We start from the raw sequence: 72,089 nt of genomic DNA, 5'->3' as shown, positions 1-72,089 counted from the left end.
TTATCTGAGAGTGACTCTAAGCAGACTTTACTATACACACTGGGATTGAACTGAATCTGATAAGTTTCAGGGACTTCCTGAAGCTATCTTGAATTCTTAGCCTTCTGTATTATTAAAGAGCTCTCCTGCAGAACAGGCTGTTTCAGTCACTGAGAAAACTGCTACACAACAACAATCAACACCAAAAATCAACACAATGTCACAATTAGCACACACATTTTGGTAATAACTTTAAATATCAGTGGCCTAAATTCTCTGATCAACAGACACAGGCTGAATGAATTCATATGTTTTTAAAGGCCAGAGACAATCCTCTCAATGTTAGAGAGAAAAAAAAAATACCATATGGAGGAGTGATCCAAGTCCTTCTGTACCATAGGCCGGCATTTCCCTGCAGGCATGTGAGTAAAACAGCTTCTGCATTTGTTGTCTATCCAAGAAAATACACACTACTTAATGCCTTCTCAACTAAACACTTTTGTTTAGTATCTGACTTTTACTTTCTTATTATTCAGATTCCACTGCTCCAATCCTTAAGTCTTCATGGGAAATATCACTCAGTTCTCTTCTTTCTGCTACAAAATGCCTAAAAGAATAAGAATTTATATTGTCTCCTATTTCAAGGATATCATGGTGAGAAGAAATGGTGAGAGCTCAAGGCAGCTGCACTCATGACTTCCAAAATAAGGAAGCAAGAAGCAAAGGAAAGCTTGCTCCTCAGCTCCCCTTCCCCCTTTTTCTTCATTGAAGCCCTCAACCCATAGGCTGGAGGAATGATCTCACCAACACTTAGTGTAGTGTGGTCTTCCCAACTGAATGAATCTAATCCAATAGCTTTTCACAAATATATCAGGTCATTACTATAGCAATCTTGCTTCTCTCAAGTTGAACACAAGGGGAATTATTTTTTTAAAAGATTTTTTTATATTTTATGTATGTTGGTCCAGTGTCACTACCTTAGATGCACCAGAAGAGGGCTTCGGATCCCCACTACAGATGGTTGTGGTTGCTGACAATTGAACTCAGGACTCTGGAAGAGCAGTCAGTGCTCCTAATTGCTGAGCTATCTCTCCATCCCAGGGCCAATTCTTTGTAGACACTTGTTTATTTCCCCAAAACAAAACTCCTGCCTTGAGTTTGTGGGAAGAAATCTTGAGGCATAAGTGAAGCTCTCATGTCTTTGTGAGACTTGACTATCTAACCATAGGGTACACATTTCCAGTTTCTTTTAATTTTCATATGTAGAAATACTCTCAGACCCAGCAGTGTTGGTGCTCACCTTTAATCCCATCATTTGAGAGGCAGAGGCAGGCAATTTGAGTTCAAGGCTAGCCTGGTCCAAGGATTGCGTTCCAGGACAGCCAGGGCTACCTACACAGAGAAACCCTGTCTTGAAAAACCAAAACAAAAATAAAGAAAAGTAAAGAAAAAATGTAACATAAATAAAGAAAAGAGAAAAAAGAACAGAAAAGAAAGCCGGGCAGTGGTGGTTCACGCCTTTAATCCTAGTGCATGGGAGGCATAGGCAGGCAGATTTCTGAGTTTGAGGCTAGCCTGGTCTAAGGAGTGAGTTCCAGGACAGCCAGGGCTACCTGTCTGTCCTTGTCTGGAAAAAACAAAACAAAACAAAACAAAACAACAACAACAACAACAACAACAACAACAACAACAAAAGCAAAAAGGAAAAGAAAAGAACAGAAAAGAAAGAAAGAAAGAAAGAAAGAAAGAAAGAAAGAAAGAAAGAAAGAAAGAAAGAAAGAAAGAAAGAAAGAAAGAAAGAAAGAAGGAAAAAAAGAAAGAAAGAATCTCAGTTTGATTGAGGTAAATTTTGTCAAAATCATTAAGCTTTTGCAGGTAGACACAGATGGAATCAAATCGTTTTAGCTGGTGGTTTTGTGTATTTTAAAATCCATTACTAATATTATCAACAATTAGATTAGCAAAAACATTGGGATTTTAATGCTGCCTTCCTTAATTTAGCTAAAGGTCATGTTTTCCTTTGGCATGCATTTTTTTTGCACATTAGACATTTCAGGACAAAACAAGAACACAGAGATAACCCAGATCAAACACAGAAATGAAAAAAAATTGCAACAGATTTTAAATAGAATGCACTCTTATGAATAAGAGAGTAGTTAGTTTTCTCTACTTAATTACATGTAACCTTCCCATCTAACATACCCAACTCTAGCAAGAATAGCCATGGTACACTTACGTATCCATTTATACTTTGAGATCTTCCCTCCTATAATTTATAACAGAAGAAAAATGAAAATTCTATTGCTGAAAATTGAGTTTTTACTTCTATACTTTCCTAGATATCTTTGAATTCTAATGTCTTTAAACCATTCAGGGCATTTGTTTAGCATAAAATGCACTTTGAAATATTTTAGAATTTAGACAATGCACAAAATTGAAAAGTATCATAAAACTATCTCTCAATACAATACATCAGACCAACTAAAATGTGCGTAATGATAAATTTAAAATTATTTATAACCTTAACCCACATTATACCCCAAGAAAGAAATCCAAATGCAAACTGAGTCAGGTTTTGCTGAATAGCAAAATATAACTTCTAAGGAAACACCTGTTTGTATTTAGTTAATAATAGGGACTATGAAGGAATCTTCTCTTGTAAATTGTGCACTTACCCAAGCAATTATCCCTGTGCTCAGCAATCCTTGGTAGCAATACAATACTAGCTCAGTTCTGAGATCAGATTCTCAGAGCCCAGGGGTGATAGGTCTAGCAGTGTCTGGACCAGAAGGTTGAAAACACACTGTGGTCTTAACTGGAGAAAAATGAACCTGCTAGGCCCTAGGAATGTGCTTAGAGTCTCTAAGGACCACACCTACTTCCTCCCATGGTGGCTTTTACTAATGCTTCCAGTGGTTGAGCTTCTCTAAGTGGGATTATCTAAATGGATGAAAGCTTGAACTAACAACTTGGCCAATCTCCACAGGCAAATCTCCCCAAACGGATTTCCTGAATCACTGTTTAGCTGGGTGTGGTAGCTCACACTTTTACCCAGAGTTCAAGGAATTAGAATGCTGAAGAAGGAGAAATTTCAGTTCAAGGCCTGACTAGAATATGCAGTGAGAAGTTTTCTAAGGAAAAAAAATTAGTAATTTTACAACACTGTTTTACTGTAACTACATATTGTGCAGTGTGCTCATACTTAGCTTTTCATAGCTTAATAGATGGTGGCACCATTAATCTCTGATGCTAGCAAATATCAACATGAGTATCATTTTTAGTTATTTGGAGGATATTTTACAATTTCTTTTGCTCATATTGATCTCAACCACTACTTCTTCCAAGTCTACCCCTTTTACTATCTCGACTTTCTATTCTAAAAGATGGTAAAATGCATGAATCTCCCTATATTTACTTTTGACTGTGTATAGTGACAGTAGACTTTAAAGATGCCTAGCGCCCCACCTGTTGAGTTCCCATTAACCAGACAGTTGTGTGTTAATGTTGTAGATGTGAAATAACTAGGAACCATCCACATCTCAGACATGTTTTTGCTTGCTTTGCATCTGGATGGCTTATTTTTAATATGTTCTTAGTTAAAATAGAATTCCATAGTTTTCCCTCTCCCATCCATTCTTATAGGTCCTTCATAGAGGTGGCTACCAGAGCTTTGGCTAGGATTTTAGGTAGATTCTTGAAGCTCAAAATGTCAGGGTTTGGGTAGATAGGTTTTCCCTCTTCAAATGACTCAGTCAAGAGGGGAAAAAATCCTCACAAGAAAAGTTCCAGCCCCTTGAGTTATACTTAATTCCAGATGTAGTCAAATTACTACCAAGAACAGCCATCACAAGGGCTGACCACTTTGTACTGGGTGATCAGTTAGGAAGCTTATCCCTGATACAGGCTAATTCTTTGTCTAGGTTTCAGAGCTAAGGTATTCACCTCAGCAGCCAAAGAGCAAAGAAGCAGAATACCTGCCCTCACTCACTCCTTTCTTTTATTCCTGTGTGCCTAATCTATTGGATGGATGCTCACAAGATGGCTCTTCCCTCTTGTTCTCTGAAAGGCCCTCATAGACATACTCAAGGGAATAGCCTGTCGATTGCCTAGGCACTTCTTTTTTTATCATTGAAAATAAAGTTTTCTCATGAAGTGGGGCTTCCCATTCACATCTGTCAACTATTGGGTTAGAAGCACTGTAGACAACAAATTCCTTTAATATATAGAGACATTCCATAATTGCTCTAACTCTAGAGAACCGTGACTGATACAGAAGTTGGTACTGGGGACTAGGATATTACTGTGATAAGCTTTTTTCATGTTTTTGTTTGGAGGAATGTTGATTTGGTGACTTTGGATATAGAAAACTGTGGAGTTCTTTAAGTTGGTCTTAGTAGGAATATGGAAGACATTGGTGCTGAGGGTGATTTGAACTATGGGAGAAGGATCTCATTATGAGGTCTAGAGGCTGCTCTTTTGATATTTAGTGAAAAAATGTGCCTGCCTTTTGCCCTAGGATTTTCTCTGCCATAGTTTTAAGAGTCTGCCTGAGGGTAGGTTGAAGAGACTCCAATTAATTGCATTGACAATGGAAGTCTCAAAATGTCCAGCATGGACTTTGTTCTGTGTTTAAGTCTCATGAAGAGTGTTTTGAACAAGTATAGCAAGCTTTGGAAGAAAAAATATAAAATGTATTATTCAAGTATTAAAGGGGCACCAGCTGGCCAGTGGTGGTGCATGCCTTTAATCCCAGCACTTGGGAGGCAGAGGCAGGTGAATTTCTAAGTTTGGGGCCAGCCTGGTCTACAGACTGAGTTCAAGGACAGCCATGACTATACTAAGAAACTCAGTCTAGAAAAGCATAAAAACAAGAAAAAGACAAAAATAAAAACAAAACAACAACAACAACAACAAAAAAGGGGGGTGCACTAGGAATTGAAATGAAGCTTGATCCTGATTTCAAGGATATTACTTTGAATTAAGGGAGTGGTGATCTTGAAGAAAGATCTGTCCCAGCTAAATTTAGATCCAGACATGGTGATACACACCTTTTTGTTTTGTTTTGTGCTTTTGTTTTTGTTTTTTGAGACAGGGTTTCTCTGTATAGTCACAGCTGTCCAGAGCTCACTCTGTAGACCAGGCTGGCCTTGAACTCAGAAATCTGCTTCCCTCTGCCTCCCGAGTACTAGGATTAAAGGTGTGTACCTCCATTGCCTGGAGTGATACATGTCTTTAATCCTCAAGTTAAGGAGACAGAGCTACACAGTTCTCAGAGATCAATCTACTGAGCAAGTTCCAGAACAGGAAGGTTTAGGCAGTGAAGGAGGTAGAAAACAGAAAGCTAGCAATAATGAAATAGAACAAGAGGGCCATGTTCCATCTCCTTCAAGCAGCAGAACTCGGCAGCTTCTGCCACTTAGACCTGGCTTTGGAGTCAGAAATAGAAGGGACTACTGGGTAACTGATGCTAGTTAGCTGGAGCTTTGAAATTAGTAGTGATTAAGAAAAGACCCCCATCCCTGAGGTGAAATCTTCTGGGAAGTGTTTTCTGAGAGCAGAAAGAAGTTGTGTTCCAGAGATAGCCAAGGCTGTACCTGGTACTGCAGCTGGAATTGATAGTGTGCAATCACCCAGGTGTTACAGAATTTGAAGGTCTGCAGGAGTTGTGGAGTAAGCTGAGGCTTGGCACTGTGAGAGGTTAGAAAGACCATTGGTGAAGGTGCAGGCTAAGTTTCAATTGATGGCCCAGGAATGAAGGGATTATGCAATGAAGTTGAGGCTGGACATTATGAAGGGAGCCTATGAAAGGCTATTGGTGAAGCCTAATTGCAGTGGAAGACTCATCCTATTGGAGATGCCAGCAGTACCATGGGATGACCCAACCAAGAACAGCAGCAGCAATGGACTGGAGTATAGTCAATCAGAGCCTAGAGTGCTACAGAGGGCAGAGCTGGAGATGGGACCCAAGCCCTTTAGAGGAGCCCAGAAGATAATGTGTAGATCTCAGACGTTGGACCTAGAAGCTGTGAAGGTTGCCTTGCATACACCAAGATGTATCTGAGATATCAGAACCTTGAGGTACCTGCCAAGGAAAGCTGTGAACACAGAGTAGAACCAGCTCAAGAGAATGAAGTTTGTTGCTGCTGAATACCAGATCTGCCAAGAGCAGTCAACAAGGATAAAAGGAATGCACATGAGACATGGAGATTTGAAGTTTGGAGGGTGCCTAGCTGGTTTTCTGGCTGGCTTTGACCCAGTATTTGTAACTTTATTTGTGATTACCATTAAGAGACTGCAAAAATCTCAGAAGAGACTTTGAACTTTTTAACATTGTCATGTCTGTTATAGACTGGAGACTTTTGAAGTTGGATTAAATGTACTTTGCATTATACTATGGCTTGGTATGGGCCCCATAGACTCATGTGTCACAGAGAAAAAGGAGAGAGGTGATGGGAGAATGGATGGAGAGAAGAAGGTTTATGGGACATATGGGGAGGGGGATCTGGGAAAGGGGAAATCATTTGGAATGTAAACAAATAATATAGAAAAAAAAATATATATATATATATATATATTAAAAATAATCTGCTCCCTGGGGCTCTGCCCTCTTGTGGCCTTCACTGACATCCACATTCATATTCACAAGTTTCTACTAATAACTAAATAACTAAAAAATAACTAATAACTAAAATAGTCTTAAAAAGGACATCAGTGGATCTTACAAGTAGTACTTATCTGAAGTGTATATTTTTTAATAATTCATAATAAACGATATTTTGCATGGTACTAAAAGTACCACATTTAATTTATCCATTTTTCATTTGAGGGAAATTTAATGTTTCCAGTTTGGGGCTATTATGAATAAAGCCACTTTGAAAATACTTGAGCAAGTGTTTCTGTGATAGTATAGTGTGCTCTTTGGGCCCGTGCCCATTAGTGCTATAGCTGGATCTTGAGAGATCATTTCCCAGTTTCCTGAGGAACTATATTGATTTCCATAATGCTTGTACAAAGTTTTACAGCTGCCAGAGATAGAGGGTTGTTCTCCTACTCAGCAGCATGAGCTGTCACTGACGTTATTGATTTTAACCATTGACAGGTATAAGATGGAATCTCAGAGGAGTTTTGATTTGCATTTCCCTGGTGACTGAGGATTTTGAACATTTAAGTGTTTCTCAGCCATTTGGAATTCCTCCATTGAGAATTCTCTTGTTATATATTTATTCCATTTATAATTGGACTATTTAGTTTGTTGATGACTAATATCTTGAGTTTTTCATGTATTTTATATATTATCCCTCTACTGTATGTTGATTTCTTGAAAATCTTTTCCTATTCTAAAGGCTGCCATTTTATCCTATTGATGGTGTACTGTTCTATACACAAGCTATTCAATTTCATGGGGGCCCACTTATTAATCATTGTTTTTAGTACCTGCTCTACTGGTGTTATGTTCAAGAAGTTGTCTTCTATGCCAATGAGTTCAAGCATTTCCCCCATTTTCTCTTCTATAAGTTATACTGTATCTTGTTTTATGATGAGTTCTTCAATCCACTTGGACTTGAGTTTTACATAGGGTAATAGATATGGATCAATTTGCATTCCTCTACAGCTTGAGATCCAAATAGATCAGCATAATTTGTTGAAGGTGTTTTCTTTTCATCATTATGAATTTCTGTCTTCTGTATCAAAAATCAGGTTTCCATGGGTATGTGGATTTATTACTGAGTCTGATTTGATTCCACTGATCAATCTGTTTTTATGTCAAACCTATGAGTGTTTTCCATTAGTTAATTAACTTTACATCCCACTTGCAGCTTCCCCTCCCTTATCCTCCCGGTCTCTCCTCACTTCCCCTCCTACTATCCTTCAATCCCTTCTCAGAAAAAAAGTCTCCCATGTATATTAACCCTCATTGGCATATCAAGTTGCAGTAATAACAGGCATATCTTCTATTGAGGCTGGACAATGCAACCCAATTAGGAGACAGGTAGCTCAGGACAGGCAACAAGTTCACTGACGTGCCATGTTCCTGCATGGTCCCATATGAACACCAAGCTCCATATCTGTTACATATGTGCAGAGGACCTAAGTCCAGCACATCCATGTTCTCAATTTGATGGTTCTGTTCAGTGATTCTGTAGGTTTTCCTGTGGTGTCCTTGACTTCTTGGTTCCTTCAATCCTTCCTCCCTGTCTTCCACAGGATTCCTCAAGGTCTGCCTAATGTTTGACTGTAGGTCTCTGCATCTGTTTCCAGAAGACAGTTGTGCTAGGTTCTTATCTGCAAATAAGGCAGAATAATATTACTAGTGTCAGGGTGGGCTTTCTCTCATGTCATGAGTCTCAAGTTGGGTCAGTCTTTGGTTGGCCCCTCTCTCAATTTCTGCTTCATCTTTCTCTTGAACATCCTGTAGGAAGGACAAATTGTGGTTTGAAGGTTGTGTGGCTGTTTTGGTATTCTCATCCTCCACTGTAAGTCTTTTCTGATGAAAGGAGGTGGCCTTTCCAGGCTCAATATCCTCCATTGCTAGGAGTCTTAGGTAGGGTTACCTTCAGAGATTCCTGGAATTTCCACTGTCCTAGGTTTGTACCTCTTCCCAGAGATGCCCCTGCCTCCCCACAACTGTTTCCAGTCCCCTCTCCCAGTTCTGTTTTCCTCTGTCATCCTCATAATTGATCTCTCCTGTTCCCTTCCCCAAACCCTCCCCAACCCAATCCTTCCCTCTGACCACTTCTATGTCTATTTCAATTCCCTTTCTCAGTGAAATTCAAGCATCACTCCTCAGGCCCTGACAGGAGCCAGCAGGTCAGTCAGTGTGGGAGCCACCACTGGAGGAGCGAGGATGATTTTAGGAAAGGCAGAAAGAAGATGCCAGAAACAGGTATGGGAGGGCTGTTGGTGAATACCATGCCAGCAGCAAGTGTGTTTTCTCAATGTCTTTTAAAGGCAAGCAACACAAAGCATAACCAATTCCAGGAATATAAACAGTGACCATAAATCCTTATGTGGCAAATTTAAGGTACACCATGTCTATGTTTGACTAAGACTGTTTCATTCAGACTATGATAGTTTTTCAAGGACATATTCATAAGCAGAGGAACATGTAGACCATAACACATCTTGATTAAAAACAAAGACAGATGTTGGCAGACTCATTCATGATTAATCTCAAGCAATGTTAACTCCAGAAGTGTTTCTCACAGGCCTCCTTGATACTTAGCTTCATTACGTCTGTGGATTGTAGAGTAGTTATCCTGTATGTAGCGGCTTATGTTCAGTCATGAGTACATACCATGTTTGTCTTTCTGTGTGTGGGTTACCTCACTCAGGATGGTATTTTCTAGATTTATTTATTTGCCTACAAATTTAATTGTGTCATTTTTTAAAATAGTTGAGTGATATTCCATTATGTAAATGTACCACATTTTCTTTATCCATTTTTTGGTTGTTTCCAGTTTCTGGTTATTAAGAATAAAGTTACTAAGAACTTAGTTGAACACGTATCCTTATAGTATGATGGAGCATCCTATGGGTGTATATGCAGGAGTGATATACCTGGTCCTTGAGATAGGTCTATTTCCAGTTTTCTGAGATACTACCAAATTGATTTCCAAAAATGCTGTACAAGTTTGCACTCTCATCAGCAATGGATGAGTGTTCCATTTGCTCCACATCTTTGCCAGGATGAACTGTAACTTGAGATTTTTTATCTCAGCCGTTTTGATGAGTGTGAAGATGAAATCTTAATCATTTTGATTTGTCCCTATCTGATAACTAAGGATGTACATTTCTTTAAGTGCTTCTCAGCCATTTAAGATTCATCTGTTGAGAATTCTGTTTGGGTCTGTACCCCATATCTTATTTTTTTTATTCAATATATTTTTTATTTACATTTCAAATGATTTCTCCTTTTCTAGCCCCCCACTCCCTGAAAGTCCCATAAGCCCCCTTCTCTCCCCCTGTCCTCCCACCCACCCCTTCCCACTTCCCCGTTCTGGTTTTGCCAAATACTGCTTCACTGAATCTTTCCAGAACAAGGGGCCACTCCTCCTTTCTTCTTGCACCTCATTTGATGTGTGGATTAAGTTTTGGGTATTCCAGTTTTCTAGATTAATATCCACTTATTAGTGAGTGCATACCATGATTCACCTTTTGAGTCTGGGTTACCTCATTTAGTATGATGTTTTCTAGCTCCATCCATTTGCCTAAGAATTTCATGAATTCATTGTTTCTAATGGCTGAATAGTACTCCATTGTGTAGATATACCACATTTTTTGCATCTACTCTTCTGTTATTTCATTTTTTTAAATTTATTCACTTTACATCCCACTCTCTACTCCCCTCCTGGTCACCCCATCCCAAATCCTTCATCCCCTGCCACTTCTACTCTGAGCAGGTGGGGTTTTCTCAGGGTATCCACTTATTGTGGCCCAAATCTGAGAGGCTAGGGACTTCCCTTCCCACTGAGTCTCTCTTCTATCTGTCCATCTCTTTAAATAAACCCTCTTTTTCCCTATCACTATTTTTACTTGTTTTGTGTGTCTATCAAGCTGTACCATGTAATGCACATGAAGGCAAGAGGACAGGTTGGTTTCTCCTTTACAGTGTGGTTCGTGGGACTCCACTCAGTCAGGCTTGACAGGAAGGCCCTTTACCAGTTGATGTTTCTTTATTGGAGCAGGTGCAGTTATCCATTCTGGGCTTCAGTTTGTTTTTAAGATTTTGTTTTCAGGCATGTCTGTGCACCTGTGCAATGTGTGAGTGCAGGTGCCCATAGAAATCAGAGGTGTTGGTCCCCCCATCGAGTTGGAGCCAGAGTGCAGATAGGTCCTCTGTATCTTATGGTTTTTAGCTTGTGGCTTTGTAGGACTCCTAAAAGTAGATAGAGGTCTGACTCTTTTGTCTGCTCTTGAGACCCATTTGCTCCTACAGAGCTGCTTTACCAAGTCTTGGACTGGGAAAAATGGAAGGAGAGGCTATGATCAGGCTGTATTGTATTTAAGAATACAATACATTTAAAATGTATATACATGAGTTTTGTGTTTTACCTTATTACATATGAATTCAAAAGAAGACAACAATAATTAAATAAGAAAGGACCTATACTCTATAATGTCCTAAATGTGGCCAAGATGAAGGACTTTTGCCCACCCCAAAAGTGCATTTGAGGAAATTGGAACAGGAGATAAGCCACTGAGTTGCCATGACTTCTGTTATTTGTATTTTAGCTGTTATTAATTTAAGGCAATTTCATATATTGTATATTTACCCATGAACCCTCCTTCATCTCCCTCTTCCTTGGTGTGCCTATTTTTAAGCAGATGTTCTGGTGCTCTGGCTCTTATGATGTACCTGCCTCTTCTGCAAGGATTCCTGAGTGTTACATATAAGATGTTGTATTGTAGATATATCAAGAGATGTTTTATGACTGGAATGTAAACTTTCAGGATATTGGGGAATTCAGAGAGTCTTCAGAATTCTGTACATGACTTAAATGTTACCCCAACATTTGTTTCTCTTTTTCTGATAGAAATGAGTGCATTAGAAACACAAAACACCTCATCCCGTTTGACCTTATTGTTTCTGTGTTGAGATCTCATTGAACTGCATGATTGTTGATTACTCTTCTCAAATACCTGGTGCTGGCCAAGTAGTCATCACATGTCATTTCTTATGTATAATGTCTTCTTAATCAGTCTAGTCTTTTCCAAAGAAATATTTTAAATATGATTCCTAAAGGGACACCTTAAGTTCTCAGGTCTCTGTATAGTCCTTGGTGTAATATGCTGATTAGAGCCTAGGCATCATACAAGTCAAAATTTATGTGAACAAAGAAATCGTCAATGTGCCAGGGGTGGGGGGGCTGGGGGGGAGGCTATTTCTGAGTTTGAGGCCAGCATGGAAACCCTGTCTTGAAAAACCAAAAAAGAGGCAGAGAGAGAGAGAGAGAGAGAGAGAGAGAGAGAGAGAGAGAGAGAGAGAGAGAGAGAGAGAGAAGAAAAGGTCAACGCAGTAAAATCTTATCTATATGCTGGGAAATTAAGAAGTGTAACTTAAGCCGGGAGGTGGTGACTCAGGCCTGTAATCCCAGCACTCTGGAAGGCAGAGGCAGGTGGATTTATGAATTCGAAGCCAGCCTGGTCTACAGAGTGAGTTCCAGGACAGCCAGGGCTATGCAAAGAAACCAAATACAAAAGACCAAAATCTAGAAAAAAAAACAAATCCAAAAGACCAAAAAAAAAAAAAAAAAGAAAGAAAGAAAGAAAGAAAGAAAGAAAGAAAGAAAGAAAGAAAGAAAGAAAGAAAGAAAGAAAGAAAGAAAGAAAGAAAGAAAGGAGGAAAGAAAAGTAAAGAAAGAAATGTAACTTAGATTATGCCTTTAGGAACAACATGAGACAGAGGGAACTATACTGGCTAACCCAAGGGAAGGAAAAAAATTGAGAATTCATTTCTGAAAGTCTAAGATGATTAAATAAAGTAGTCTTGGATGGACATTCCAATCTAGTGCACAGGACACTCTAGCAAACCACCAATGAAAAGTTTCCAGAAGAGGATTGAAGCTGTGAATGTCAGAAAACATTTGTGTGCTCTCAGACTGGAAAAATATTCAATATTTAAAACTGTTTTATGTTGGGGACAATTAGTTAAGATTTTTCAAGTGTGTCCCCAACAAAAAAAAGAGCTATAAAATAATGAAAGTGAAAGATGGGGGGAAATTCACTTTTGTTTTTTTCTAGAAAAAAAAATCTCTTCTCTCTGAATGATGAGAGCATGGTTCTTTCACAGATGGTAAATAATTATATTTGTTTATATAAAATTGGGATTCAAGCTTTTATTGATCAACAAATCTGCCTACAGTACATCTCTGTGCCTCTACTTGACACCACTAAGTTAGAATCACACAGATACATAACAATATAATAGTCCTGGAATCCTACTTTGTATCCTAAGCACACTTAAAAGTTCTAATTCTACAGTAGATTCTTGATTCTAATGAGCAATTCTAACAAATATGTAAAAACAAATGAAAAGCAGTAACCACTGTGAAAGTAAGTGTTCTGGGAGGAACATGTGGACTACAGATATGAAGCAAGCAGTCACCCATCTTTTACATTTAATATCATTATAATATTTGTCTTAGGGTTTTACTGTTGTCAACAGACCTCATGTCCAAGTCAAGTCTTAAAAAGGACAATATTTAATTGGGGCTGGCTTCCAGGTTCAGAGATTCAATCCATTATCATCAAAGTGGGAGCATGGCAACATCTAGGCGGGCAGGGTGTAGGCAGAACTGAGGATTCTTTGTTTGTTGTTGTTGGTTTATCGAGACAGGGTTTTTTCTGTGTAGCCCTGGCTGTCCTGGGAGAGCTGAGGATTCTACATCTTCATCTGAAGGCTGCTAGTGGAAGACTGGCTTCCAGTCAGCTAGGATGAGGGTCTTAAAGCCCATAACCACAGTGACACACATATTCCAACATGGCCACACCTTCTAATAGTGCCACTCTCTAGGCCAAGCATATACAAACCATCACAATATTTAATCACAATAAATAGTGGACACATTACCATATAAAAGCACTAGCATACTAGATACAGCTTCCTATGATCATGTGTAGGCAGTACAGTAGTAAGGCCTGACAGTGCAATGGAAAGTTTCAGGGCAGTAGCTGTATATGAGGGAACTCTTGGTTACATCCAGGAAACTCAAACATCCACCCTCAGAATCAAGGAACACGCCAACCCAGCCAGCTGGTTTCTCTAAATAGTGGTGATGAAATGTTGGGCAGGTAGTGAGGAGACTGTAATGATCACCATCCTTCAAACACACTAGAAGAAATGCTCCTTCAGATCCAATCTCAAAGTTTTTCTTCTTTAACCAGACATTGTCACAAACCCCTACAGCCCATTGCTCATGGTCCTTCAAATCCAGCTCCCAGTAATGTTTTCCAGTGGTGAAGCTCTCTGTTCCCCAGGAAGCACGATAGGATCCAGGCATAGCCAGAACTGGATTTTCATTGCCAGATTTAGAGGCGAATCATCTGACATCAAAAACTACACTTGGGAGGCAGTTGTATAAGACTAAATTTTGAAAGAAAATTTTCACTGTAGGAAGAGACAAAATTTTAGTTAAGCCAGGCGGTGGTGGCACACTCCTTTATTCCCAGCACTTGGGAGGCAGAGGCAGCGGATTTCTGAGTTCGAGGCCAGCCTGGTCTACAGAGTGAGTTCCAGGACAGCCAGGACCACACAGAGAGAAACCATGTCTCAAAAAAAAAACCCCAGAAAAACAAACAAACAAACAAACAAAAAACAAAACCAACATCAAAAAAGAAAGAAATTTTAGTTAAAACAAATATGTTTACATTTGTCTCTTGAGAGAGAGAGAGAGAGAGAGAGAGAGAGAGAGAGAGAGAGAGAGAGAGAGAGAGATAGGTCCCTAGAGATTTCCTGGGTTTTAAAAATAGAAAGTCTAAGACTGAAGGGTAGCTATAGCCCAGATAAATCAAAGTCAAGAGGTTTCCCAAAGAAACAGAATGAGAACAAAATGAAAACCTTTTTTGAAAATCTGGAGAAGCTGCAGAGGTGGAAGCCACAGCACAGTTCTATCAGGGGCTTTAGTTACACCAGGCAAACAAGCTGTGTGCAATGCAATGAGGACCCCCCCTGAGGGCTGTACCCCTGAGTCTCCTTGAAAAGTTATTCCTAAGTCCCAGGTCATGATTGTTTTCATCTTACGGTTTTGCATTTCATCCCACTATGCAGATTCATAACAAAGTATGCATTAGAAGTTGTTCCCTAGTAGCAAGCGTCTACATTTAACTAAACCCTGGTTCCTCTGATATTCTTTCCCTGTGATGTTACAATCCATATTTTGATCTCCCAGTATGATTCAGACTGCCCCATGTCTTATCAACTTGTTTTATTTTTATTGCCTGTGATATATGACTTTGTCTGTTTGTTTTATTTTCTTCTTTTTTGTGATAATTTCTGCAGTTTCTTTGACATAGGATTTCTTGCTATATACCCTTAACTGGCATGGAACTCACTATGTCAATCTCTTTGGCCTCAAACTCTTGGGCAATCCTCCTTATGCCATATTTTTAATATTGCGGTTACAAGTGGATGCCACTATATCTTGTGAATTTTTAAACTATGGAGTATAATACACTTTAAAAATTCAACTGATAGGTGAGCATGATTTCACATGTCTTTAACTAAAGCATTTTGGAGCCAGAGGCAGGTGGATCTCTGTGAGTCTGAGCCCAGCCTGGTTTACAGAGGTAGTCGCAGGATAGCCAGGGTTACAAAAAGAAATAAGGTCTCCAAAATAAAATAATCAATTGCTAAAATATTTAATGGAAAACATACAAATATTTTAATCGCTTAATATATGTTAAACTGTCCCGAATTAATTGTTCTGTGTGTCTAAAGGGACAAATGAAACTACATTTTTCAGCCTGAACAATGTACATTATTAATCTTTATTTCATTAATCTTTGTTTGTAAAATGACTGTCTGCCTAAATATGATTATACTCATGCCTTAACTAAACATATCTTTTTAGGGAATTAAAATATTCATTGTAAAAAGTTATCTGACTGTTGAAGGGCACCTCTGGTCATTATATCAGTGCTGACACTCACCTTGGAAGTACTTGAACCTTTAAGTCAACCCAGTATTGGGTTGGGCACTGAGTTTTGGTTTCATACCCTGTGTCATCAGGCTCGGCTGCACTAACTCACTCCTGCAAGGAGAAGACATTGATAGGCATGTGCTACAGATATCACCCCAGTGATGAGGATAAATCTTCACTCAGTGCCAAGTATTAAAACCCTTGTCACATAACCTGACAACTGAAGTTCAATTTCAGGAACCCATGGTGAAAGAAGAGGACAGGCTCCTGAGAGTGCTTCTGTGTCCCGCACACATGTGCACTCACATAGGTATTCCTAACAAACCAAATTAATAAAAGGAATCAACTGAACATTTTTCACACAATATTTTTTGGTATTAAAGAAACCCCATGGTCAGGAGACAGGGTGGCTTCCTCTTAGATGCTCTTTCTCAAGCCCTTCCTGTTACCAACCTTTTTCCTATGCTTCCAGCCCCTTTCTTCTACTACCAGGAAAGTACAGCCCATGGGCCTCAATGATTAGGATTTGAAAATGACAAATTTTAGTTCAAGACCATTACATACACTGCTTCATTCATAGAGAAAAAGAAAAGACACTGTCTAGTAACGCCAAACAGGCATCATATCCATGAACACAATCCCAAACCCATCATCCATAAACAACTAAGTATTTTCTATATAAAGTATATTTGTACATTGCTAAGAGGGCTTATTCAGCTTTGTAACATAACTCAGGGTATCCTGGCTTACACTGAGGATTAAACTTACCTTCTGAAGAAGTCATCCAAATCCTGCAAACAAAACAAGAGTTTAGATATCTGAAGGAACAGCCCACAATGTCATTATATATATGTATATATATATATATATATATATATATACATAGCTTTTTTTGAGATTTATTTATTCATTTTATGTATATGAGTACATTCTTGCTCCCTTCAGACACACCAGAAGAGGGCATCAGATCCCATTACAGATGGTTGTGAGCCACCATGTGGCTGCTGGGAGTTGAACTCAGGACTGCTGGAAGAGCAGTCAGTGCTCTTAACCACTGAGCCATCTCTCCAGTCCATAAAGTTTTATATATAAAGATAATTGCTAGTTGTCACTACACCGATTCATCTTGCAAATGTATTTTCATGCCCCAGGGTAAGGCCAATGACATGAATTAGCACATGGAATGAATACTTAATGAAATCAGGCTGTGAGAATATTTGAGAACCATATGGGTAGGAGTTATACACTGCTTTGTAACCCGCAGCTGTCTGCAAAGAGGACTTTCTTTGATCTTGTACATAAAGCATGGGATACTCTCATTAAAGATACTTTAAAACTGAGGCCTAAGCCCTACATGGTGCTTCATATCTGTAACTCTAGAATTTTGGGTTTAGGTCTCAGAAATCCTGTGAATCTGAGGCCATTGTGCACCAATAAAGAAGAACATATATCTGCCAGGAGGTGGTGGCACACGCCTTTAATCCCAGCACTTGGGAGACAGAGGCATGTAGATTTCTGAGTTCGAGGCCAACCTAGTCTACAGAGTGAGTTCCAGGACAGACAGAGCTACACGAGAGACCCTGTCTCAAAAACACAAACAAAAACAAAAGAAAAGAAAGAAAGACAGAAGAACATAGATCAAATCCCCCACCTCCCAAAGAAATCTCAAAATTACAGCTTTCAAAAAGAACAAACTTTTAGTAGACTACTTTAAAAGTGTACTAATATCCAAGTAGAGGCAAAATGGAGTGTTTTGTAACAAGAATCACTTAATTTGGGGTTTCAATGAAGCAAGCTACAAAGACAAAAAAATTAGGTATTCAACGGAGAAACTTCTGACACAATGTCACCAAGCTTGCTCTTTTTAGGTTATTACAGAAATTATCTCTCCAGATTTTTCTTAAAACCTGATAATAAGTAGAGGGGATATAGAAAGGGATCTCACATGTAACAGTCATAGGTGTGACCTCAGATGATAAAGCTGTTTCAAGCCCTCTTCCATGCTTACCTGCAGCAACACCTCATATGGCTTCTGAGACACCGCCTTCAGCTCCTGATATATTTCTATTAGTTGACTCCTCTTGTGGAACATCATGGCTTCACTTTTCTTGAACTCCTCTAAAATAGTGTTGCTTTGATTTTTCATACACACCATATATTGATTCTCTTCTTCTTCGAGGGGTGGATGTAGTTTGCTATACTCTGACCTGATCATTTCCCCCCGTAGGGTCACATAGTGCTGAAGGAAAATGGACATCCTAGATCACATCTGGAGAGTATTTTCTCCTCTCCACTGAATTCTTCTGTTTAAATTCACCTACAGGATCCCGTCAGGGTGCTGCACACACTGATTTTCTCTCCCCACGTTTCAGAAAATGTAAATCATTTGATTTTATACATTTCTTCATTATTATTAGAGGAAGCAAACAAATCCATCCTTTTTTCCCTTACCATTTTCATCTATTAATTGAGATTCTGAGATATCTGGAAAAAAAGGTTTTGATTGATACAATGTTCACTCAAAAAAGCAACAGAAGCAAAATTAGGCAGATTTGTGAGTTTAAGGGCAGCCTAATTTACAGAGTAAGTTCCAGGACTGTCAGGGCTAAACAGAAAAACCATGTATCAAAAACCAAAAAAGAAAAAAAATGCAACTTTGTACATACATTGTAACTGAAATTCCAAGTGGAGTCATAGAGTCTGATGTACTCTGCTAAACACTCAGAAAATCGCCCATTAATATCAATGTTTTCCCTTTTTAAAAAGGATTTACTATCAAACTTCTCTGCCACACAGCCAGGCCTTTCTGTGTTCAAAACTGGATTTTGCCTTTAAGAATTTAAGGTTAACATAAAAGAATTTCCTAGCATCACTTTGCATGTATGACCCTCAGATTGTGAATGACCAACTTTGCAAGATATCTGCATCTGGTTGACTTTACACATCATTCTCATACCCACCAACCACTGAAAGATTGTTCTCCTCTCTGCATTTAGAGTCTCCTGTTGTTCTTGGATCTTCTTCAATGAAGATGCCATTTTATTTTTAAGTTTCACCTGTAATAAATAAATAAAAGTAAATAATTATATAAGTAAATAAATGAATATCATCCTTACATAAATAATGAGTTACCTGATGACAAACTCTAGCACTGAACACAATTACTTTAGAGAGGGTAGAAGAAGAATCACAGTGCTGTTTCTGTTTTATTTTAATAACTATGGAACTTTAGATTTCAGACTATAGAATTACAAAACACAACCACCCTGTGCTCAAGTAAAGTGATGGACTGTAATTGATGATTGTCTGGATAATCAGCATCTGACTGGGATCCCCAGATGCTTCTAACCACCTCATTCCAATGTACTTTTGGGATTTTAGTCTCATGTCAGTTTTTAAAGCAGTTTATAAAGATGTAAATTTATGATGATTATACTTTTCAATGACAGGAGCATAATGAATCATGAAACTAAAAATGGTATTTATACTTCTGCACCTGTCATGAAATGTTTATATTTTATCGTCATTCCTCATTCTTTGTTTAAAAACTGGCAAGATTTGTAGCACAGTGGATTCCTCATAATCAGGACAAGCCTCTCCATATGGTCTGCTAAGCGTCCCTCTCTCAAGCTCTCATTTTTTTCAGAAATATCACTTACCATTTGTGTACAAACATGCACTCCAATGATGCAGTGTCTCTGACCTCTGTGATTCTGGGAGTCAGAACACAATTGACAGAGGAGGACCCTGCTCTCACCAGAGAATGTTGTCTTTCTCTCCTTGTGGATCATGCACTTTTGATCCTGAGAATGCAAATACTTCATGAGCCTGTTTTTTCTCACAGCAGATACCAGGTAACAGATAGTGATGTTATTTCTGAATGTCCCGTAGGATGGTTGCCTACATATAGGGCAGAGGTCAGGGATTCCAACATCTTCTGAAGAAAGGATGAGACAGGCCTTGCAGAAGGTATGGCCACACCTTAAGAAGACTGGATCCATAAAGAAGCCCCGGCAAATGAAGCAGGTGAGTATTTCCTGGGGGGTTTGCAAAATGTCTGACTCCATTTTTCTGAGGGGGGGGGGAAGTAGAATTACTATTATTGGACCAAAGAGGAGCAAGAGACTAGACAAAATGTGATTCAACTTGTGGTTAAATTTTGATTGTGGCAATAAATACAGACTTATTTTGTTTGCCCAACAACTTTTCCCTACATATTGCCTGATGTGACACTATTCTAGATCTACCATCTACATTCCTCCTATAGACTTCAGACCACATTGGTATGTTTTCAAAGGCCAGAGACATTCCTCTCCAATGTTATAGAGAAAAAAATACCACATGGAGGAGTGATCTAAGTCCATCTGCTCCTTTCACTGCAGGCATGTGAGTAAATAGCTCTTTCCTTTGTTGTCTATCCAAGAAAATGCACACTACTTCATGCCTTCTCTACTGAATACTTTTGTTTGTTATCTGACTTTTACTTTCTTATTCAGATTCCACTGCCCCAACCCTTGAATTTTCATGGGAAATATCACTCACTTCTCTTCTTTCTGCTACAAACTGCCTAAAAGAATCAGAATTTATGCTTCCATCTACTTCAAGGATATCATGGTAAGGAAGAAATGGTGGTGGGAGCTCAAGGCAGCTGCTCTCCTGAGTTCCAAAATCCGGAGGCAAAGAGCAAAGGAAAGCTTGCTCTTCAGCTCCCCTTCCCCCTTTTTCTTCATTGGAGCCCTCAATCCATGGCTGGAGGAAAGATCTCATCAGCATTTAGTGTGGTTCTTCCCAAATGAATGAATCTAATCCAATAGATTTTCAAAAATATATCAGGTCATTTCTTTCTATTTTTTTCTGAGACAGGGTTTCTCTGTGTAGCCTTGGCTGTCCTGGAACTCACTCTGTAGAACAGTCTGGCCTGGAAATCAGAAATCTGCCTGCCTCTGCCTCCCAGCTGCTGGGATTACAGACGTGCACCACCAAGCCTGGCTTATCAGGTCATTTCTAAAGCAATCCTGCTACCCTCACGTTGAACACAAGGGGAATTCTTTTTTTAATGATTTATTTATTTATTTTATATATATATTAGTGTACTGTCACTGTCTTCAGACACACCAGGAGAGGGCATTGGATCCCCATTAGAGATGGTTGTAGTTGCTGGGAATTGGACTCAGGACCTCTGCAAGAGCAGTCAGTGCTCTTAACTGCTGAGTCAGGCCATCAGTCCAGGGGCAATTCTTTGTAGATACTTGTTTACGTCCCCAAAACACAACTCCAGCCTAGAGTTTGTGGGAAGAAATCTTGAGGTGTAAATGAAGCACTGGCATCTATGTGAGACTTGGTTATCTGACCAACAGGTATGCATTTCCCATCTCTTTTAACATTTACATGTAGAAATAATCTCATCCCAGCAGTGGTGGTGCATCCCTTAAATCCAAGGCAGCACTTTTGAGGCAGAGGCAGGCACATATCTGAATTCAAGGCCAGCCTGGTCTACAGATTCAGTTCCAGGACAGTCAAGGATATACAGAGAAACCCTGTCTTGAACCCCACCCCACCCCACCCCCCAAAAAAAAGAATAGAAAAGGAAAAAAAGTAAAGAAAGAAAAGGGAGAAGAAAAGAAAAGGAAAGAAAGAAAGAAAGAAAAGAGAGAGAAAGAAAGAAAGAAAGAAAGAAAGAAAGAAAGAAAGAAAGAAAGAAAGAAAGAAAGAAAGAAAGAAAGAAAAACAAAGAGAGAAAGAATCTCAGTTTGATTGAGGCAAGTTTTGTCTAAATAATTAAGCTTCTGCAGTTGGACACCGAGTGAATCAAATGGCTTTAGCTGGTGGTTCTTGGTCTTCAAATTCCAATACTAATATTGTCAACAATTAGATTAGCAAAAACATTGGGACTCTAAAGCTGCCTTGCTTAATTTAGGTAATGGTCATGTTTTCCTTTTCTTTTTCCGATTGTTTGTTTTTGTTTTTTCTGTACATTAGACATTTCACTACAAAACAAGAACACAGAGATAACCCAGAACAAACACAGAAATGAAAAATTGAACCAGATTTTAAACAAAATGTACTCTTATGAATAAGAGAGTGGTTAGATTTCTCTGCTTTAACTACATGTAACCTTCCAATCTAACATTCCCAACTCTAGTAGGAATAGCCAGTTCTACCATCATGGTACACTTAAGTATCAATTTATATTGTGAGATTTCCCTCCTATAATTTTCAACAGAATAAATATTAAAATTCTTTTGCTGAAAATTGAGTTTTTACTTCTATACTTTTCTAGATATATTTAAATTCTGATGTCTTAAACCATTCAGAGCTTTTGTTAAGCATAGAATGCTCTTGAAATATTTTAGAGGCAGTTGTGGTGGAGCACGCCTGTAATCCCAGCACTTGGGAGGCAGTGGCAGGTGGATTCCTGAGTTTAAGGCCTGTCTGGTCTACAGAGTGAGTTCCAGGACAGACAGGATTACACAGAAAAACCCTGTTTCAAAAACAAAACAAAACAAAACAAAAAAGGAAAATAAACATTTTAGAATTTAGGCAACATACAAAATTGAAAAGTATAATGAAACTATCTCTCAATACAAAATTGAAAAGTATCATGAAACTATCTCTCAATACATCAGATCAATTAAAATGTGCATAATGATAAATTTAAAATTATTTATAACCTTAACCCACATTATATCCCAAGAAAGAAATCCAAATGTAAACTGAGTCAGGTTTTGCTGAATGACAAAATACAACTAAGCAAACACCTGTTTGTATTTAGCTAAAAATAGGGACTATGAAGGAATTATCTCTTGTAAATTGTGCACTTACCCAAGCAATTATCCCAGAGCTCATCAATGCTTGGTAGCAATACAATACTAGCTCAGTCCTGAGATCAGATCCTCAGAGCACAGGGGTCTAGCAGTGTCTGGACCTGAAGGTTGCAAACACACTGTATCTGATCTGAAGTAGAATGAAGCTGGTGGGCCCTAGGACTGTGCTTAGAGTCTCAAAGGACCATGCCCACTTCCTCCCATGGTAGCTTTTACTAATGCTTCCAATGGGTGAAATTCTCTAAGTGGGATTTTCTAAATGGATGGAAGGTTGGACTAACACTTTGGCCAATCTCCACAAGCAAGTTTCTCCCAAGGAATTTCCTGAATCACTGTTTAGCTGGGTGTGGTAGCTCACACCTTTACCCAGAGTCCAAGGAATTCGAATGCTGAAGCAGGAAGATTTTTAGTTCAAGGACTGCCTAAAATATGCAGTGAGAAATTTTCTAAGAAAAAAATAGTAATTTTACAACAATGTTTTACTGTAACTATATATTGTGCAGTATGCTCATATTTTGCTTTTCATAGCTTAACAGGTGGTGGCGCCATTAATCTCTGATTCTAGCAAATATCAACATGAATATATTGTCAGTTCTTTGGGGATGTGTTACAACTTCTTTTGCTCATATTAATTTCAACTGCTACTTCTTCTAAGTCTACCCCATTTACTAAAAGGAGGAAAATGCATGAATCTCCCTCTATTTATTTTGACCGTGTATAGTATCATTAGACTTCAAAGATGCCTAGCTCCCCATCTTCAGTTCACATTAACCAGATAGTTATGTGTTAATGTTGTAGATGTGAAATAACTAGGAACCTTCTCAGGTTTTTGCCTGCTTTACACCTGGAAGGTTTATTTTTTAATATGTTCTTAGTTAAAATAAAATGCTATAATTTTCCCTCTCCCTTCCTTTCTTACAGGTCCTTCATAGAGGGCTACCAGAGCTTTGGCTAGGATTTTAGGTAGATTCTCAAAGCTCAAAGTGTCAGGATTTGGGTAGTTTTTTCCTACTCAAATAAGTCAGTCAAGAGGAGAAAAAATCGTAACAAGAAAAATTCCAGGCACTTGAGTTATTCTTAATTCCAGATGTAGTCAATTTACTACCAAGAACAGCCATCACAAGGGCTGACAACTTTGTATTGGGTGATCAGTTAGAAAGCTTATCCCTGATACAAGCTAATTTTTTGTCTAGGTGTCAGAGATAAGGTCTTCACTTCAGCAGCCAAAGAGCAGAGAAGCTGAATACCTGCCCTTACTCCTTTCTTTTATTCCTGTGTGCCTAATCTATTGGATGGATGCTCACAGGATGGCTCTTCCCTCTTGTTCTCTGAAAGGCCCTCATAGATATATCTAAGGGAATAGCGTGTTGATTCCTAGTCACTTCTTTTTTATCATTGAAATTAAATTTTTCAGCTGGGCAGTGGTGGCACATACCTGTAATACCAGCACTATGGGAAGCAGAGGCAAGCAGATTTCGGAGTTCGAGGCCAGCCTGTTCTACAGAGTGAGTTCCAGGACAGCCAGGGCTCTACAGAGAAATCCTGTAAAAATACAAAAACAAACAAACAAACAAACAAACAAAAATTTTCTCATGAACTGGGGCTTCCCAGTCACAGATGCCCATTATTGGGTTAGATGCACTTCATACAACAAATTCCTTTAATATGTAGAGACATTCCATAATTTCTCTAACTCTAGAGAACCCTGACTGATATGGACATTGGTACTGGGGACTAGGGTATTACTGGGATAAGCTTTTTCATGTTTTTGGAGGAATGTTGATTTGGTGACTTTGGATGTGGATAGCAGTGATGTGCTTTAAGTTGGGTTTAGTGAACCATTCTAGTAGGAATATGAAGACATTGGTGCTTAGGGTGATTTGAACTGTGGGAGAAGGATCTCAGTATGAGGCATAGAGGTTGCTCTTGTGATATTTAGTGAAAAAAAAACAAAGTGCCTGCCTTTTGCCCTAGGGCTTTTCTGTTTGTTTTTGTTTTTGTTTTTGTTTTTTTTTTTTGAGGGTTTTTTTCCCCAGTTTTAAGAGTTTGCCTGAGAGTAGGTTGAAGAGACTCAGATTAATCGCATTGACAAAGGAACGCTCACGGGGCAGTGGTGCCACAGGCCTTTAATCCCAGCACTCGGGAGGCAGAGGCAGGAGGATTTGTGAGTTCTAAGCCAGCCTGGTCTATAGAGTAAGTACCAGGACAGCCAGGACTATACAGAGAAACCCTGTCTAGAAAAAACAAACAAACAAACAACCCACCCACCCCCAAATACAAAAGACAAACGAAGTCTCAAAAATACCCAGAATAGACTTTGTTCTCTGTTTAAGTTTCATTAAGAGTGTTTTGAAAAAGTATAGCAAGGTTTGAAAGAAAAAATATAAACTGTATTACTCAAGTATTAAAGAGGCATTGAGAGACCCCAACTCAATGTTTTTAGACCCCTAAACAACTAGTCCAGCATGAAGTAACTTGTTTTTCTGCTTTCAGCTTGAGAAAGATAGCCCACCTTATTCTAGTTCCAATGTTTAACTATACAATGCCCCAAGGGCATTTGCTCCAGATAATCTCTAACCTTCCTTAATGCATAAACTATTGCCTGACTTCCTCATTCTGTAGTTCCCCATTCCATGCATAATTTGTCCTCCACCCTTTGCCTTGCTTGGGATTTTTGTCTTCTACTTTGTCCTCCACCCCTTGCCTTCTGATTTTTCTCCTTTAAATACCCCTGACTACAGTTGCACGGGGTCCCACAGTCCTCTACCCCTGCGCAGTGTACGACTGTGGACCTCAGAGTCTCTGGAATAAAAATTTTCCTGCTATTGCATCAAGACTGTTTCTCGGAAGTGAAAGGGGTGACACCTTTGGAAACGTGGGGTGCTAGGGCACCCTTTGTTTTGGGGGGTCTTACATTTTCTTGGTGCATGGGCCGGTGCTACTATCCTTCACACGTGAGAAGAGACTTGGAGGTTAAGGGGATGCCCACTAGAATGTGTGTGCCAGCCAGTGTCACAGACGCCTTAGGCAATATGTGCATCTGTGTGCCTATGACAATACAGCAGGAGCAGCAGGAGGTCCTGAGTTCAATTTCCAGAAACCACATCCAGAATGAGATCTGATGGCCTCTTTTGGGGTGGCTGAAGACAGCTAGAGTGTATTTACATATAATAAAAAGTAAATCTTTAACAAAGATGTCTGTTTTACAGATAATGCAATATTAAGAACTGTTTCTAAGGGAACAAGCAAACAAATAAATGAATTATATGTTGTTATAACTTTTCAAACTACTAGAGCCAAACACTTGTGTGGAAGGAAACAGCACGCAATTCATGTTACAAGTCGGGGATGTGTAAGCCTGACATTTCTCTTGAGGTTCCCAAATGTTGAAGAAGTTTCAGAATGGCCCATGTATGAGCTGTCCTTGGGCATGTACATAGCTTTCTTTCTGGAAGACCTTTTTCTTTCTTTTCTTTTTTAAATATGGATTCTTCGCTTTACATTCAATTCGCTGCCCACTCCTCTCGGTTCCCCTCACACAGTCTCTCCTTCCATACCCCTTCAGCTTCTACTCTGAGCGGTGGAGAACTTCCCTTGGCTATCCCCTGCCCTGGCACATCAAGTCACTACAGGGCTAGGCACATCCTCTCCCACTGGAGCCACACAAGGCAGCCCAGTTAGGGCAACAGAATCCTCTGTTAGGTAACAGAATCAGGGATAGTTCCTGCTTTAGACGTTTGGAGTCCCACATTAAGACCAAGCTGAACATCTACAATATATGTGGGCAGGGGGTGGGGGGCCTGGTAGAGCTGATGTATGTTATTCTATTGGTGGTTCAGTCCCTGGGAAGACCTAAGGGTCCAGGATAGTTGACACTGTTGGTCTTGTGGAATCTCTATCTCTTCCAGGTCCCTCTTTTCTTCCCCCAACTTTCTTTGCTCATTTCTTAGAATGCACACCCCAAAATCACATCCCCTCCAGCCTCCTTCCCAAATTCTTGACATCCTTCCTAAATTATTTATGTATTCAAATCCAGTGAGTCCAAACAGTGTAGTACCCATATGTGGATGTGGGGTGACCTATGAATCTTTTGTTACCTCACTTCCCTGGTTCTGCAAACCACAGGACTGGACGTTCTTCTAAGCCTGACAATTCCTATGGTTCTCTGGATGTAGCTTTAAGAGTGCTCACTTTTGGGACTCTAGCTCCACTCTCATGACATCACTTGGGGTATGTTTGGTGTTAGTAACATAAACATAACTATGGTTTTATCTTGGGGACATTACTCACATAATTGAGTAAGAAGACAAGAATAGATGTAGGAGAGGTCACACATTGTGTCCTTCAAAAAGATATAATTAAGCAGGGTGATGGCACACAGCTCTAATGCCAGCACCAACCACAAAGGAAGGTGTATTTCTACGAGTTTGAGGCCCCCCAGATTTATATACCAGGTCAGGTCCATTCCAGCCTATGCAACATCTACTCCAACAAGAGAACAGATCCCAATAGTGCTATCCTCTGGGATAGGCATATTCAAACCATCACATAGGCTTGTTCAAACACATGAGTCTCTAAGGACCATACCAAGCCACAGTATAATACAAAATATATTTAATCCAACTTCAAAAGTCTCCAGTCTATAGTAGTTTTGACAATATTAAAAAGTTCTAGATCTCTTCTGAGATTTGTGCAGTCTCTTAACTGTAATTCTGAATAAACTTATAAATACTGGCTCAAAGCAAGACAGAAAACCAGTTGGGCACCCTCCAAACTTCACGTCTCCATGTCTGATGTCAAATCACTCTTCACATCTCCAATTCCCTTCATCCTTATTGACTGCTCTTGGCACCTCTGGTATACAGCAGCAACAAACTTCACTCTTTTGAGCTGCTTCTACTCTGTGTTAACAGCTTTCCTTGGCAGGTACCTCAAGGTTCTGACATCTTGGAACTTCACAGCTTTTTGTTCCAATGTCTGAGATCTACACATGATCTTCGAGGCTGCTCCAAAAGGCTTGGGTTCTATCTCCAGTTCTTCCCTCTTTAGCGCTCTAGGCTCTGGTTGACTCCCCTCCACGCCATTGCTGCTGATATTCATGGTGCAGTCAGCCGATGGTACTGGCATCTCCAATATGATGGGTCTTTGTGATGGTTTGTATATGATTGGCCAAGGAAGTGTCCCTATTAGGAGGTGTGGCCTTGTTGGAGTAGGTTTGTCCCTGTGGGTATGGGCTTAAGACCCTCAACTAGTTGCCTGGAAGTCAGTCTTCTACTAGTAGCCTTCAGATGAAGATGTAGAACTCTCAGCTCCTCCTGCACCATATCTGCTGGGATTATGCCATGTTTCTGCATTGATGACAAATGATTGAACATCTGAACCTGTAAGCCAGCCCCAATTAAATGTTGTCTTTTATAAAACTTGCATTGGTAATGGTGTCTGTTCACAGCAGTGAAACCCTAACTAAAAGAGTCTTCCACTGCAATTAGGCTTCACCAATAGCCTCTAATAGACTCCCTTCATGGTGCCCAGCCTCAAATTCTTTGCATAATCCCTTCAATCCTGGGCCATCAATTGCAACTCAGCCTGCACCATCAACCTATTCTGGCCTCTCACAGTGCCAAGCCTCAGCTGCTCTCCACAATGCCTGCAGACCTTCAAATTCTGTAACACCTGGGTGATTGCATACTATCAATTCCAGCTGCAGTACCAGGTACAGCCTTGGCTGTCTCTGGAACACAACTTCTTTCTGCTCTCAGAAAACACTTCCCAGAAGATTTTACCTCAGTGATGTTGGTCTTTTTTTAATCACCACTAATTTTGTAGCTCCAGCTAACTAGCATTGTAGCCCCTTCTAATTCCGACTCTAAAGCCAGGTCTAAGTGACAGAAGCTACCGAGTTCTGCTGCATGAAGGAGATGGGGCATGGTCCCCTTGTTCTATTTCATTATCACTAGCTTTCTGTTTGCCACCTCCTTCACTGTCTAAACCTTCCTATACTGGAACTGGCTCTGTAGATTGATCTCTGAGGACTGTGTGGCTCTGTCTCCTTAAAGTGGGGATTAAAGGCATGTATCAACATGCCTGGATCAAAATTTAGCTGGGAGGGATCTTGCTCCAAGATACCACTCCCTTAATTCAATGTATTCTTGAAATCAGGATCAAGTTCCATTTTGATTCCTAGTGCAACCCTCCTTTGATTTTTTTTGTTTTTGTTTTTGTTTGTTTGTTTTCAAGACTGGGTTTCTCAGTATAGCCCTGGCTGTCCTTGAACTCACTCTGTAGACCAGGCTGGCCTCAAACTTCGAAATTCATCTGCCTCTGCCTCCCAAGTGTTGGGATTAAAGGCATGCACCACAACTGGCCAACTGCTGCCGCTTTAATAATACATTTTATATTTTTTTCTTTCAAAGTTTGCTATACATGGTCAAAACTCTTCATGAGACTTAAATAGAGAACAAAGTCTATGCTGGGCATTTTTGAGATTTCAATTGTCAATGCAATTAATCTGAGTCTCTTCAACCTACCATCATAAAGACTTTTAAAACTAGGGCAAAAAAAAAAAAAAAACTAGGGCAAAAGGTAGGCATATTTTTTCATTAAATATCACAAGAGCAGCCTCTAGGCCTCATAATGAGATCCTTCTCCCACAGTTCAAATCGCCCTCAGCACCAATGTCTTCCATATTCCTACTAGAATGGTTCACTAAACCTAATTTAAAACACTTCATTGCTTTCCACTTCCAAAGTCACCAAATCAACATTCCTCCAAACATAAACATGAAAAAGCCTATCATAGTAATAACCTAGTCCCCAGTAACAACTTCTGTATTCTTCAAGATTTTCTAGAGTTAGAAAAAATATGGAATGTCTCTATATATTAAAGGAATTTGTTGTCTGTAGTTCATCTAATCCAGTAATGGGCAGCTGTGAATGGGAAGCCCCACTTCATGAGAAAAATTTATTTTCAATGATAAAAATAAGTTCCTAGGAAATCAACAGGCTATTCCCTTGGGTATGTCTATGAGGGCCTTTCAGAGAACAAGAGGGAAGAGCCATCCTGTGAGCATCCATCCAATAGATTAGGCACACAGGAATAAAAGAAAGGAGTGAGTGGAGGCAGGTATTCTGCTTCTCTTCTCTTTGGCTGCTGAGGTGAAGACCTTAGCTCTGATACCTAGATAATGAATTAGCCTGTATCAGGGATAAACTTTCTAACTGATCACCCAATACAAAGTGGTCAGCCTTTTGATGGCTGTTCTTGGTAGTAATTTGACTACATCTGGAATTAAGAATAACTCAAGGGGCTGGAATTTTTCTTGTTAGGCTTTTTCCCCTCTTGACTAAATCATTTGAGGGGGAAAAAGTACCTAAACCCTGACATTTTGAGCTTTGAGAATCTTCCTAAAATCCTAGCCAAAGCTCTGCTAGCCACCTCTATAAAGGACCTGTAAGAATGGAAGGGAGAGGGAAAACTATGGAATTTTATTTTAACTAAAAACATATTAAAAAAATAAACCATCCAGGTACAAAGGAAGCAAAAACCTGACTGAGATGTGGAAAGTTCCTAGATATTTCACATCTACAACATTAACACATGACTGTCTGGTTAATGTGAACTCAACCGATGGGCAGTCACTATACACTGTCAAAAGTAAATAGAGGGAGTTTCAGATATTTTCACCCCTTTTAGAACAGAAAGTGAGTAAATGGTGTAGACTTGGAAAAAGTAGCAGTTGAGATACTCCTCCTTCAGCATTCTAATTCCTTGGACTCTGGGTAAAGGTGTGAGCTACCACACCCAGCTAAACATGATTCAGGAAATCCCTTGGGGGAGATTTGTCGGTTGAGAATGTCCAAGGTATTGGTTCAATCTTTCATCCATTTAGATAATCCCAATTAGAGAAGCACTTCTATTGGAAGCTTTAGTAAAAGTCACCAAGGGAGGAAGTGGGAGTGGTCTTTAGAGACTCTAAGCACAGTCCTGGGGCAAACCAGGTTTATTCCTTTCCAGATCAGACACAGTGTGTTTCCAAACTTCATTCAGTTCCAGGCTCTGCTAGACTTATCATCCCACGCTCTGAGGATCTGATCTCAGAACTGAGCTAGTATTTATTGAATTGCTACCAAGCATTGATGAGCACCGGGATAATTGCTTGGGTAAGTGCACAATTTACAAGAGAAAATTTCTTCATAGTTCCTATTTTTAACTAAATACAAACAGTTGTTTGCTTAGAAATTGGTTTTGCTATTCAGTGAAACCTATCTCAGTTTGCAGTTGGATTTCTTTCTTGGGATATAATCTGGGTTAAGGTTGTAGATGATTTTATTTTTTATTTATTTTATTTTATTTTTTATTTACTTGTTTTGTTTTTTTCGAGACAGGGTTTCTCTGTATAGTCTTGGCTGTCCTGGAACTCATTCTGTAGACGAGGCTGACCTTGAACTCAAGTAATCTACCTGCTTCTCCCTCACAAGTGATGGGATTAATCGCATGTGCCACCACAGCCTACTTTTTTTTTTTTAGATAATTTTAAATTTATCATTATGGACATTTTAGTTGATCTGATGTTTTGTATAGAGAGATAGTTTCATGATACTTTTCAATTTTGTTCATTGTCTAAATTCTAAAATATTTCAAGAGCGTTCTATGCTTAACAAAAGCTCTGAATGGTTTAAAGACATTTAGGAAAGTAAAGAAGTAAAAACTCAATTTTCAGCAAAAGAATTTTAATATTTCTTCTGTTGTAAATTATAGGAGGGAAGATCTCACAATATAAATGGGTACTTAAGTGTATGACCATGGTAGAATTGGCTATTCCTCCTAGAGTTTGGTATGTTAGATTGGAATGTTACAGGTAATTAAAGTAGAGAACACTAACCACTCTCTTATTCAAAAGAGAGCATTCTGGTTAAAATTAGATGCACTTTTTTATTTCTGTGCTTGATCTGTGTTATTTCTGTGTTCTTGTTTTGTAGCAAAATGTCTAATGTACAGAAAAATCCCAAAGAAAAAAAGATCATTAGTTAATTAAGGAAGGCAGCATTAAAGAACCAATGTTTTTGCTAATCTGACTGTTGATAATATTTGTATTGCAATTTGCATTATACAGAACACCAGCTAAAGTCATTTGATTCAATACGTGTCTAATTATTTTGACAAAATTTGCCTCAAACAGATTCTCTCTCTCTCTCTCTCTCTCTCTTTCTTTCTTTCTTCCTTCCTTCCTTCCATCCTTTATTTTTTTTCTTTCCATCTTTCTTGCTTTTCTTTACTTTTTTCTTATTTGGTTTTTCAAGAAAGGGTTTCTCTTTGCAGCCCTGGCTGCCCTGGAGCTCAATCTGTTTACCAGGCTGGCCTTGAACTCAGAAATCCACATGTCTCTGCCTCTACCTCACAAGTGCTGGGAATAAATGCATGCACCACCACTGATGGGCCTGAGATTATTTCTACATCTAAAAGTTAAGATATGGGAAATGTGTACCTGTTAGATAACCAAGTCTCACATAAACATGAGAGTTTCAATTATGCCTCAAGATTTCTTCCCACAAACTCAAGGCAGCAGTTGTGTTTGGGGGAAATAAACAAGTGTCTGCAAAGAATTGCCCCTGTCCTGGAGGCATGGCTCAGCAGTTTAGAGCATAGACTGCTCTTCCATAAGTCCTGAGTTCAATTCCCAGGAACCACAACCATCTGTAATGGGGAACTGATGCCCTCTTCTGGTGTGTCTAAAGACAGTGCAGTGTACTAACATATATATATATATATATATATATATATATATATATATATATATATATATATGTAATTCCCCTTGTGTCCTACTTGAGGGGAGCATGATTGCTATAGAAATGACCTGATATATTTGTGAAAATCTATTTGATTAGATTCATTCAGTTGAGAAGAGCCACACTAAATGTTGGTGAGATCATTCCTCCAGCCCATGGATTGAGGGCTTCTCATCCCAATCCTTTGTTCTTTGCTTCCTGATTTTGGAAGTCAGGAGAACAACTGCCTTGAGCTCCTGCCACGATTTCTTCCCCACCATGATATCCTTGAAGTAGGAGACAGCGTAAATTCTTATTATTTTAGGCATTTTGTAGCAGAAAGAAGAGAAGTGAGTGATATTTCCCATGAAGATTTAAGGGTTGGGGCAGTCAAATCTGAATAATAAGAAAGCAAAGTATTTAGTAGAGAAGGCATACAGTAGTGTGTATTTTATTGAATAGACAACAAATGAAGGAGCTGTTTACTCACATGCCTGCAGTGAAAGGCTGGCCTATGGAGCAGAAGGACTTGGATCACTCCTCAGTATGGTATTTCTTTCTCTATAAAAATGAAGAGGAATGTCTCTGGCCTTTAAAAACATACCAATTTGGCTGAAGTCTTCAGTAGGAATGTACATGCTAGATCTAGAATGGTGTCAGGAAATATGTAGGGGAAAGTTCTTGGGCAAAGATAAAATATAAAAAAGTCTTTATTGCCATAATCAAAATTCAATCACAAGTTGAATCAAATTTTGTCTAGTCTCTTACTCCTCTCTGGTCCAATAATAGTAATTCTACTTTTTTCCCCTCAGAAAAATGGACATTTTGCAAACCTCCAAGAAAAAACTCACTTGCTTGATTTGCCAAGATATCTTTATGGATCCAGTCTTCTTAAGGTGTGGCCATACTTTCTGCAAGGCCTGTCTCATCCTTTCTTCAGAAGATATCAGAATCCCAGACCTCTGCCCTAAATGTAGGGAACCATCCCATCGGGTGTTCATAAATCATATCCCTATGAAGACACGGGTATCTAATGTGAGAGAAAAGAGGATCATGAAGTATTTGAATTCTGACGATTACAAGTGTGTGATCCACAAGGAGAGAAAGATACAATTCTGTGGTGAGAGCAGGGCCCTCCTCTGTCAATTGTGTTCTGACTCCCAGGATCACAGAGGTCACAGACACTGCACCATTAGACTGCATGTTACAAAGCAAATGGTAAGCGATGCTTCTAGAAAAAAAAAAAAAGATGAGAGCTTGAGAGAGGGAGGCTTAACACACCACAGGGAGAGGCTTGTCCTGGTTCTTAGGAATCCATTGTACTCCAAATCTTGGGAATGAGGGATGACTATAAAATGTAAACATTCCTTGAGAGGTGCATAAGTATAAATTTCATTTTTAGTCTCATGATTCATTATATTCATGTCACTGAAATTATAATTGTTCTAAATTTACATCTTTAAAAAGTCCTTGTGACATGAGACTAAAATCCCAAAAGTACATTGGAATGAGCTGATTAGAAAGATGTGGGGATCACAATCAAATGCTAATTATCCAGACAGTCCATCACTTTACCTGAGCCCAGGGTGGTTGTGTTTTGTTACTCTATGTTCTGAAAACTAAAGTCCAATATTTACTAAAAATAAAAAGAAACAGCACTGTGATCCTTCTTCTACCACCTCTATAGTAATTGTGTTCAGTGCAAGAGTTTCTCTGTCAGATAACTCATTATTTATCTAAGGATGATATTTACTAATTAATGAATTAATTTATATATTACAGCTGAAATTTGAAAAGCAAATGGCATCTTTATTGCAGAAGATCCAAGATCAGCAGGAGAATGTAAATGCAGAGAGGAGAACAATTCGTGGATGGTTGGTGGGTATGAGCCTGATGTGTAAAGTGAACCAGACGCAGATATCTTGCAAACTTGGTCATTCACAATTGGAGGATCAGACATGGGAGATGACGCTAGGAAATCTTTTTTGTTAACCCTACATTCTTAAAGGCAAAATCCAATTTTGAACACACAGAGAACGGCTTGGCCATGGGGCAGAAAAGTTTGATATTAATGGGTGATTTTCTGAGTGTTTAGCAGAGTACATCAGACTCAATGACTCCACTGGGTATTTCAGTTACTATGTGTGTGCAAAGTTGCATTTTTTCCTTTCCTTTTTTTTTTCTTTTTTTGTTTTTTGAGACAGCGTTTCTCTGTATATCCTTGGCAGTCCTGGAATTTAACCTGTAGTCCAGGCTGGCCTCAAATTCAGAAATCTGCCTGCTGGGATTAAAGGTGTGTACTACCCCTGCCTGGCCCAAAGTTGCATTTTTGAGTGAACATATTATGAATCAAAAACTTTTTCCCCAGATATCTCAGAAACTCATTTAATAGAAGAAAATGGTAAGGGAAAAGGATGGATTTGTTTGCTCCTGCTATTAATAACAAAGTATAATATCATATAATTGACATTTTCTGAAAAGTGGGGACAGTAAATCAGTGTGTGCAGCACCCTGATGGGATCCTGTGGGTGAATTTAAACATAGAAGAACTCAGTGGAGAGGAACAAATACTCTCCAGATGTGATCTAGGATGTTCTTTTTCCTTCAGGACTATATGACCCTATGGGAGGAAATGATCAGGTCAGAGTATAGCAAACTATATCCACCCCTCGAAGAAGAAGAGAATCAATATATGGCATGTATGAAAAATCAAAGTAACACTATTTTAGAGGAGCTTAAGAAAAGTGAAGCCATGATGGTCCACAAGAGGAGTCAACTAATAGAAATGTATCAGGAGCTGATTGCCATGTCCCAGAAGCCATATGAGGTGTTGCTGCTGCAGGTAAGCATGGAAGAGGTCTTAAAACAGCTTTATTATCTGAGGTCCACACCTGTGACTGTTACATTTGAGATTCCTTTCTATATCCCCTGTACTTATTATCAGGCTTTAAGAAAAATCAGGAGAGATAATTTCTGTAATATCCTAAAAAGAGCAAGCTTGTTGACATTGTGTCAGCAGATTCCATATAAAATATCTCATTTATTTGTGTTTGTAGCTTGTGTCTTTGAAATACCAAATTAAGTGATTCTTGTTACCAAACACTCCATTTTACCTCCCCTGGGATGTTAGTGCAGTTTAAGGTAGTCTACCATAAGTTTGTTCTGTTTGAAAGCTGTGTTTTTGAGCTTTCTTTGGGAGGTGGGGGATTTGATATATGTTCTTCTTTTGTGGTGCACAATGGCCTGGGATTCACAGGATTCCTGAGACCTAAACCCCAAACTCTAAAATTACAGATATGAGGCACCATGTAGGGGTTAGGCCTCAGTTTTGAAGGACCCTTAATGAAAGTTTCCTATGCTTTGTGTACAAGATCAAAGAAAGTCCACTTTGCAGACAGCTGCTTGTTACAAAGCAGTGTATAACTCCTACCCATATGCTTCTCAAATATTCTCACAGCCTGATTTCATTAAAAATTCATCCCATTGTGCTAATCTACTTCCTTGGCATTATCCTGGGACGTGAAAATACATTTGCAGGGTGAATCAGTGTAGTAATGACTGAATTTTCTTTATATATGGTTCTTCTTGTTAAGCATCAATTTCCCTGTGTGCAAAATGTAGAAGACAATGATTCAGAATTGCCAGTTAAATTAATTTCAGTAAATATTACTTACTGGCTAAGTAATTAATAAAGGGCGAACAAGGCCCAGTGGTTAACTTTAAAGGACTATGGTTAAATGGTGAAGACAACACACAATGAATTAAAATTACTATGGTTCAAATGCTATGACGATCATATATATATATATATATATATATATATATATATGAGATTGTGAGAAGACAAAGAAAGGGGCCTTTCCAGCTCTAAAATTATGACAATGACAGTACCTGAGGAATTCTAAACTCTAAGTAAACAACCTGCATTTCATTAAGATATTTAGGACAATGTACACAGAATACCATTAAGCCCCTGAATTAAATACCATTTTCTGTATTTCCAAAGCCTATATTATTATATCTTCATTTTTTACAACGAAAATGGTATTGCTTGTTGACAATAAGTCAGTTAATGTTGATGTCAAGAGGGATGTGTAAGACTCCAGAATAAAACCCTCAAGTCCTCATTCCATGCTTTAAGCATTGTGTTATCTGTATCGTAGTAATAAGCTTGGTCCTGAGATTGTCCAGTTCTTGCCAAATAAGGAAGTGGGAAGTTTTCTAAAGACAAAATAAACTCTTATATTATTCTTATTCTGTCTCCATTGCTCCACTGCTGACTGCAGTAACTAACAATATAAACCAGTAGGTGTTTGTTGAATTTATTTTAATTTTTATGTGGAATGTTGAAGGGAACAAATAAATTTATAAACAGAGAAAGAAAAGAAAGAAAAAAAACTTTATGGGCTGGGGAGTTGACTCAGTGGTTAAGAGCACTGACTGCTCTTCCAGCAGTCCTGAGTTCAATTCCCAGCAGCCACATGGTGGCTCACAACTGTCTGTAATGGGATCTAATGCCCTCTTTTGGTGTGTCTGAAGGGAGCAAGCTTATACTCAAATACATAAAATGAATAAATAACTCTCTAAAATAAATCTTTATGTATATATAGAAATACATTGTAGGCTGTTTCTTCAGATATCTTCCCTTGTTTTGTTTGCAGGATTTGGATGACTGGTTCAGAAGGTGAGTTTAATCCTCAGTGTAAACCAGGATACTATGAACTATCATTCAAAGCTGGACAAGCCTTCTTAGCAATTTATAGATATACTTTACATAGAAAATATTTAATTGTTTATGGATGATGACTTTGGGATTGTTTTCATGGATATGAAGCCTGTTTGCCTTCAACAGACAGTGTCTTTTCTTTTTCCCTATGAATGAAGCAGTGTATGTAATGGGCTTGAGCTAAAATTTGTTGTTTTCAAATCCTAATCATTGAGGCTCATGGGCTGTACTTTCCTGGTAGTAGAAGAAAGGGGCTGGAAGCATAGGGAAGAGGTTGGTAACAGGAAGGGCTTCAGAAAGAGCATCTAAGAGGAAACCACCCTGTCTCCTGACCATGGGGTTTCTTTAATACCAGAAAATGTTCTGTGTGAAAAATGTTCAGGTAAGTGTTTCCTTTTATCAATTTGGTTTGTTAGGAATCCCTAAGTGAGTGCACAAGTGTGCGGGACACAGGAGCACTCTCAGGAGTTTGTCCTCTCCTTACACCATGGGTTCCTGAGAGTGAACTTCAGTTGTCAGGTTATGTGACAAGGGTTTTAATACTTAGCTCCTACTGAAGATTTCTCCTCATCACTGGGGTGATATCTGTAGTACATGCCAATCAATGTCTTCTCCTTGCAGGAGTGAGTCAGTGCAGCTGACAGAGTGTATGAAACCAAAACTCAGTGCCCATCCCAATACTGGGCTGGCAGCAAGGTTCAACCGCTTCCAAGGTGAGTGTCAGCACTGATATTATGTCCAGAGGTGCCCTTGAACTGTGAGATAACATTTGTACAATGAATATTTTTATTCCCTAAAAAGATTGGTCTAGTTAAGCCACATTGTAATCATATTTAGGCAGAAGGTCATTTTACAAGCAAAGATTAATGAATACCAATTTAATGATGTACATGATTCAGGCTGAAAAATAGTTTCATTTGTTCTTTGAGACACACAGAATGATTAATTCAGGACAGTTTAATATATATTAAGCCATTAAAATATTTGTATGTTTTTCTTAAATATTTATGCAATTGAATATTTTTTTTTATTTTGGAGATATTATTTCTCTTTGTATCCCTGGCTATCATGGGACCAGCTCTATAAACCAGATTGGGCTTGGACTCACAGAGATCCACCTGCCTCTGGCTCTGGAATGCTTTAATTAATGACATGTGAAACCATGCTCAGCCATCAGTTGAATTTTTAAAGTGTATTATACTCCATAGATTAAAAATTCACAAGATATCGTGGCACTCACTTGTAACCCCAATATTAAAAACATGGCATGAGGAGGATTGCCCAAGAGTTTTAAGACAGATAAATTGACATAGTGAGTTCCAGGCTAGTCAAGAGTATGTAGCAAGAAATCCTATCTCAAAAAACTTCGGAAATGATCAAAAAAACGTCATCTATCACATGCAATAAAACATAGAACGAAGCCTGGGGTAGTGGCACACGCCTGCAATCCCAGCACTCTTGGAGGCAGAGGCAGGCAGATTTCTGAGTTCAAGGCCAGCCTGGTCTATAAAATGAGTTCCAGGACTGCCAGGGCTATACAGAGAAACCCTGTTTCGAAAAATCCAAAATCCAAAAATCCAATAATAATAATAATAGTTGTAGTAGTAATAATAGTAATAACAATGACGATGATGATAATAAAAAACAAGTTGAAAAGACATGGGGCAGTCTGAATCACACTGCCAGACCAAAATATGGATTGTAACATCACAGGGAAAGAATATCAGAGCAACCAGGATTTAGTTAAATGCAGACAATGCTACTAGGGAGCAACTGCTAAAGCATGCTTAGACTTATCGTACAAATCTGCATAGTGGGATGAAAATCAAAACCATAAGATGAAAGCAATCATGACCTAGGACGTAGGAATAACTTTTCATGGAGACTCAGGGGTAGAGCCTTCAAGGGGTCCTCATTGCACTGACACAGCTTTTTTGCCTGGTGTAACTAAAGCCCCTGACATAACTGTGCAGTTCTGTGCTGTGGCTTCCACCTCTGCAGCTTCTACAGATTTTCAAAGCAGTTTTCATTATGTGCTCATTCTGTTTCTTTGGGAAACCTCTTGACTTTGATTTACCTGGGCTATACCTACACTTCCAGTCTTAGACTTTCTATTTTTAAGACCCAGAAAATGCCTAGGGACCCCTCTCTCTGTCAACTGACAAATGTAAATATTTGTTTTAACGAAAATGTTGTCTCTTCCCACAGTGAAAATTTTCTTTCAAAATTTAGTCCTGTTCAACTGCCAGCCAAGACGATTTTTTAATTTCAGAAGACTCAGCTTTAGACCTCGCAATAACAATCCATTTCTGGATGTACCTGGATCTTATCGTACTTCCTGGGGAACAGAGAGCTTTACCACTGGAAAATATTACTGGGAGCTGGATTTGAAGGACCATGAGCAATGGGCTGTAGGAGTCTGTTACAATTTCTGGTTGAGTAACTTTGATATTGGATCTGAAGGTGCATTTCTTCTTGTGTGTTTGAAGGACGGTGATGTTTACAGTCTTCTCACCACCTGCCCATCATTGCACCACTATATAGAGAAGCCAGCTGGCCAGGTTGGCGTGTTTCTTGATTGTGAGGGTGGATGTGTGAGTTTCCTGGATGTAGCCAAGAGTTCCCTTATATACAGCTACTGCCCTGGAAATTTTGATTACACTGTAAGGCCTTACTACTGTACTGTCTACACATGATCATAGGAAGCCGTATCTAGTATGCTAGCGCCTTTCTATGGTAATGTGTCCTCTCTTTATTGTGATTAAATATTGTGATAATTTGTATATGCTTGGCCCAGGGAGTGTCACTATTAGAAGGTGTGACCATGTTGGAGTATGAATGTCAGTCTTCTACTAGCAGCCTTCAGATGAAGATGCAGAATCCTCATCTCTGCCTGTATCATGACTGCCTAGATGTTGCCTTGCTCCCAATTTGATGATTATGGATTGAAGCTCTGAACCTGTAAGCCAGCCCCAATTAAATATTGTCCTTTTTAAGACTTGCCTTGGTCCTGGCGTCTGTTGACAGCAGTCAAAACCTAATTAAAACAAATATCACAGTGATATTAAATGTAAAAGATGGGTGACTCCTTTCTTATCTGTGATCCACATGTTCCTCCCAGAATACTTAATTTCACAGTGGGTACTGCTTTCCGTTGTTTTTACATACTTGTAAGAATTATTAATTAGAATCTAAGATCTACTGTAGAATTAGAAATTTAAGTGTGCTCAGGATACAAAGGAGGATTCCAGGACTATTAAAATATTATGTATCTGTGCGATTCTAACTTAATGGTGTCAAGCAGAGAAACAAAGATATACTGTAGGCAGTTTTGTTGATCAATAAAAGCTTGAATCACTATTTGATCTAAACAAATATAATTATGTGCTATCTGTGATTGATAAAGCCATGCTTTCATCCTTCAGAGAGAAGGGATTTTTTTTTCTAGAAAAAAAAAAAAAAAACAACAAGTTCCCCCTCTTCTTTCACTTTCATTATTTTACAGCTGATTTATTTTGGGAACACACTTAAAATGTTAATTAATGGTCCCCAACATAAAACAGCTTTAAATATCGAATATTCTTCCAGTCTCTGAGAGCACACAAATATTTTCTGACATTCAAAAGCTGGAATCCTCTTCTAGAAACCTCTCATTGGTGGTTTGCTAGAGTGTCCTGTGCACCTGAGAACTCTAAGAGAAGCAGATTGTAATGTCCATCCAAGGCCACTTTCTTTCATCATCCTAGACTTTCAGAAATGAATTCTCAAATTTTTACCTTCCCTTTGGTTAGCCAGTATGGTTCCCTCTGCCTTTCTCATGTTGTTCCTAAAGGCTTAATCTAAGTTACACTTCTTAATATCCCAACATATGGATAATTTACTGCATTGAACATTTCTTTGTTCACATAGAGTTTGACTCGTGTGATGCCAATGCTCTGACCAGAATATTACACCAAAGATTATACAGAGACCTGAGAAATTAGAGTGGCCCTTTAAGAATCTTACTGCAATTATTATTTTAGAAACACAGTAGACATAAGAAATGCCATGTGTTGACTACTTGGCTAGCCCCAGGTATTTGAGAAGAATAATCAACAATAGTGCAGTTCAATAAGATCTCAAAATATAGAGACATTAAGCTCAAAGAGGTGAGTTGTTTTGTGTGGAATTTTTTTTGGAGGGAGGTTTTCGAGACAGGGTTTCTCTGTATAGCCCTGGCCCCGGAACTTACTCTGTAGATCAGGCTGGCCTGGAACTCAAAAAACCACCTGCCTCTGCCTCCAGAGTGCTGGGATTAAAGGCCCATGACACCACTGCCTGGCTGTGTTTTGTGTTTCTAATGTGCTCATTTCTATTAGATAAAGCAAAAGCAAATGTTAGTGTTGCATTTATATAAGGTACAGAATTCTGGAGGATCTCTAAATTCCCAAATTTCCTGAAAGTTTTTTCCAGTCATAAAACATCACGTTGATATATCAACTATGCATCATCTCCATATCTAACACTCGTCTAACACTCAGGATATTTTGCAGAAGAGGCAGATACATCATACCAGCCAAATCACCAGAACATCTCAAAATATTCACACAAATGAAGAGGGAGTAGAAGGAGAGTTCATGGGTGAATAATCAATATATGAAGTTGCCTTAAATTAATAAAAGTGAGGGAAAATAAAAATCACAATAGAACAGTCACAGCAACTCAGTGACTTATCTCCTGTTCCAAGCTCCTCAAATGTACTTTTGGTGTGGGAAAAAGGCATTCATTTTGGCCACATTTAGAGCATTATAGAGTATAGATCCTTTCTTATTTAACTATTGTGGTCTTTTGAATTCATATGTAATAAGGTAAAATACAAAACTATATGTGTGTATATATATGTATACATATATGTATACATATATATATTTAAAATTTATTCTTAAATAAAATACAGGCAGATCATATCCTCTCCTTCCATTTTTCCCAGACCAAGACTGGGCAAGGGAGACCTGTAGAAGGAAATGGATCTTAAGAGTAGACAAAAGAGTCAGACCTCTATCCACTGTTAGGAGTCCTACAAAGTCACAAGCTAAAGGCCATAACATGCAGAGGACCTAAGCACAGACCAATGCTCCAGGATTGCTGCTTCTGTCTCTGTGAACCCCCAGAATCCCTACTTGGTTGATTCTGTGGGCTGTATTATCCTTATGTCCTTGACTCCTCTGGCTCTTATAATTCTTCCTCCCCAACTTGCATGGGATTCCTTGAGCTCCAAGTTGAGAGACCTAATGGAGTACTCCAATTTGGGCTCTCTACCTACTGAATGGCTGAGTCTTTACATTGGCTCTCATCAACTTCTAGGGAAAGTGTCTCTGATGATTATTGAACTAGGCCCCAATCTATGAATATAACAGAATACCACTAGGAATCATTTCATTGACTTATTTTTCCTACCCTAGTTCCTTAGCTATCCAGACCCCAGTTCTTGATTTTCCACTCAGGCATGGCTCCCAATCTTGTTGTGGGCTTAGAGTTAGACCAGTCACTATTTGGCCACTCCCAAAAGTTTTTCTCCTTTGCCCCAGCACATCTTTCTGGCCAGATACATTGTAAGTATAAGGACTGTATATGGGTTCATGTTGCAGTCCCACCACTGTAAGTAGCCTGGTTATGGAAAATAGCTGGTTCAGGCTCTATATCCTCCATTGATGAAAATGGTCGTTAGTGTCAGCTATGTAGATTTCAGGGAATTTCAATTTCACTAGAGGTCTAAATCAGCTCCAAATGTCATCCATTTCCAGTTGTCTCTCCCATACTCTCCCTTCAGTCCTCCTTGAGAACTTGATCACTCCTGTTCCTGTCCTTACCTGCCCTAAGTCTCCCCTCAAATGCATCCTAATTCCCCCTTGTAAGTGACATACCTGGTAGAGCCCTCTTTGTTAATTGGCCTCTCTGGGTTGGTGGACTGCAGCATGATTTTCAGTTACTTAAGAGCTAATATTCATTTATAATTGAGTGTATACCATGCTAGTTTTTCTGGGTCTGTGTTACCTCATTCAGGGTGTGTTTCTCTAATTTCATCTATTTTCCTGCAAATTTCATGATGTCATTTTTAAAAATAGGTGTGTAATATTCCATATTATTAAAGTACCACATTTATGGAGGGAAGTGTCTGTGCTTCTTGTTGGTGTGTTACTCATGGTGAGCAGTGGTGTTTCTCAAGTAAAGCATGGGTAAAGGTGTCAGAGTAAGTGGAAATGAAGATGCTTGCTGAGAAGAGAAAGAAAAATGTGCCAAGGGAGCTCAACAGACTTAAAAGTATTCTCAGAGTTGATGGTGATGCTTTAATGAAAGTTGGTGAAGAAATTTAAACAGTGGTGGTACCCAAATATTGCCAGGAGAAAGTGCAGTGTGACATGGATGACAAAAATGATGATATGAAAATGGAAACTGAAATTTAGAGGAACAGAAAGACTCTGGACCTGCATGTCCAGTACCCAGGGTGGATGAACCAGAGGGAAAGAAAAAGACTGAAGGCCAAGAGAGAATAGAAACAGGGGAAATGGAGACCATTAAAGACATGAAATATTGCCAGGCATGGCAGTGCACCACTTTAATCCCAGAACTCGAGGCAGAGGCAGGTGGATCTCTGAGTTCAAGGACAACCTGGTCTACAGAGCAATTTCAAGACACGCAGGGCTCTTTTATACAGAGAAACCCTGTCTCAAAAAAAAAAAAAAAAACAAGCAAACAAACAAACAAAAAAAAAACAGAAGCTATTTGTTTTCAGTTTGGATTTAGTTATGTAAGTCACAACCAAAATAACTCATTTGTGTTAGAAATGTGAATAAAATATCTTTGGTGATGAAAGAATATTATGCTGAGGTTGTGTTTGGATTTGTTTACAGCCAAGATACAAGTTGGTTGTGTTTACAGCCAAGATACTGAGTATCATGAGCATTAGTGTGCTTATACTTATTTGATCTTATAATGGCCATTATACTCAGTACCCAAACAAGCTCATATCAACAAAGTTTGGGCAGAAAGCTATTATGCTGTCACATTCAAAAACAGGGTATCAAGGGCCTGAGGAAGACTCAACTTCTGTTTCTTATTGGATGGCTCAAAACCAGCTCCCTCCCAAGACGGGATATGACCGCTTGTGTCCTTCACTGGCACCCACATTAATATATACAAGTTTCCTCTAATAACTAAGTAACTAAGAAATAACTAATACCTAAAATATTCTTTAAAAGGACATCAGTAATCGTACAAGTAGTACTTATTTGAAGTGTTTATTTTTCACTAATTCATAATAAATGGTATTTTGCATGGGAATAAAAGTAACCATTTAACTTATCCATTCTTCATTTGAGAAAAATTTAATGTTACTTCCAGTTTTGGGCTATTACGAATAAAGCCACTTTGAACATACCTGAGCAAGTGTTTTTGTGATAGTATAGTGTACCCTTTGGGTAAATGCCCATTAGTGGTATAGCTGGGTCTTGAGAGATCAGTTTCTAGTTTTCTGAGGAACTATATTGATTTCCATAAGGCTTGTACAAGTTATTACAGCTGCCAGAGATAGTTGTCCCGACGCGCAGGACAGTCAGGAGGGTCCTGGAACCACCTAGGCAAAGGCGAGAGACAAGACAGACACAAAAGAACCAGACAGCAAATCTGAAACCCAATCAAGCTCTCAATGTTTAATTTTCACACAAGGCCTTATAAAGGCAAGCAAGCATGTGTAAGGAGGAGTGAAGGGGGAAAGTCATTGTATTCGGGGAACAATCTCAAGGGGTTAGCATCATATCTCAGGAACAGTTTCTCATAATTGTCTCTCAGGGTCTCAGCTAAGGTTTGGCAGGTGCAGTAGGAACTTGGCATCATATTTCAATCATGAGGAGGTGAAGTTGCTATGGTAACCTAACCACAGGTGAGCTTCCTTTGTTCAAGCCCACTCTGGTAAACTCTGTACTTACTGACCATCTAGCTTACTTGGCTAATCTTTAAACTAGTACATTTCCTTCTAAAGGCAGCCTAGAGAAAGCAAGCTGGAAATGGCTGAGAGGAGGGGGTTTTTGAGATCTCTGTGAGAATGGCTCCTGGCAGATAGTGGTTTGTTCCACTAATCACCAGCATGAGCTGTCACTCATGTTATTGATCTTAACCACTGACAGGTATAGGATGGAATCTCAAAGGTGTTTTGATTTGTATTTCCCTGATAGCTGAGGATGTTGAGAATTTAAGTGTTTCGCAGATATTTGTAATTCCTCCATTGAGAATTCTCTGGTTACACGTGTATTCCTTCTTATAATTGGACTATTTAGTTTGTTGATGACTAGTTTCTTGAGTTTTTCATATATTTTAGATATTAGCCCTCTACTGAATGTTGAGTTGGTGAAAATCTTTTTCTGTTCTAAAGGCTGCCATTTTATCCTATTGATAGTGTACTTTTCTATACATAAGCTTTTCAGTTTCAGGAGGGGCCAATAGTTAATCATTGTTTGTAGTACCTGCTCTACTGGTTTTATGTTTAAGAAGTTGTTTTCTGTGCCAATGAGTTCAAGCCTTTCCCCCACTTTCTCTTCTATCAGGTACAGTGTATTTTGTTTTATATTGAGGTCTTCAATCCACTTGGTCTTGAGTTTTACATAGGGAAATAGATATGGATCAATTTGCATTCCTCTGCAGTTTCAGATCCAAATAGATCAGCACTATTTGTTGAAGGTGTTTTCTTTTCACCATTATGAATTTCTGCCTTTTGTATCAAAAATCAGGATTCAATGTGTTTGTGAATTTCTTACTGTGTCTTTGATTTGATACCACTGATCAATCTGTTTTTAATGTCAATACCATGAGTGGTTTTCCCATTCATTAATTAATTGATCAATTAACTTTGCATCCCAACTGCATCTTCCCCTCCCTCTTATCCTCCCAGTCTCTCCTCACTTCCCCTTCTACTATCCCTTATCCCCTCCTTCTCAAAAAAGAAGACTCCCATGGATATTAACCCTCATTGGCATATCACATTGCAGTAAGACTAGGCACATCTTCTTCTATTGAGGCTAGACCAGGCAGCCCAAATTGGAAGCAAGTAGTTCAGGACAGACAACAAAGTCACTGCAATCCCATGCTCTGGCATGGTCCCTATGCACACCAAGCTGCATATCTGTTACATATGTGCAGAGGGCCTAAGTTCCATCCATATTCTCTGTTCGGTGGTTCTGGTCAGTGATTCTGTAGGTTTTCCTGTAGTGTCCTTGACTTGTTGGCTCCCTCAATCCTTCCTCCCTGTCTTACACAGAATTCCTCAAGGTCTACCTAATGTTTCACTCTGGGTCTCTGCATCTGTTTCCAGATGACAGTTACTCTAGGCACTGATCGGCAAGTATGGCCAAATATGATTAATAGTGTCAGTGGGCTTTCTCTCAGGTCATGAGTCTCAAGTATGTTCAGTCTTTCTTTGGCCTCTCCATCAATTTCTGCTTCATCTTTATTCTTGAACATCTTGTAGAAAGGACAAATTGTGGGTTGAATGTTGTATGGCTGTTTTGGTGTTCCCAACCTCCACTGTAAGTCTTTTCTGGTAGGAGGAGGTGGTGTTTCCAGGCTCCATATCCTGCATTGCTAAGAGTCTTAGGTACGGTTACCTTTAGAGTTTCCTGGAGTTTCCACTGTCCTAGTTTTCTACCTCTTCCCAGAGATGCTTCTGCCTCCCCACAACTGTATCCCGTCCCCTTTCCCACTTCTGTTTTCCTCTGTCATCCTCATAATTGATCTCTTCTCTTCCTTTCCACAAACCCTCCCCAACCCAATTCCTCCCTCTGACCACTTCTATGTCTATTTTAATTTGCTTTCTTAGTAAAATTCAAGCATCACTCCTTGGAACCAGGTAGGAGCCATCCAGTATGTTAGTGTAGGTGCCACTATTGGGGAAATGAGGATGATTTTAGGAAAGGCACAAAGAAGTTTCCAGAAACAGAGGGCTGGGAGGGCTGTTGGTGAATACCATGCCAGCAGCAAGTGTATTTCCTCAGTGTCTTTTAAAGGCAAGCAACACCAAGCATGACCATTTCCAGGAAGATAAACAGTGTCCATAAATCATTATGTGGAAAATTTATGTTACACAGTATCTATGTTTGACTAAGGTTCTTTCCATTAGACTAGGACAGTCTCTCCAGGACATATGCCTAAGCAGAGGAACTTGTAGAGCATAACACATCTTAATCAAAAACAAAAACAGGTGTCGTCAGACTCATTCATGATAAATCACGAGCAAAGTTAACTCCAAAAGTGTTCCTCACAGGCCTCCTTGATACTTACCTTCATTATGTCTGTAGATTGGAGGATGGTTATCCTGTACTTTGTGGCTTATATACACTTATAAGTGAATACATACCATGTTTGTCTTTCTTGGTCTATGTTACCTCTCTGAGGATGATCTTTTCTTTCTTTCTTTCTTCTTTTCTTCCTTCCTTTCTTCCTTCCTTCCTCTCTTTCTTTCTTTCTTTGTTTTGGTTTTTTGGCTTTGGTGTTTTTTGTTTGTTTTTTTTTGACACAGGGTTTCTCTGTATATCTCTGGCTGTCCTGGAACTCACTCTGTAGACCAGGCTGGCCTCAATCTCAGAAATACACCTGCCCCTGCCCCCCAGAGTGCTGGATTACAGGTGTGTGCCATGACTGCCCATCAGGATGATTTTTTTCTAGATTCATCGATTTGTCTACATATTTAATGGTATCATTGTTTTTAATATTTGAGTAATATTCCTTTATGTAAAGGTACCACATTTTCTTTTCCATTTTTCTGTTGTTTTCAGTTTCTGCTTATTATGAATAAAGCTACTAAGAACATAGTTGAGCATGTGTCCTTATGGCATGATAGAGCATCTTTTTTTTTTTTTTTTTTTTTTGGTTTTTGAGACAGGGTTTCTCTCTGTAGCCACAGCTGTCCTGGAACTCAGTCTGTAGACCAGCCTGGCCTGGAACCTCGAAATCCACCTGCCTCTGCCTCCCAAGTACTGGAATTAAATGTTAGAGCATTTTATTGTTGTATACCCAGGAGTGGTATACCTGGGCCTTGAGATAGTTCTATTTCCACTTTTCTGAGAAACTACCAAATTGATTTCCAAAGCATCTGCACAAGTTTGCATTCCCACCAGCAATGAAGGAGTGTTCTCTTTGCTCCACATCTTTTCCAGGATGAACTGCAACTTAACATTTTTTTTTCTCAGCCATTTTGATGAATGTGAAGGTGAAATCTGAGTCCATTTGATTTGTCCTTACCTGAGATAACTAAGGATGTACATTTCTTTAAGTGCTTCTCAGACATTTAAGATTCATATGTTGAGAATTCTGTTTGGGTCTGAACACCAATTTTTCATAAATTTAATTTTATTTCTTTAATTATTCCCTTTACATCCTACTTACTACTCCCCTCTGGGTAAGCCCATCTCAAATCCTTCCTCCATCCCCTGTCACTTTTTCTCTGAGCAGGGGACGGCGATATCTAAAGGTATCCCCTTACACTGGCACAAGTCTGAGAGGCTAGGGGCTTCCTTTACCACTGAGGTCTCTCTTCTATCCTTCCTTTCCTTTAAATCAACCTTCTATTTTCTCCAACATATTTTTGTTTGGTGTGTCTATCGAGCTTTGCCATGTTATACACATCAAGGACGGAGGACAGGTTGGTTTCTCCCTTACAGTATGGTTCCGTGGCGTGTCCAGTCAGGCTTGACAGCAAGGCGCTTTACCAGTTGATGTTTCTTATTTTGGAACAAGTCCAGTTATCCAGTTGGGGCTTCAGTTTGTTTTTAAGATTTTGTTTTTATGTATGTCTGAGCACCTGTGCACTGTGTGAGTGCAGGCACCCACAGAAGTCAGAGGTGTGGGATTACCTTTTGAGTTGGAATTAGAGGTAGATGTGACCTGTCTGACTAGATAGGTGTTGAGATTTGAACTCGGGTCCTCAAGAACAGTAATTCTCTCTCTAAATCAGAGTCATCTGTCCAGTCCCAGACCTTCAGTTTGTGATAAGCTTTTAGGAACACTTTCTCCTGCTGTGTCCAATGGTAAGCAGCCTCTATTTTAGTTCAGATGAGTGGCTTCATGAAAGCCTTACACTTTAGTCTTTGATCCTTTTGGAGCTTCTATTACTCAACCTCAGAGCCAGGAATCTGCTTCCTCTATCGATAACAGAAACAGTCCCCAAAAGTTTTTCATTTTGTGTTTTTATATTTATTTGTGAGCACATGCAGATAGATACCATGCTAGGAATATGGAGATCAGAGGGCATCTTGGGTTGGGGAAGCAGGTCCTCAGGCTTGGTGGTAAGTGTCCTGACCCATTGAGCTATCTTGCTAGACCAGGAATGTACAGCCTTTTGTTTTAGTTTTTCATTTTTTATTTTTTGTTTTTGTTTTTGTTTTTTTGTTTTTTTTTTTTTTTGGTTTTTTGGTTTTTCAAGACATGCTTTCTGTGTATAGCCCTGGCTGTCTTGCAACTCACTTTGTAGACCAGGCTCACCTTGAACTCAGAAATCCACCTGCCTCTGCCTCCCAAATGCTGGGATTAAAGGTGTGTGCCACCATGGCCCAATGTAATGTACAGTCGTAATGTTAAGATTTTCAAATAATTCTTTTAAAAGCTATTTCTCAAGGGGGTTATATTTTACCTAAGGGCTCCCTTCTTAGTTAGGGTTTCCATCGCTGTAATAAACAGCAAGACCAAAATTAACTTGGGGAGGAAAGGGTTTATATCAGCTCGCAGCACTCAGCCTACACTCCACCACTCAGGACAGTCAGGGAAGAACTCAAGGACTGAGCTGAAGTAGAAGCCATGAAGGAATGGTTCCATGAGGGAAAGGTGCCCAGTGGCTTGCTCAGTTTTGTTTTCCTAAGAAAGGGTTTCTCTGGTTGCCCTTAGTTCACAGAGAACTGCTGGACACCAGCATCCAGCACAACTTGTTTCCTTATACTACTCAAGCTAACCTCCCCAGGAGTGATGCTGAGCAACCATTAATTAAGAAAGTGCTCTAGGCTTGCCCATAGGATAGGCCAATTCTATGCATGTGTTTTCTCAATTAGGAATCCTTCTTCCAAACTGGGTGTGGAGGCACTCACCTTCAACCCCAGCACTCTGGAGTCAGAGGCTGAGTAATCTGTGGTTCAAGGCCAGCCTGGTCTACAAACTTCAGCTCCAGGAAAGCCAGGGCTATATAGTGAGACCCTGACTCAAATAAAACAAAACAAACTAAATATATTTCTCAATCAGCATGTGCACCTGAATGACAGATGAGGCCATCAGATCACTTTATAGATGGCTCTGAGACTATATGTGGTTGCTGGGACTTAAACTCATGACCTCTTGAAGAACAGCCTGTGATATTAACTGCTGAGCCATCCCTGGGATACTGGGGATGGGGGAATCTCCACTCTCTCAGAGGAGGTAAGTGGTGTTAGGGGGAGGGGCAGTGTGAGCCTGGAACCTGGAGTGCCTGGATTAAAGGTGTGCACTGTCAACACCCAGGGTCTTTGAATTGCAGCCATTTCTTCAGGCCCAGACCCCAGTTTTTAAGACGTGAGTCTCTACTGAGATCTCAGGTAAGTTCCTTAACAAGCTACAGGTCCCAGGTGATAAATAGTATTATCCCTTTATTAACAAAAAGAATTATTCAGTCAGAATCTAAATTGGGAGGTTAGCCAAAAATGCCATCCAGTGTATATTAAAAGGTTTGAGTTAGTAAATTTAATGGAAAATAATTTTACTTCCCACTAAAACGATGCCTTGTTTGAACTTGTCTCTTGTTCAGGTCAATGATGGGGATGATGTGCTTGCTGCTTTCAGGACCCAAGTTCATTACCCAGCTCCCTCACAGCAGCTGAACTCTTGCTTGAGATCCAACACGCCACTCTGGCACAAAAGGGCAATTGCACACATAAACATAACACCCCTAATCCCCACCATGTAAAACCTGACCATGTTCCTCCTTCAGTGCATAATGAACACATCAAATTCTCATCACAGTATCTTACTGAAAATGCATAACAATTTGAACCCATCTACTCAGAAACTGCAATGTACATAGCATTCAGCCTTATCTGGCATTCCATTTTTCCCATCCCATTAATACCAAGATCCCATTGTATCACAAATACATCTGAAACCATACCTTGCTTTATTCATGCAGTACCTTAAGCCTAGCTGTACGTTTCCTAAAGTTCAACTGGTTTGGACTCCATTTGTTTAATCCTTTAATAGGAAGGATTCTCTGGCTGGCATGGTGACACCTACCTGTAATCTGTAGTTGGAAGGCAGGATTGCCAAGAAATTCCTAAAGCCAGCTTGGTCTGAGTGAGCTCCAGGTCGAAACAGTGATGCACTCTTCCAAAGTAATCAACCAACATAGGAAATCTTCACTTGTGTTTTCTATTTCTGTAGGGTTCCTTTTGGTTTTATTCAGCATCCTGGACTGATATTTACAAAGAGAATGGAGACATGGCTTATCTCAGTGCTCCTTAGTAGACATGTACTATTTAATATATAAAATACAGAATAACTTGGACTATATCAAGTAAATATATTAAAACACCCATCAGAAGGCAAGGAAATGAGCAGAAGAAACTGCAGAAACAGGCAGAGACTTACAACTCAAATCATTTCACAACACTGCTTGGCTATTAACTGTTTCCCAGCATCAATAAGAGGTCAATAAGACTTAAATTTCTTAGACAACCCTCCTAACCTGTTTCTCTGTGTAGTTCTGTCCTGAAACTTGCTCTGTAGACTGGCCTTAGAACTTAGAGATCCACCTGCCACTGCTGATGCTAAAGGTATGTGCCACACCAATTTTGTTTTTTCAATTAATTTAAATCATCTGACCCAGTTCTTGGTCAATGAGATTTAGCAATTAATGAACCTTTGACTGTGATCAAGTGATATACCTGCTTTAGACTCCTGAGTTGTATCCCTATTTTGTATGGAAATTCAAATACTTTTCTTTTTTTAAATTTGCGTATTAATTTTCTGCATATGAGTACACTGTAGTTATCTTCACACACACCGAAAGAGGGCATCAGATCCCATTAAAGATGTTTCTTTGCTGAGAATTGAACTCAGGAACTCTGGAAGGGCAGTCAGTGTTCTTAACCTCTGAGTCATCTCACCAGCCCTCAGTTACTCTTGAATAGGCAATGAATCAAAGATGAAATCAAATGGGAAATTCATATTTCTTCAAATAAATAAAAAGGAGACAACAAATAACATGTGATACAGCAAAAGCAGTACTGGAGCTCACAGAAATCAACATGCACATAGAAACACAAAGCCAAAAAAAGCAAAGTATCAATGAAAATCTTTTTAACATCCTAAAGAAATAGGAATAAGTAAATAACAACTCAAACCAAGACTCTGTGATTGTCAGAGTAAAAATAAGCACTCAACTGCACCCAAACATGGTACAGAGAACCCATAAAGAACTACATATGCACAGCCAACTTATTTTTAAAGGTACCAAGGTTTCCTGTGAAGACATTAAGTCCTCTCATCAATCATACAAAGAAAATAATATCTACAGCAGGAAAAAACAAACTTGATTCCTCCCACTAATTATGAAACCTGTAGAATAAATGGCTAAGCATTCAGACCTAAAATCAGAGTGAAAAATTAGGCAGAGGGCTGAGCTGTGGTGACACATGCTTTTCATCCCAGCATTAGGGTGGTGGGAGATCCGAGTTGAATGGCAGCCTGGTATACAGAGTTCTTGGACAGCCAGGGATAAACAGAGAACTCCTGTCTTAAAAAAATATATTTAAAAACCCATAAGCAAAAAGAAGAGGAAATAGGTTAAGTGTTAAAACACTTTTAGTTCCCGACCCTGGCTCACTTTGACCTTTGACCACTTGATTAAAGGTCACCAAACCTTTCATTTCCTCTTCACAATTCAACATATGTTTCTCTGTGTAGCTGGTTTTCTGAACCCTGCCATGTAGACTGGTCTTGAAAATCCAAGATCCACCTACTTCTGCTGAAACTAAAGGTATGTTCTGGGTCTATTCCTAGTTGTCAACTTGACTATATCTGGAATGAACTACAATCTAGAATTGGAAGGCTCACCTATGATCCTTATCTGGAGGCTCAGAGATATAAGTTTTTGACCTGGATCTTGGCATAGAGATCTTGAAGCATAGTGGCTATGAATTCCAGAATATTAAGACAAGGAGATCTCCTAGTTCAAGATCATCTGGGATTAAAGGCACGGATACACATGTCTTTAATCTGGGCCACAGCCTCTGCTGGAGACCCACAGGCCTTTAATCTGGGCCACACCCTCTGCTGGAGAACTACAGCCTTTAATCTGGGCTACACCCTCTGCTGAAGATCTATATAAGGACATTGGAAGAAGGAAGATTTACTCACTCTTCTTTGCCTGCTTGCCTCCTGGGAATGAGCAACTGCTAGATCTGTGGACTTTCATCCACAGATGCTTCTGACCATTGCTGGGGAGTTGGACTATAGACTGTAAGTCATCGACAAATTCCCTAACTATATAGAGACTGCACATACGTTCTATGACTCTAGAGAACCCAAACTAATACACCAGCCCTGTCATTTAAATTTTCTGTGTTAGGTCTCATCACAATAACAGGAAAATTTATATCAGTGGTTTTCAACTTTTCAGTTGAGACCACATTGACAAGCCTATATCTACAAAAATATTTACATTATAACTTATAACTAGCAAAAAATATGAATTAGCAATGGAAATAATTTTATAGCTGGAGGATCACCACAACATGAAGAATTGTATTAAAAGGCAAGGAAGGTTGAGAAACACTGATTTAGATAATCAACATTTTAAAGAGAAAAGATCATTTTGGGTCATGATTTGAAGGCTCTAGTGCATGACTGGTTGCTGCATTGAGAGGCAAGGGCAAGGCCATAAGCAACAGAAACCAAAGCCATTTGGCATTATCCAAACTCAGCTCTCGCATCACAGTGAACCTTGAACACTGCAACACACCAGAAAATCAAGATACTCATTTAATGTCCCATTTCATGATGATGATAGAGGAATTTAAGATGGACTTGAATAACTCCATTCAAGAAATAAAGGAGAACATGGGTGAAAATCTAGAAGCCATTAAAGAGGAAACACAAAAATCCCTTAATGAATTACAGGAAAGCCCAACAAAACAGGTGAAGGAATTGAACAAAACCATGCAGGATCCATAAATGGAAATAGAAACAGTAAAGAAATAACAAAGGGAGACAACTCTGGAGATAGAAAACCTGGAAAGAGATCAGGAGTCATAGATGCAAGAATCATCAGCAGTATAGAAGAGATGGAAGAAAGAATCTCAAGTGCAGAAGATACTATAGAAAACATTGACACAACAGTCAAAAAATGAAACTAATAGAAAAGAAACTGGGAAAGACCCTTGAAGACATGGGCACAGGGTAAAAGTTCCTGAAGAGAACACCAATAGCTTATGCTCTAAGATCAAGAATTGACAAATGGGACCTCAAAATTACAAAGCTTCTGTAAGACAAAGGACACTATTAGAAGGACAAAACGGGAACCAACAAGTTGGGAAAAGATCTTCACCAGCCCTACATCTGACAGAGGGCTAATATCGAATATATACAAAGTACTCAAGAAGTTAGACCCCAGAAAACCAAATAACCCTATTAAAAATTGGGGTACAGAGCTAAACAAAGAATTTTCACCTGAAGAACTTTGGATGGCTGAGAAGCATCTAAAAAATGTTCAACATCATTAGTCATTAGGGAAATGCAAATCAAAACAACCCTGAGATTTCACCTCACACCAGTCAGAATGTCCAAGATCAAAAACTCAGGAGAAAACAGGTGCTGGTGAGGATGTGGAGAAAGAGGAACACTCCTCCACTGCTGGTGGGGTGGCAAATTGGTACAACCACTCTGTAAGTAAGTCTGGCAGTTCCTCAGAAAAATGAGCTCGTCACTTCTGGAGGACCCTGATATACCACTCCTGGGCATATACACAGAGGATTCTCCAACATGTAATAAGGATACATGCTCCACTATGTTCATAGCAGCCCTATTTATAATAGCCAGAAGCTGGAAAGAAACCAGGTGTTCCTCAACTGATGAATGGATACAAAAAATGTGGTATATCTACACAATGGAGTACTATTCAGCCATTAGAAACAATGAATTCATGAAATTCTTAGACAAACAGATGGAGCTGGAGAACATCATACTAAGCAAGGTAACCCAGTCTCAAAAGATCAATCATGGTATGCACTCACTGATAAGTGGACATTAGCCTAGAAACTTGGATTACCCAAGTCATAATCCACGTATCAAATGAGGTCCAAGAAGAATGGAGGAGTGGCCGCTGGTTCTGGAAAGGCTCAGTGCAGCAGTATAGGGCAGTACCTGAACAGGGAAGTGGGAAGGGGTGGATGGGGGAACAGGGGAAGGGAAAAGGGCTTATGGGACTTTCGGGGAGTGGGGAGCCAGGAAAGGGGAAATCATTTGAAATGTAAATAAAAAATATATCAATTAAAAAAAAAGTAACAAGAGGCAACACTCACTATTCCTTAATCTCTTAACATCATTAATGGACACAATTCCCCAATAAAAAGACATAAACTAAAACACCTGGATATGTAAACAGGATCCAGGATTTTGCTGCATACAGGAAAGGGACCTCAGTGTAAAAGACAGACACTACCTTAGAGTAAAGGGCTGGAAAATTATTTTTGAAGCAAATGGTCTCAACAAAGCTAGAGTAGCCATCCTAAAATCTAATAAATTCAACATTCAACCAAAAATTATCAAAAAGTATAAGGAAGAACACTTCATAAGGGTCAAAGGAAAAATCTACCAAGAAGACTCAATCTATCTCTCAACTCTAAACATCTATGCTCCTAGTGAAAGGGTGCCCACTTTCATAAAATAAACTTTACTAACACTCAAAGCACACATTGCACCTCACACAACAATAGTGAGAGATTTCAACACTCCACTCTGATCAATGGAAAGATCATGGAAATAAAAACTAAACAGAGACAGAGTGAAACTAACAGAAGTTATGGACCAAATGAATTTGTCAGATATCAACAGAACTTTTCATCCTAAAACAAAATAATATACCTTCTTCTCAGTACCTCATTGTACCTTCTCCTAACTTGAGCATATAAGCTGTCAGAAAACAGACCTCAACAGATGCAAGAAGACTGAATAATTCCCTGAACCTTATCAGATCAATAAGACTTGTCTTCAATATCAACAAAAGCAACAGAAAGCCTACACATGGAAGCTGAGCAATGCTCAACTCAATAATAACTTGTTCAAGAAAGACGTAAAGAAGGAAATTAAAGACTCATAAGGTTTTAATGAAAATAAAGCCACAATATACTCAAACTTCTGGGACACAATTGAAAGCAGTGCTAAGAGGAAAACTCATAATTCTGAGTGCCTTCAAAAAGAAACTGGAGTGAGCATACACTAGAATCTTAACTGTTTAAGCTCTAGAACAAAAAGGAAGCAAATAAACAAAAGAGTAGACAGCAGGAAATAATCAAACTCAGGGCTGAAATCAACCAAGAGAAACAAAAAAGTACTATATAAAAAAATCAACAAATCCAGGAGTTGATTTTTTGAGAAAATGAACAATTTAGATAAAACACTTATCCAGACTAAGCAGAAGGCTCAGAGACAGTATCAGACAAAATCAGAAATGAAAAGGGAGATGTAACAACAGAAATTGAGGAAATTAAAAAAAAAACATCAAATACTGATACAAAAGCTTATATTCACCAAAATTGGAAATCTGAATGAAACAGACTATTTTCTCGACAGATACCAGGTGCCAAAGTAATATCAGGATCAGATAAACCATCTAAACTGTTCTATAATCCCTATAAATAAAAAGCAGTCATTAAAGGTCTCCCAACAACAACAACAACAACAACAACAAAAAAGAGCCCAGCACCAGATGGGTTTAGTGTAGAGTTCTAGCATACCTTCAAAGAAAAATTAATACCAATACTCTTCAAACTATTCCCCAAAAAAGAAACAGAAGGAATACTAACCAACTGGGTCCATGAAGCCACAGTTATGCATATATCTAAACCACGCAAATACCCAACAAAGAAATAGAACTTCAGACCAATTTCCCTTGTGAATATCGATGCAAAAACACTCAATAAAAATCTCACAAACTGAATCCAAGAACATATCAAAATTATCATTCACCTTGATCAAAAAGGCTTCATCCCAGAGGTGCAGAACTATTTCAATGTATGGAAATACTTCAATATAAGCCACTACATATACAGACTCAAAGGAAACAAACCACACGATCATTTCATTAGATACTGAAAAAGAATTTGACAAAATTCAGCATCCCTTCATGTGAAGAGTTTTGGAAAGATCAGGAGTTCAAAGATCATACCTAAACATAGTGAAAGCAGTATACTGCAAACCAGTAGCCAACATCAAGCTAAATGGAGAGAAACTTTAAGCAATCTCACTAAAATCAGAGACTAGACAAGGCTGTTCACTCTCTCCCTACCTGTTCAATATAGTACTGGTAGTCCTAGCAAGAACAATTAGACAACAAAAGGAAGCCAAAGGGAAACAAATTGGAAAGGAAGAGGTCAAAACATCACTACTTGCTGATGATAAGATAGTATACTTAATTGACCCCAAAAATTCGACCAGAGAACTCCTACATCTGATAAACAACATCAACAAAGTGGCTAGATGATTTCCCAGACAGGATTCCTCTGTGTAGCTCTGGCTGTTCTGGAACTCACTCTGTAGACCAGGCCAGCCTTGAACTCAGAAATCTGCCTGCCTCTGCTTCCCATGTGCTGGGATTAAAGGTGTGCACCCTCACCACCCGTCTCTGCTCAGCTATTAAAAAAAAATGAATTCAAGAAATTCTTAGGCAAATGGATGGAATCATAAATGATCATCCTGAGTGAAGAAACCCAGACACAACGAACACATACATTATGTACTCGCTAATAAGTGACTATTAGCCCAAAAGCTCAGAATACCCAATATATAATTCACAGACCCCATGAAGCTCAAGAAGAAGTAAGACCAAAATATAAATGCTTCAGTTCTCCTTAGAAGGGGGAGCAAAATACTCATGGAAGGAAATACAGAGAGAAAGACTAGAACAGAGACTGAATGAAAGGCCATCCAGAGATTGTCCCACCTGGGGATTTATCCCATATACAGACATCAAACCCAAATCACTATTGCAGATGCCAAGAAGGCTTGATGACAAGAGCCTGATATAGCTATCTCCTGAGAGGCTTTGCCAGAGCCTGACAAATACAGAGGTCGAAACTCACAGCCAACTGAGCACAGGGTCTTCATGGAGGAGTTAGAAAAAGGAATGAGGGAGCTAAAGGGGTTTGCAACCCATAGCCAGAACAATATGAACCAGCCAGTACCCCCAGAGTTCCCAGGGACTAAACTAGCAACCAAAGGGTGCACATAGAAGGACCCATGGCTCTAGGCTCATATTTGCAGAGGGCTGCATTGTCTGGCCTCAGTGGGCTAATCCTTCAGAGGCTTGATGCTCCAGGTACAGGGATACTCAGGATATAGGGGAGTACCCTCTCAGATGCAAATGGGAGGGGGAATGGGGAGACTCTGTGAGGGGGCAGGCACCAGGGATGGTAGGCATTGTTTGGGATATAAACAAAAGCCATGTGATTTCTGAAATTCAACAAAAGGGAAGGTTGTTCAGCAGTTTAAAGGAACTAGCTTCTCTTCTATAGGATTTGGATTCAGTTTCCATGACTCTCAGAGTGGCTCACAAGGGCCTGTTACTCCAGTCACAGGGATTCTGATCCCTTCTTCTCGACTTCGCAGGCATTGCATGTGCTTGGCACACAGACTTACAAGCAGTCAAAGCACATGTACACATTTAAATATATAGTTTGTTTGTTTGTTTGTTTGTTTGTTTTTCCAAGACAGGGTTTCTCTGTGTAGCCCTGGCTGTCCTGGGATTTGTAGACTAGGGTGGCCTTGAACGCAGAAATTTGCCTGCCTCTACCCCTGCCTCCCAAGTGCTAGGATTAAAGGGGTGTGACACCAACGCCCAGCTTAAACATTTTAAAATGTAAAGAAAGCAAAACTACTTCATTCTCTTGAGTCTGATCTTATATTCTTTTTTTTTCCATTTTATTTTTTTATTTTTTTTATTCGATATAATTTATTTACATTTCAAATGATTTCCCCTTTTCTAGCCCCCCACTCCCCGAAAGTCCCGTAAGCCCCCTTCTCTTCCCCTATCCTCCCACCCACCCCTTCCCACTTTCCCGTTCTGGTTTTGCCAAATACTGTTTCACCGAGTCTTTCCAGAACCAGGGGCCACTCCTCCTTTCTTCTTGTACCTCATTTGATGTGTGGATTATGTTTTGGGTATTCCAGTTTTCTAGGTTAATATCCACTTATTAGTGAGTGCATACCATGATTCACCTTTTGAGTCAGGGTTACCTCACTTAGTATGATGTTCTCTAGCTCCATCCATTTGCCTACGAATTTCATGAATTCATTGTTTCTAATGGCTGAATAGTACATCATTGTGTAGATATACCACATTTTTTGCATCCACTCTTCTGTTGAGGGATACCTGGGTTCTTTCCAGCATCTGGCAATTATAAATAGGGCTGCTATGAACATAGTAGAGCATGTATCCTTATTACATGGTGGGGAGTCTTCTGGGTATATGCCCAGGAGTGGTATAGCAGGATCTTCTGGAAGTGAGGTGCCCAGTTTTCGGAGGAACCGCCAGACTGATTTCCAGAGTGGTTGTACCAATTTGCAACCCCACCAGCAGTGGAGGAGTGTTCCTCTTTCTCCACACCCTCTCCAACACCTGCTGTCTCCTGAATTTTTAATCTTAGCCATTCTGACTGGTGTAAGATGAAATCTTAGGGTTGTTTTGATTTGCATTTCTCTAATGACTAACGAAGTTGAGCATTTTTTAAGATGCTTCTCTGCCATCCGAAGTTCTTCGGGTGAGAATTCTTTGTTTAACTCTGTACCCCATTTTTAATAGGGTTGTTCGGTTTTCTGGAGTCTAACTTCTTGAGTTCTTTATATATATTGGATATTAGCCCTCTATCTGATGTAGGATTGGTGAAGATCTTTTCCCAATTTGTTGGTTGCCGATTTGTCCTCTTGGTGGTGTCCTTTGCCTTACAGAAACTTTGTAATTTTATGAGGTCCCATTTGTCAATTCTTGCTCTTTGCTCTTAGAGCACCACTGCTGCACTGCCGCTGCCGCTGCAGCCGCCGCCGCCCTGATCTTAAATTTCTATGAGACACTGGGGCTGCCATTCTTTTCAGTGCCAGGGTCCACTCTGCCTCTTTTCTGTTCCCACTGTTCATCATCAGTGCTTACCGTGAAGTCACTAACAACATGCTCTGATGACATGGTTATGAGTCTGGAATCTCATTAATTTTGTGGCATTAGTTAACTCAGATCTCCATGCATCTTTCTCATTTTTAAAGCAAGATGCAGTTGTTTGCACATTCAGCGTCTCCCAAAACCCCATGTATGAGATGGTTGGTCTCCTGTTGGCAATACTGGAAGGTGGTTGTACTTTTCCACTTTTATGACAAAGTACTCAAAGGGAAGCAATTAAGGAAGTGTTTATTTTCCACTCCTGTTTTGAGAATATAATCTACCAATTAGGAGAAAGGGTGATGGAAAAAAATGGCTCCAGGACTGGCAGCAGGAGTGTGAGGCAATTGGTCCCTCACCTCCACAGTCAGGAATGAATGCTGCTGCTCAGTTAGCTTTCCATTTTTTTCAGATTTATTCTGTCTAAGACCCCCACTCCCCGGTGGTTGATGCCATCTATATTAGTGTTGATCTTCTCTACCTGTTCAAGTTTTCTGGAAACATCCTCAGAGTTACACCTATATCTCACATATACACCCATATCTATATCCCATATTTATATCATTCTATGTACTACCAAGTTGACAATGAACATTTGCCAGCCCATGGTAGAAATTTTAAGAAGCAGCCGACCCGGCCTTCAGGTCAGTGGAGGGGCACTCTTAGAGTCTCTGGGTCTCTGGTTTCTTTCTCTTCTATTTCATTTTCTGGCCATGAGGTGAATCCTTTTGCTCTGTTATGCACTTCCAACATAACCCCCAGCCTTACCACAGGCCCAGCACAGTGCCTGAAACCAGTTATGCACTGGAGCATTCAAACCATGACCCAAAATGATTCTTTTTACAAAAGTTGATTATCTAAATCAGTAGTTCTCACCCTTCCTAGTTTTGCATCCTTTTAATACAGTTCCTCATGTTATGATGATCCTCCAACCATAAAATTATTTTCACTGCTAATTCATAATTTTGCTAGTTATAAGTCATAATGTAAATATTTTTGCAGATATAGGTTTGTCAATGGGCTGTCAACTCACAAGTTGAAAACCACTTATCTAAATTCTCTTGTTACTGTGACGACTTTAAACTGTGATGAATTAAACAGAAGATTTAAACTACAGGTCTAGAGAGATGGCTCAGCAGTTAAGAGCACTGACTGCTTTTCCAGAGGTCCTGAGTTCAAATAACAGCAACCACACAGTGGCTCACAACCATCTGTAATGAGATCTAGTGCCCTCTTCTGGTGTGTCTGAAGACAGCTACAGTGTACTTTATTGTGTTTATTTATTTACTTATGATGAAATAAATAAGCCTTTTTTAAAAAAGATTAAAAAAACATACCAAAATCATTTAGAAAATGACATTCATCTAGTAACCTTAAAAACCTAATTCCGAGCCAGGCATGGTGGCACACGCCTTTCATCCTAGCACTTGGGAGGCAGAGGCAGGCAGATTTCTGAGTTCAAGGCCAACCTGGTCTATAGTGTGAGTTCCAGGACAGCCAGGACTACACAGAGAAACCCTGTCTCAAAACAGCAACAACAACAACAAACCAAAAAAATAAAACCCAAAACAAAACAAAAGAACCTAATAATGTGACTGTGTATATGGCTCAGTAAAGCATTTTCTTTGCAAGCCCATGTACCCAAGATTGATTCACTCCCAGAACCACATAAAAAAAAGATGTTCGTTGTGGATATGGTTATAGTTTCAGAGCTGGGAGCTGGAGGATCTCCTAGACTTGTGCTCAGCCAGTCTAGCCTCATTTGTGAGCTCCAGATCAATAAGAGACCCTTTCTCAAAGGAAAGAAAATGGTGTTCATGGGACAACACTTAAGGCTGCCCTTCATCCTCAACATACATGTGCAGACATGAGCAGGGCTCCTTGGTTTCACCTGCATAGTTCTATCCTCCAAGGTCCCTTCAGAGGTGCCCCTGCCACCTGGGCTAGAGTTAGGGTGATGTCAAGGCCACTCCTAGCCACCAACCATGTGTGCCAACCAACTAGGATGGAAATTGGAGGAGACCTCACCTCCAATTGCAGTTGTTCCTTTGAAATCTGGAGCCACTCCCACTCCACATCAAGCTGAGTGGGTCGCCAGATTTGGAATAGACAGGTGGTGCGGAGCCTGCTGGAGTGAGCACAGAACCGGATAGGCACTTGGCAGGTGCTCACTATGACCAGGAATGCCCTGGGGGAAAAGACCACTGAGCACACCTCCAGGCATTGCTCCAGGAATGGCCACACCCCATGGGTTCTTCTGTCCAATAGGTGCTAGAGGGAGGGGCAGCCTCTATTTCCCTTAACTGAAGGTATAAGGGGAGCTGCTTGGAAAGCTGAATATTCCTTCTTTTTCTGTAGGTGTGTGGTTTAAGTGCCTGGATGACCAACTGATTTGTGGGCATGCAGAGTGAATTTAGAGGCTCTGGGTCTGTGGAGCAGGGTACCCATGGAAACTTCCTAGGGGAAATGTGCAGCAGCAAAAGAGTTTCAGGATTGGAACCTAGGCCCTGGGGAGATTGGGACTGGACAGACTGGTTGAAGGCTGCTTGCTTTCTGGTTCTTTGGTCCTACTTTGGGTGGGTTGTTACACAGCAGGGTTTGCAGAAAAATATGCTAGGCCTCTTGTGCTGTTCAGAAGGTACTGGTGACACCCAAGAGAAACCCGATTATATGCACATGAATCCTTTCACCTGAACAATGGTGACATCATTCCTCCCATGGTCAAAATAGTGGCAAAACAATGCTAAGGTAAGGGTGATATAGCTTAGTTTTCTACTAGAAGTATTAGAGCAATAAGAAGTGGTGTATGATGCTTAAAATTTGTTTCTTTTCCTTAGATGGAGGGAAACCCATAGCATCCAAGAGAATTTGTAACAGAAAGTAACTTGATTAAAACCTGAATCTTTTGAAAGGTGTATAAGAAACCTAGATTTATATTTTTGTCAGCATACATTTTTACCATTGTGAAATAGAATCAGCTTCCTGTAAATGTTTTCTGAAATAGTGCTGGAAAACCAAAGCCAACCAACTACTCTTGCCTTTTCAATTTGGAATGACTGTAGTGAATGCATAGGGTGCAAATTAAAGTTGTGGGACATACCTGGTCTGAACAGTGATGAACTATATCCAGAAGTTGATGACCTGAAGACAAGCCCGGGGAAGCAAGCCAGTAAGAAACATCCCTCCATGGCCTCTGCATCAGCTCCTGCTTCCTGACATGCTTGAGTTCCAGTCCTAACTTCCTTTTGTGATGAACTGCAATGTGGAAGTGTAAGCTCAATAAATCCTTTCCTCCCCAACTTGCTTCTTGGTCATGATGTTTGTGCAGGAATAGAAACTCTGACTAAGACAGTGCTCTTCCCTGCTGAGCCATCTTTCCAGCCCTGTGCTGAACTTAATGAAGTTGGTCTAGTCTATGATAATCCTATCCTGAACCTGAATTCCTATTGAAAAACCACAACTATGGATCTGGCTTCTGAGATGGACCATTACAAAGGTCTGTTGTGATCTGTTTTAATTTTGGCAGTAATGTAATGCCTGTGTTTCTTTGTTTTTTATTTTTAGGCCCAGTGACACAAGATTTGAGAATGAAAACTAGATGTAATAAACATCCAGAAAAGGCAGAGACAAGAAGAAAACGCACAGTATTAGTACTGGGATGTTTGAGATGGGGTCTCCATGGCCCTGGCTGTCCCTGTTAATCTGTCTAGTGATCAGGACAGCATCTGGTATAGCCTGCAGAGTTGATTCTTGTACATTTTTTGTGGGCTGTATGTAAATGGATTGTTTTGCCAATCCATTGAGGGTGCTCTGTTCTGTGAAGGTTGTGGTGAGCTGACACAGCAGTACAGACTGAGCAGAGTGAATGCAATCATGAACTTAAAGCAGCAGGTCACCATCTCAGTGATTGTAAACTTAATCATGAGCTATTTCCTTAGGCATCCCACAGTGGATATTTGAGAGTGCTGCAATCAACATTCAGTTGCAAATATTTCTCCAATTCAGTTTTTGTCAGAAGACTAACCAGAGTGCCTTGGTACATGTTCCACTTCCATGGTAATTGAGTTTTCAGAGTTAGGGTGCTAAGTGCACTAATGTCAGTCTCCTAACTACCATGATTGTACACATTATCAGGTTTCCCAGTGAAATTGTCAAACAATGATTTCATCACATTTGTCCAGCCCTCCCTATTCCTTTCTAAATTTTAAGACAGGGTTTCTCTTTGACTGGATTGTCTTTATTCCACCTGCCTCTGCTTCCCAAGTCCTAAGACTTAATGGGCTTTACTTTCTAAATTCTTTTTTTTTAAATTACCCAAAATTCTATTATTGTATATTGATTTGCATTCAGATTTTTCTTATCCATTTATAACACACATAAATATGAATTGCAAAAATATCCTTAGGGGCTGAAGAGATGGTTCTGCAGGGTTTTTTTTTATTTGTTTGTTTTTTATTGATATATTTTTTATTTACATTGCAAATGATTTCCCCTTTTCTGGGTCCCCACTCCCCGCAAGTCCCATAAGCCCTCTTCTGTCCCCCTGTTCTTCCATCCACCCCTTCCCACTTCCGTGTTCTGGAATTCCCCTATACTCTTGCACTGAGTCTTTCCAGAACCAGGGGCCACTCCTCCATTCTTTTTGGACATCATTTAATTTGTGGATTATGTCCTGGGTATTCAAAGTTTCTAGGCTAATATCCACTTATCAGTGAGTACATACCATGAATCTTTGGAGACTGGGTTACTTCACTTAGTATGATATTCTCCAGCTCCATCCATTTGTCTAAGAATTTCATGAATTCATTGTTTCTAATGGCTGAATAGTACTCCATTGTGTAAATATACCACATTTTTTGTATCCGTTCCTCCATTGAAGGACACATAGGTTCTTTCCAGCTTCTGGCTACTACAAATAGGGCTGCTATGAACATAGTGGAGCATGTGTCCTTATTGCATGCTGAAGAATCCTCTGGATATATGCCCAGGAGAGGTATAACAGGGTCCTCAGGAAGTGACATGCCCAGTTTTCTGAGGAACCACCAGACTGATTTCCAAATTGGTTGCACCATCTTGCAATCCCACCAGCAGTGGAGGAGTGTTCCTCTTTCTCCACATCCTTGCCATCACCTGCTGTCTTCTGAGTTTTTGACCTTAGCCATTCTGACTGGTATGAGGTGAAATCTCAGGGTTGTTTTCATTTGCATTTCCCTAATGATTAATGATGTCGAACATTTCTTAAGGTGTTTCTCAGCTCTCAGAAGTTCTTCATGTGAAAATTCTTTGTTTAGCTCTGTACCCCACTTTTTAATGGTGTTATTTGGTTCTCTGAGTTCTACTTTCTTGAGTTCTTTGTATATATTAGATATTATCCCTCTGTCGTATTTAGGGTTGGTGAAGATCCTTTCCCAGTCTGTTGGTTGACGTTTTGTCCTTTTGACGATGTCCTTTGCCTTACAGAAACGTTGCAGTTTTATGAGGTCCCATTTGTCAATTCTTGATCTTAGAGCATAAGCTATTGGTGTTCTATTCAGGAACTTTTCCCCAGTGCCCATGTCCTCCAGGGTCTTCCCCAGTTTCTGTTCGGTTAATTTCAGTGTGTCAGCTTTTATGTGGAGGTCCTTGATCCATTTGGAGTTGAACTTGGTTCAAGGAGAAAAGAATGGATAGATGCACATTCTTCTGCATGCTGACCTCCAATTGAACCAGCACCATTTATTGAAAAGACTATCTTTTTTCCACTGGATGCTATCAGCTCCTTTGTCGAAGACCAAGTGACCATAGGTGTGTTGGTTCATTTCTGGGTCTTCAATCCTATTCCATTGATCCACTTGCCTGATACTGTACCAATACCACGCAGTTTTTATCACTATAGATCCCATAGATTTGTGTATGTTGTGCCTGCATTAAATTCTAAGAAATCTTTGATTTCTTTCTTTATTTCTTCCTTGACCAAGGTATCATTGAGTATTGTTCAGTTTCCATGTGTATGTGGGCTTTCTGTTGTTTTTACTGTTACTAAAGACCACTTTTACTCATTAGTGATCTGATAGGAGGCATGGGATTATTTCAATCTTCTTATATTTGTTGAGGTCTGTCTTGTGACCAACTATATGATCTATTTAAAGAAGGTACCATGAGGTGCTGAGAAAAAGGTATATTATTTTGCTTTGGGATGAAAAGTTCTATATATATCTGTTAACTCCAATTGGTTCAAAGCTTCAATTAGTTTCATTGTCTCCCTGTTTAGTTTCTGTTTTCCTGATCGGTCCATTGGTGAGAGTGAAGTATTGAAGTCACCCACAATTATTGTGTTAGGTGCAATGTGTACTGTGAGCTTTATTAAAGTTTCTTTTATGAATGAGGGCGCCCTTGTATTTGGGGCATAGATGTTCAGGATTGAGAGTTCTACTTGTTGGATTTTTCCTTTGACCAGCAAGTAGTGACCTTCCATGTCTCTTTTGATGACATTAGGTTGAAAGTCAATTTTATCTGAAATTAGAATGGCAACTCCGGCTTGTTTCCTGGGACCATTTGCCTGTAGAATTGACTTCCAGCCTTTTACTCTAAGGTAGTTTTTGTCTTTGACACTGAGGTGTGTTTCCTGTATGCAGCAAAATGTAGGGTCCTGTTTACGTAACCAGTCTGTTAGTCTATGTCTTTTTATTGGGGAATTGAGTCCATTGCTGTTAAGGGATATCAAGGAGTAGTGGTTATTGCTTCGTATCATTTTTGATTTTAATTTTATATGTGTGTGGTTATCTTCTTTGGGTTTGATGAAAGAAGCTTAATATCCTGCTCTTTCCAGTGTAAAGTTTCCATCGTTGTAATGGTGTTTTCCCCTATTATCCTTTGTAGGGCTGGGTTTGTAGAAAGATATTGTGTAAATTTGGTTTTGTCATGGAATATCTTGGTTTCTCCATCTTAGTAATTGAGAGTTTTGCTGGGTATAGTAGTCTCTGCTGGCATTTGTGTTCTCTTAGAGTCTGCATGAGCTCAGCCCAGAATCTTCTAGCTTTCGTGGTCTCTGGTGAGAAATCTGGTGTAATTCTGATAGGTCTTCCTTTATATGTTACTTGCCCTTTTTCTCTTACTGCCCTAAGTATTCTTTCTTTGTTTAGTACATTTGGGGTTTTGATTATTATGTGACGGGGGGTATTTCTGTTCTGGTCCAGTCTGTTTGGAGTTCTGTAGGCTTCTTGTATATTCATAGGCATCTCTCTCTTTAGGTTAGGGAAGTTTTCTTCCATAATTTTGTTGAAGATATTTGCTGGCCCTTTAAGTTGTAAATCTTCACTCTCATCAATGCCTATAATCCTTAGATTTGGCTTTCTTATTGTATCCTGGATTTCCTGGATATTTTGGGTTACAAGCTTTTTGCATTTTGCATTTTCTTTAACTGTTGAGTCCATGGTTTCTATGGTATCTTCGGCATCTGAGATTCTTTCTTCTATCTCTTGGATTCTGTTGGTGATATTTGCGTCTATGGTCCCTGATTTCTTCCCAAGGTTTTCTATCTCCAAAGTTTTCTCCCTTTGTGCTTTCTTAGTTGTTTCTACTTCTGTTTTTAGATCCTGGAGGTTTTTGCTCAGTTCTGTCATTTGCTTGTTTGTGTTTTCCTCTAATTCTTTTAAGAGATTTTTGTGTTTCCTCTTTCATGACTTCTGCCTGTTGATCAAAGTTCTCCTGTATTTCTTTAAGTGATTTTTGCATTTCCTCCTTATCGGCTTTTGTATTCTCCTGAATTTCTTTCAATGATTTTTGTGTTTCCCTTGTAAGGGCTTCTAATTTTTGATCGATTTTCTCCTGAATTTCTTTAAGTATGTCCTTCATGTGTTCCTGTACCAGCATCATGACCAGTGATTTTACATCCAAATCTTGTTTTTCTGGTGTGTTAGGGTATCCAGGAATTGCTAATGTTGGAGAATTGGGTTCAGATGCTGCCATAATGCCTTGGTTTCTGTTAGTAACATTCCTACGTTTGCCTTTAGCCATCTGGTTCTTCCAGGTGTTGGATGGTCTTATTGTCACTGGCTGGTGCTTCAATCTACTGTGAATCTTTAAGGTTATCTCTGCAACACTGGATGACTGGCTTTCTTCTGGCACAGATTACTGATATGATGCCTTCCTCTTTTGTGCCTTTGGAGCCCTTTTCATTCTTGCCTTAATCAATGTTATACTTAGGCTCTCAAGGTCAACTGGGTGTTTCTCTGTCTGCTCTATTATGGAGGGAAGATATTGTGGTGGGGGTCACTCCCTCTGTTGATTCTCACATAGGACACAGGTCCTGCGATGGACTGCCTTGCAGATGAACCACCTATGTGCTTAGTTCCTGAGTGCAGGCAGACCCCTGTCAGTTTGCACCACCAGAAATATAAAGCTCGGGGTGATATAGTACCTAGTGATCCTTTTCTGTCCCGGCAGGCAGCAAATATGGCCGTGGGGTTTCTTGCCTTCCACAGCTCCCTGGGCAGGAAACGGGACCCAAGCCAGGCGGGCTGGCAGACAAAACCTGCCTACGTGCTCAGTTCCTGAGTGTAGGCATACCCCTGGCGGTTTGCACCACCAGAAATATAAAGCTCAGGGTGATACAGTACCTAGTGATCCTTTTCTGTCCCGGCAGGCAGCAAATATGGTCACGGGGCTTCTCGCCTTCCACAGCTCCCTGGGCATGACACAGGCTCCAAGCCAGGCGGGCTGGCAGACAAAACCTGCCTACATGCTCAGTTCCTGAGTGCAGGCAGATCCCTGGAGGTTTGCACCACCAGAAATCTAAAGCTCAGGATGGTACAGTACCTAGTGATCCTTTTCTGTCCCGGCAGGCAGCAAATATGGTCGTGGGGCTTCTCTCCTTCCACAGATCCCTGGTCAGGACACGGGCCCCAAGCCAGGCCTCTTTTCTTTTCTTTTTTTTTTAAAGTAATGGATCAGCTCTTGCCAGGAATCTGCAGGTCTGCTGATAAATGATCATTGCTTAAGTGCAAGTAATGGTGAAGTAATAAGGGTCTATCTGAGTCAAAGCAGGAATGAATGTTCCTTTCGGTTTTTAAACATATGATAGCCAGTAAATGTTTAAAGGTCTTGAAACTTATGTGGCTCAAACAAGGTGTAAAAGAATGATGCCTCCTTCAGAAGGTACTGGGATACTTCTTAAGCAATTACCTTGGTAAAATGCTAACACTTTGTGCCAAGACCTTACAAGGCCCATTAGAAAGACAGGAACAGTGCAGGACTTCATAAAAGCCTGATTAGATGCCTCATGAGCTGCAGTGCAATGAATGGCCTACACTGCAGGTATGAAAGGTGAGAAGTTCAGCACCTGTGTTAAGCAAATGTATGGATGAGGAAGAGATTCCTCTGACCCCACTTGTTATAAGTGTGGAAAGAAAGGACATATGCAAAGACAGTGTCCTGGAGAAAATAATAGGGGTAACAAGAAAAGAGGACCGCTCCAGGAGTGTGCTCTTGATGCCAGAAAAGCAAGCATTGGAAACATGAATGTAAATCCAAGATCCACAAGGATGGAATACCCCTTACAGGGGAGAAGAGGGAGGAAAACTCAAAAAATTAGGTCAGGGGCAACCTCTTAGCCCCGAAATTGAAAGAGAGGACTGAGATAACACTACTAAACAAAAGTGTGCCCTCAACCCTGAGGCACCAGAATTTACTATTCATGATCTGCCTAAAGCTACTCCCAGGTAGTGCTGGGTTAGATCTAGCTTCCTACAAGATGTCATTCTGTCATCCTGGGAAGGAGTTTCCTTAATCCCAACCTTGGTGATAGGAACATAACCACAAGGAATAGTGGGACTTATCATTGGGCATAGTTCAAACTAGAAAAGGAATTTTGAAGTATTGCCAGGAGTGATTGATGGAGACAGCACCAGAGACACAAAAGTGATGATAAGACCTTTGAAGGAAACAGTACAGATACATAAAGGACAGAGAATAGCACAACTTCTCTTGTTGCCATATCTTAAATTGCCTACCCCTGTGTTAAAAGCAAATATTGGGACAAGGACAGTTTGGATCTATTGATGTAGTAGCCTGGGTCCAAGATATTGCAGCCCAGAGACCTTTTAAGATGGTAAAGATTAATGGAAGATTGCTTCAGGGTCTCTTAGACACTGGAGCCGATGGAACCTGCATAGCAGGAAAAGATTGACCTTCTGCTTGGCCTTGCCAGAGGACTTCCTCTTCCTTGTTAGGATTGGGAATGGCCTCCAATGTAGCTCAGAGTTCCAACCTCCTTAGATGAGAGTTGGAAGGTAAAACAGGAATGATTCCGCCTTATACCTTTCCCTCTCTTCCTTTCTCTTTATGGACAAGAGACATTATGGAAGACATGGATCTTAAATTGGTATCATCTGATAATTTGAATGATCAGCATTTTTCATAGGGGCCACTGGGAGCTAGCTACATGCAGATAAAATAAGTTGGAAATCAGAAGAGCCTGTGTGGCTCAGTCAGTGGCCCTGACAGAAGAAAAAATACAGGCTATAGAACAATTGGTGCAAGCACAATTAGACAAAGGATATATTGAAGAAAGCACTAGTCCTTGGAATACACTAATCTTTGTTATAAAGAAAAAAAATCAGGGAAATGGAGACTGTTAGAAGATCTGAGAGCAGTTAATGCAACTATGATAGATATGGGTGTTCTGCAGCCAGGACTTCCCTCTCCTGTGGCAGTGCCTAAAGATTGGAATATAATTGTAATTGATTTACAGGATTGTTTTTTTATCATAAAATTACATCCTGAGGACTGTAAAAGGTTTGCATTTAGTGTTCCATCCGTTAATCTAAGAAGACTATGTAGAAGATTGCCCCGACCCACAGGCCAGTCAACAGGGTCCCTGGACCACCTAGGAGAGGACAAGAGACAAGAGATGAGAGAGACGGACAGCAAGACAGTATTCTGATCAAGCTGTCAAACTTTATTGTTTTATTCTCTGCAATATAAAGGAAAGCAAGCAAGATGTAGGGAGGAAGTATGAGGGGACAAACATTGTCTCTGGGGAACAGTCTTTCAAGGGAGCAAGCACTGTCTCTAAACATTGTCTCTAGGAAGTAGGAATCTTCTCTCAGAATCTCATGACAAAGCTGGCTTGGGCTTCAAGGAAACTGGCAAACAAAAATGATTCTGAGGAGGTGAAATGGAAAGAGATTGTTATAGTAACCTAACTGCAGGTGAGCTCTGCTTGTTCTAACAAACATGAGCTCTATGCCTGCTGGTCAACTTGATATTTTCAAAGCTGAACGCTAATATTTTTCCTTCTAAAGCAGGCTTGAGTATGTAAGATGGCTGAAAGGAGGAGGTTTTGAGATGTAAGTGAGAATGGCTCCTGGCAGAAGATATCATTGGAAAGTTCTCCCTCAGGTTATAAAAAATAGTTCTACACTGTGTCAAAAGTTTTTAGATCAGGCTTTAATCAAAGTTAGAGAACAATATTCAGATGTGTATTTGATTCATTACATGGATGATATATTAATAGCTCATCCTTCTAAGGAAATGACTGATCAGATTTTAGAATATACTCTTGAATAACTGACAACATTTGGCCTGGTTATTGCTCCAGATAAAGTTCAAAAGAATAGACCTTTGCATTATTTAAGACAATTAATATGTAATTATTTTATCAGTCCACAAAAGGTGTCTATAAGAATGGATAAATTAGAAACACTAGATGATTTTCAAAAATTATTGGAGAATATTAATTGGATAAAACTTTATTTAAAATTCACAACAGGA

At 39.6% G+C, this 72,089-nt stretch overlaps 1 protein-coding gene, 1 non-coding gene and 1 pseudogene across 2 annotated transcripts; 2 read left to right on the top strand and 1 right to left on the bottom strand.

Moving 5' to 3' along the window:
* Positions 1-13,589: 13,589 nt before the first annotated feature.
* On the bottom strand, positions 13,590-19,684 carry LOC127688730 (tripartite motif-containing protein 43C-like; annotated as a pseudogene).
* A 13,340-nt stretch (positions 19,685-33,024) lies between these two features.
* Positions 33,025-39,630, top strand: LOC127689659 (tripartite motif-containing protein 43A-like). Its single transcript, XM_052189324.1, has 6 exons — positions 33,025-33,426; positions 33,991-34,086; positions 34,817-35,050; positions 36,870-36,892; positions 37,556-37,647; positions 39,143-39,630. The coding sequence occupies exons 1-6, from the start codon at positions 33,025-33,027 to the stop codon at positions 39,628-39,630; spliced, it is 1,335 nt and encodes a 444-aa protein (XP_052045284.1).
* Positions 39,631-63,748: 24,118 nt separating this feature from the next.
* LOC127690291 (small nucleolar RNA SNORD50) lies at positions 63,749-63,820 on the top strand. Its single transcript, XR_007979019.1, has one exon. It is a non-coding gene; the product is annotated as a small nucleolar RNA SNORD50 (small nucleolar RNA).
* Positions 63,821-72,089: the final 8,269 nt, after the last annotated feature.

Source organism: Apodemus sylvaticus, chromosome 7 (genome assembly GCF_947179515.1).
Source record: "Apodemus sylvaticus chromosome 7, mApoSyl1.1, whole genome shotgun sequence".
Lineage (NCBI taxonomy): Eukaryota > Metazoa > Chordata > Mammalia > Rodentia > Muridae > Apodemus > Apodemus sylvaticus.
Note: the sequence above shows the minus strand (reverse complement) of the source record. Positions and strands in the feature narration are given on the sequence as shown.

Coding starts and splice junctions, on each gene's coding strand:
- LOC127689659 (XM_052189324.1), top strand. CDS start 33,025: ATGGACATTTTGCAAACCTCCAAGAAAAAACTCACTTGCTTGATTTGC. Junction 35,051..36,869: donor ATGAGGTGTTGCTGCTGCAG/GTAAGCATGGAA, acceptor TTTTGTTTGCAG/GATTTGGATGACTGGTTCAG. Junction 36,893..37,555: donor TTGGATGACTGGTTCAGAAG/GTGAGTTTAATC, acceptor TTCTCCTTGCAG/GAGTGAGTCAGTGCAGCTGA.